Source organism: Macaca mulatta, chromosome 7 (assembly GCF_049350105.2).
Source record: "Macaca mulatta isolate MMU2019108-1 chromosome 7, T2T-MMU8v2.0, whole genome shotgun sequence".
Classification (NCBI taxonomy): Eukaryota; Metazoa; Chordata; class Mammalia; order Primates; family Cercopithecidae; genus Macaca; species Macaca mulatta.
In genome coordinates, this window is record NC_133412.1 from 6,268,053 (window position 1) to 6,340,141 (window position 72,089).

The 72,089-nt window shown below is 41.6% G+C and overlaps 1 protein-coding gene across 1 annotated transcript; it reads left to right on the forward strand.

Annotated features, from left to right (window-relative positions):
• Nucleotides 1–36,053: 36,053 nt before the first annotated feature.
• MAGEL2 (MAGE family member L2) lies at nucleotides 36,054–40,419 on the forward strand. Its single transcript, XM_015141687.3, has one exon. It carries the CDS (start codon nucleotides 36,179–36,181, stop codon nucleotides 39,974–39,976), a length of 3,798 nt encoding a protein of 1,265 aa, XP_014997173.1. The 5' UTR covers nucleotides 36,054–36,178; the 3' UTR covers nucleotides 39,977–40,419.
• Nucleotides 40,420–72,089: the final 31,670 nt, after the last annotated feature.

The following is a 72,089-nucleotide window of genomic DNA, read 5'->3' on the forward strand; positions in this document are numbered from 1 at the left end:
ATTGAAATTTCATGTGGGAGCCCACACTCACATGGGTTCATGGGCCACACATACAAAAAGGCTAGGAATTTTATTTTTCTAATTCTTAGGATATTTTGGAGAAAGCAATATCATTCTGATTCTGCAAATTAAGAAACTTACTTTTGGAGAGATTAATTAACCTAATAAAGTGATATTCCTGTTGAGCAGTGAAGCTGGGATTGGAAACAATCTTTCCTGAGGGTTGGAGGTGAAGGTGCTTTCTCTGACAAACACACAAGACACCTAAGAGAGGGAGGTGGGTTGCCCATCAGGATGTCTCGGGCCTCGCAGCCCTTGAGTTGCGGTGAGCCACTAGGTAATCCTCAGAGGATGGGATGGGCTGCAAGTGGGCTTTAGGGGCAATGCCTGAAGGAAAATCTCATTGTGAATTTTTAGTCCTGCAAGGGGTAAGGGGGACAAAAGGGGCTTTAATAAGAACAGAAGTCCTTTAAACTACAAAAGAGTGGGAAAGACCATTTGGCCAAAGCCAGAAACTTTTCTGTGGAAGACTAATAATGAAGAGGACACGTGTCACATAACACCTCAAAGAAGTAAACTGGGAGTCCTATTAGGGTGAGGGAATTATAATTTGGATTGGGAGCTGGAATTCCCAACACTTACTGGCATTACTTAACAGGTGGGGGCGGGTGCTGGAAATGCTGAAGCCCCTGTTCGTGCTGAGATGAAATCCATCCCAGTTTAAAAGCTTCTGGTGAAGTCTTTCAAGGGGGTTCTGTGGGGAAAGGGGGACATTTCTGCAATCACCCAGGCAGGAGTGACCTGGCTTTGATGGCACCTCTTACACAAAACCAATGTGAACGTCTCACCTCTTCAAAAGTGTTAGGATTGTTTAGAAATCTTACCTCCCCACAACCCATCAAAAAGTTTCTCCAGAATCAAAATAAATCTGCCCCTTATCATTTAAAATTGTGGGGATATCCAGGATGTTTCGTTTCTGGAGTAGGACTATGGGCTGTTGTTCCTGCCACACACAGTGCTGGTCATTTTCTCTAATGCCTTAATACTCCCCTCACTGCTGGATTGATGCCTTGCAGGAGCTGTAACCCCTGTGGACTTCTTGCAGTCAAGCCCAGAAATCACTAGGCAAACAGTCCCTTTACATCCCCATTTAACTCCTTGTTTTGTGTCCACTTTCCCTCTCTGCTGTGAGAGGCACGGAGAACCACCCTTTCCAAAGCTGTCCCAAGTTCATTCACACAAGCACCCTAGCCAGGCCATAGAAGACCTAGCCTTTACAGGAGAAACAGAATGTCAGAATGTGAGAAAGGAGTAAGGCATGGGGCAGAGCGACTCTTCCCCGATGCTGCCTAGGAGGCAGCCAGACCTAGAGAAAGAGGCTTCCAGATGTAAAATGAGTTTACTTCATGACACCTGATCCTGCAGAGATAGCAGCTTTGGGCACGGGGAGGGAGCACCCAGCAGCTCCCTTGGATTTTCATGCTGGGCTCTACATGGAAAGACTGGAGAGTTGGTCAAACATTTACCAAAAGATTCACCTACAAGGTCCGGGGATGGGTCAGTGGGGAAGGGGTCAGCAGGTCCTCAGTGTTGCAGTCCAACATGACAGTGTGCTGAAGCCCAGACTGCTGTGGGTGGGAGAGGCTCTCCTAACTCCCCATAACATGTGAACTTCTACCTGCCAGCTAGAACCTCATTTCTTCACAAACACCTGCAAACATATTTCAATTTGTTAATTTCATTTTATGAAAGACATGAAGGGAAAAGGGATCTTTGCAAATTTAATATAAAATATAAAGACACCTAGTATAAGCTGTCCTGAGAGGAAATAAATAACTGTAAGCAGTATCATTATTAAATAGAAATGTTTTAAGTGAAATTCTTATGCAGTTAAATATTTCCTGTGCTTGAAAACCCTTTTAGGTCCTTCTCCAACTTGAGTCTTACCTGACCAACTCATGAACACTACTTACTGGGAGAACGCTCTCCCTAACCTCTAAGCACAGCCATGTTCTCAATGCACTCAAAATACACATACTGGTTATAATTATGTGCCTTTTATTTCTCTCCTCCTGGATTGTTACATACTTAAGGGTTAGAGTTGTCTGTATCCTGTTCATTGTTTCCTTGATACTTGATGTAAGGATGGGCCATAATGGATGCATTTGATAAATATTTGTTATATAAGTGAAGTAACTCAAAATATTCGAAAAGACCTACCCATCCACATGAGAAAACAAAACCATATGTGGCCGACAACAATTAGCCAATATAAAGGGCGCGGTGGTTCACGCCTGTAAACCCAGCACTTTGAGAGGCCGAGGCAGGTGGATCATGAGGTCAGGAGATGAGACCATCCTGGCTAACACGGTGAAACCCCGTCTCTACTAAAAATACAAAAAAATTAGCCAGGCGTGGTGGCTGGAACCTGTAGTCCCAGCTACTCGGGAGGCTGAGGCAGGAGAATGGTGTGAGCCCAGGAGGTGGAGCTTGCAGTGAGCCGAGATCGCACCACTGCACTCCAGCCTGGACGACAGAGCGAGACAACCCCATCTCAAAAAATAAATGAGATGGAGGACGACTCCATCTCAAAAAATAAAAATAAAAATAATAATAATAATAATAATAATAATAATAATAATAAAGTAGAGGTAATGTAGGATAGGCGCGCAGTGGCTCATGTCTGTAATCTCACCACTTTGGGAGGCCGAGATGAGTGGATCACTTTTTTTTTTAGAAAAACTACTAGGTACTGGATTATTTTGTTAGAGTGTTTGTAGCAATGATTTTTGAAACAAGTTTTTGCCTCCATTGTTTTTCTGCCTTCTTTTTTTTTTCTTTAGCTAATTTATACCTATCTACATTACCTCTGCTTTACTTTTTTTTTTTTTTGGCAGAGTCTCATTCTCTCGCCCAGGCTGGAGTGCAGTGGCACAGTCTCGGCTCATTGCAAGCTCCGCCTCCCAGGTTCACGCCATTCTCCTGCCTCAGCCTCCTGAGTAGCTGGGACAACAGGTGCCAGCCACCATGCCTGGCTAGTTTTTTGTATTTTTAGTAGAGACGGGGTTTCACCGTGTTAGCCAGGATGGTCTCGATCTCCTGACCTCGTGATCTGCCCGCCTCAGCCTCCCAAATTGCTGGGTTTACAGGCGTGAGCCACCGCACCTGGCCAGAAGCCATCATTCTAAGCAAACTATCACAAGGACAGAAAACCAAACACCGCATGTTCTCACTCACAGGTGGGAGTTGAAGAACAAGAACACATGGACACAGGGTGGGGAACATCACACACTGAGGCCTGTGGCGGGTGGGGGTAGGGGCGGGATAGCATTAGGAGAAATACCTAATGTAAATGATGAGTTGATAGGTGCAGCAAACCAACATTGCACATGTATGCCTATGTAACAAACCTGCACGTTGTGCACATTTGTCCTATAAAGTATATATTTTTTAAAAAAGCAAAAAAGAAACAACTTATTACTAGATAAATGGGCCAAGGACACAGAGAGGTCAGTGCCTTAATAGTAAACACAAAATGAAAAACAAATACAATCTCACTAATTAAGTAAAGATACTTTGTCTATATGAATTGATCAAATATATAATAAAAATGAATATCCTGTACTAGCAAGAGTGAATTGAAATTGGCATCCTTGGACCCTGCTATAGTTGTATAAATTACTACACGCTATTTTATGCATTCATTCAGAGTGCGTACTGAGTGCCTAATATGCTGCAGATGCAGGGCTAGGAGGTAGGGATGCAAGAGTGAACAGAATAGACATTGTCCTGTGCTTGCTGAGCATTCACTGAATTGAAAGAAGCAGGTGAATAAAAATAATTACACTTCAGTGCAGTGAGTGCCATCCTAGGAGAAGTGTGGGGCCTAAAGAGGCACAAACAGGTGCACACGACTCAGACTGCCCTAGAGAGGTGAGGCATAAATTGATTCAATAGGATGAGAAGCAATTAACAACGTGAAAGCGGTGTGCGGAGGGGTGAAGTCGGGAGGAGGCTCTCTTTGTGTCTTGGGCTCTGCTGTGTGACCACACACACAAGCATATGGGGCTGCACAACGAGTTTCTCAAAATAAATAGAGTAAAAAGGAGAAGGGAAATAAATTTCAGAATTGACTAGAGGCTAGGTAAAAAAAAAAAAAAAAAAAAAAAAAAAAAAAAAAAAAAACGCATGCTGGCTGAAGACACAGTCAATTTCCTCAAAGATGTGACAAAGAAGAGGGCTGATATGAATCGCATGAAAGGCTAACAGATTTAGAAGAAGCCATGCTGAAGCATAGCCTTCTTTTGAACAGACACCTTTGTTTTTTTATTGCTGCTGTTGTTGTCTGCTTTGAGGGGTCTAAAACATCCCTCCTTATCTCTTTATTTGTCCAATTATTCTTTGGTTCAGCTACTCAGGGTTTGGAGCTCTTAACTATATTACATATTTTCCCATATCTAAACAGTTTCATGTCTGTTCTATTAGCCCACCAACTTTATACTAAAAAATCTTACAGATTCCTGTTTGCTGTATAAATTATTTTGTTTATGTATTTATTCAATAGAGATTTCTTGAACTTCAACGATATGGCTGACTTGTGCTAGGGACTGGTACAATTTGGTGAATTAAACAAGATGGCTCTTGGCCTCAAGTAGTTTATTTATAAACCTTTTTTTTTTTTTTTTGAGAGGGAGTCTCACTCTGTTACCCAGGCTGGAATGCAGTGGTGCCATTTTGGCTCACTGCAAGCTCTGCCTCCTGGGTTCATGCCATTCTCCTGCCTCAGTCTCCTGAGTAGCTGGGACCACAGGTGCCCACCACCATGCCCAGCTAAATTTTTTGTATTTTTAGTAGAGATAGGGTTTCACCGTGTTAGCCAGGATGGTCTCGATCTCCTGACCTCGTGATCCGCCCGCCTGGGCCTACCAAAGTGCTGGGATTACAGGCGTGAGCCACCACGCTTGGCCTATTTATAAACTTTGCATTGATAGAGCACAACAAAAAGGTACAAACGAAACTTCAAATACAAATTATATGATTGGATAAGATACATGAAAAAAATGGGCCAGGCACAGTGGCTCACACCTGTAATCCTAACACTTTAGGAGGCCAACATGTAAGAATTGTTTGAGGCTAGGAGTTCAAGCCCAACCTGGGCAACATAGCAAGACCTCTCATCTCTACAAAAAAAGTTTCATTTAAATAAATGACTTGGTTAAATTGATAGAGAATGGTTGAGAAGACAAACTAGGGCAGGAAGCCCAAGAAATAATTTTCTGAAAAGGGGAAATTTAAGCTGATAATTAATTGAAGGATAACAAGAGAGTTAGCAAAGATCAAAGGGGAGATCAAGATAAATCCAGGCAGAAAGAACATATATATATATAGTATGTATATCTAGTATGTATATCTAGTATGTATATATAGTATGTATATATAGTGTGTATATATTTTCTCATATATACACACATGTATGTATGTGTATGTAAATTACAGGTGTATATACACATATATGTGTATAATATATATGCACATATGTGTGTATAATATATATACACAAATATGCACATATGTGTGTATAATATATATACATACATATATATGAAGGCCCAGAGTGAATTAACTAGATTTTCTGGTAGCCTTTACCACAAGAAATAGCATTATAAATGGGCTGAGCAAAATGCAACACCCTGTTGTCTTTTCTTGTCTGTCTCCACAGTTGAGGCCGCACAAGTGAAATATTTAACTTCTTGGTCTTTCAGCTGTGTTCCAGTCAAGAGATGTACAGAGAAGTTTATCCGTACTTTGCCTTCCTACATCCTGTTTCTCTTTCCAGGAATGTATAAGGAAAGTCAGGAGCTATTGCTGCTCCTATGATGACAGTATAAAAACAGTCAAATGGGCCGGGCGCGGTGGCTCACGCCTGTAATCCCAGCACTTTGGGAGGCCGAGGCGGGCGGATCACGAGGTCAGGAGATCGAGACCATCCTGGCTAACACGGTGAAACTCCGTCTCTACTAAAAATACCCGGGCGCAGTGGCGGGCGCCTGTGGTCCCAGCTACTCAGGAGGCTGAGGCAGGAGAATGGCGTGAACCCGGGAGGCAGAGCTTGCAGTGAGCCGAGATCGCACCATTGCACTCCAGCCTAGGCGACAGAGGTAGACTCCGTCTCAAAAAAAAAAAAAAAAAAAAAAAAAACAGTCCAACGAATCACAGAGAGGCTGAGCCTGACATCTACAAACTGCTGGACAAATACCAATAGCCACCTACTTGTATCTATAGTTTTTGGCATGTAGAATAAAATCCCATTCTTTAAGCTATTGTCTTGTGCATTTTTTGCTTGCTTTGTGCAGCTCAAAGCATCCCTAACCTGTAAAACTTCCAAAACATTCTTTTCTCATCTCCTATTCTGTGTCTGGTACTCATTTGAGGGTATTACTGACCATGGGTGGGCCCTGATCAGGTTATGACAAGCAGAGTAATTCTATCTCCTGGCTGCAGTGCTTAGATCAGATATGAGAACTTAATCAGTTCTGAGCAATCAGGTCTTGTAGATTAGAACTTCCATTCATTTCATGGCAGTGGTCATGAGAATAGAATTAGGGCTTTTGGCTCTGAATTTTGTACCACTTTGGCATTTCGAGTTATCTCAGAAAAACGTATAATTTTTTAAAAAGTCAGCTTGTTATTTAGAAGCCAGTTTTGTTATTTGCTCAAGAAATCATACTAATAATAGTGGTGCTTTCTGGGGTTGTGAGGGGAAGGAAAAGCTCAGAACCAGGAGAGAGAGGAAGGTATCGGGGCAGCCCTGGAGGCGATGGTAAGCAGGCAGATTGTATTTAAAGAGTAAATGGAAACCACTAAGGACTTGCAGACGCATCTAACTGACATTATGTTTTTAAAATATTGCCCTCCTTAGTATATTCAGAATGAATTGAGAAGGGAAAGCATCAAAGTTGAGAGTCTGCTAAAAGATGAAGATGATGTAGATATGATGAAGGAGGGTATATTTGGGGCTCAACTGAGGAATGGAGGATGGATAGGTAAGGGACATAGAAGATTAGATCCTGACTTTCAGGTTTCAGGCTTGAGCACTCGGTGAACAGTGTGATCTCTTTTTTTTTTTCTTTTTTCTTTTTTCTTTTTTTTTTTTTTTTTTGAGATAGAGTCTTGGTCTGTTGCCCAGGCTGGAGTGTACTGGCACAATCACGGCTCATTGCAGCCTTGACCTCTTAGGCTCAAGTGATCATCCCATCTCAGCCTCCCAAGTAGTTGAGACTATAGAAGCACACCACTATACCCGGCTAATTTTTGTATTTTTTGTAAAGGCGGAATCTCACCATGTTGGCCAGGCTGGTCTCGAACTCTTAGGCTCAAGTGATCCTCGGCCTCCCGCAGTGCTGGGATTATAGACGTGAGCCACCGCACCTGGCCGTAAGTGTGATCTGATGAAATGGAGGAGGGAGGTAAAGAACAGGTTTTGGGTGAAAACAGTAAAGAGTTTATACAAACACTCAGTGACATATCCTGAAAGAAATATGAAGTTCACAATTAATAAAGATGCCTAGCTCAAGCCAGAGAATCATAGCCCTGCACTGGAGCAACCCATTTATCCAGAGAGAGAAAGTGCAGAGTAACTAGAAGCAGATATTCTGGGAAACTAAGACATTCCCACATGTAGTATTGAAGGAAAAGCTGCCACGGAGAGTAAAAACAGTACCTGGTTAAGAGATAGAAAGTAAGCCAGGAGAGTGATGGAGATGGGAATCAAAATAGCAGCATTTCAAGCCAGAGGAAGTGGCCAATAGTGTCAAACGCTGTTGAATTATCAGAAGTATTTGAGAGGTTTATTTGCATTTAGTAGGATCTTTGCTGAAAAGAGAAGGGAATAAAGGAGATGTTCAGAGGCATGCCGTGTGTTCAGGCTTCACTCAGGTGACAGATAATGGTAGCTTTAACTAGGGAATGAATAATGAAGATGGAGATTAATTGAAAAATTGAGAAATAATTGGGGGTTACATTGACAAAAATGGATGATTGATGAAATGCTAGAAATAAGAATGGAGGAATCAGGTTTATGGTCAGGTTTCTGACATGCACAATTTTGTGTGTCATATCAGTTACTGAGTTTGTGAGAAAAGAGAGAGCAGATTTATGTGGGAGGATGATGAGTTCAGTTTTATATATTTTGAGTTTAACGTAAATGCCAGGCATCTAAACAGAGATGTCCATTTGATTAGGGATAAATGCATAAGAAAAGATGCAGTTTAACATTTCATGAACCTATGGATGGGAAGGGATGGATTTGCAAAGGTATTCTGTGCTTTTCCTGAGCAGTTTAGGCAGAACAGGCACTCTTCTGCTTCATCTCAGACACTTACACCAGCTATCCTCGGGTACTTGTGTTACTTTTTGTTCCTAAAGGCATATGAATTTGGGAACCTCGGAGAGCGAGAGGGAAGAGGTGCAGGATGGAGCATTGAGGAGAACAAATATTACACGGAAAAGCAGAAAGATAACTCTCAAATAATATCAAGAAACAGTGGGAAGAGATTAGGAATAAGTGAGATTTAGAGAACGTAGTTTTAGAAATGCCAAAGGAGCGATTGGATAGTTGTTAAATTTAGTTGAGACATGAAGCAATAAAATAACTAAGAAGTGTTTGCTGGAATTCCTCATAAAGAGATCATTTTCATTTCATGAAGAACAATTTTGATGGGATAGATGTCAACAGAAACCAAACTTCAGTGAATTAAGTATGGAGCAGGATGTGAATATAAATGATGTATATATTCAATGGTTGATGGAGAGATATCAGTATTACAGATATGGTAAGATCTATATTATAAAATAGAGTTACTATACAGGGATGGGAATGCATCTTCCATAGGAATGAGACAGAAGTATGAAATGACTGATTGATGTATACCTGTTGTATCTGTGGCAGGAAGTTGATGGTGCTTCTATTTTCCCAGAGGAGTGTCAGGGAAAGTCAAAATTTAAGACAGAGAAGGAAAGTGACGAGAGAGAAAGACAGTCCCAGATGTGTCCCATTGAATGGAGAAGGTAGGGCAAGTCTTCCCAGGAGAATCTATCATGGCAGACTCCAGCAGATATTAGAAAATTTAATTTACTGATATGAACAAGGTACCACCACCACATTTCTTATTTGTTGCACAAATGCAAGACTGTCTCAATATATTCACCATATCTGTAATCTTTAGAAAAACCACATGATCATATCAATGCATGCAGAAAAGGCATTTGACAAAATTCAACTCCCATTCGTTTATTATGAGCTTTTATTAAGCTCTCAGCAAACTAGGCACAGAAAAGAGCATCACCAACCTGGTAAAGCACATTATAAAAGAACAACAACTACTACTATAGTTAACATTGCTTAGTGTGTTTAATGTCCAAAGACTGGATGCTTCCCTCTAAGACTGGAGGGAAGGGTGGAGTATGCCGTCCACTCTTATCACTCCTTTTCCACTTGGTGACGAAAGTCCTAGCCAGTACAACAAGATAGGCAAAGGAAGTAAAATGCTTACAGGTTGAAAATGAAGAAATAAAGCTACTTCTATTTGCAGATGGCATAATTGTCTATGTAGAGAATCTCAAATAACGTCCAAAAACCATACCTGAATTAATAAGAGACTTTAGCAAGGTCACAAGATACAGGGTCAACATTCAAAATCAATCCTTCCTTCCTTCCTTCCTTCCTTCCTTCCTTCCTTCCTTCCTTCCTTTCTTCCTCTCTCTCTCTCGCTCTAATTTTGTTTTTGTTTTGTTTTGTTTTGTTTTTTTAGTAGAGACAGAGTTTCACTGTGTTAGCCAGGATGGTCTGGATTTCCTGACCCCGTGATACGCCCACCTCAGCCTCCCAAAGTGCTGGGATTACAGGCGTGAGCCACCGCGCCTGGCCAAAATCAATTATATTTCTATATACCAGCAATAACTCTTGGAAATAGAAATTTAAACATTTAAAACTCAGTACCATTTATAATAGCTCAAAAGTACTTATGAATACATACATCAAAACGTATAGAATCTCTATTTTGTAAAGCTTATAAAGCACCGATTTAAAAATCAATGAACACCTAAATAAATGGAGAGAAATATCATGTTTATAGATCAGAAGACTTAACATGGTAAACAGATGAAACACGTCTGTAGGATTCATGCAATTTTTATCAAAATCCCAACAGTTTATCTCAAATTGTCTTGATTTTGGCACCGGAAGTCCCACTTTCTAGGAATCCCCTCTGTGGGATGTGAAAAACCCCAACTTTTTGGCTATGAGAAAAGAAGATTGGAGAACAAACTAGAAAACCCATATGGCATCACCCAAACAAGGGCTGTATGCATTTTACTGCCAAATGGAGACGACACATATTATCTGTTTCTTTGTAATTGCTGTCGCTGTTTTCTTCCTGACCACTGATGTGGATAACCACGATTTGCAGTTCACAGTGATCGGTGAATTACTGTGAGCTGCAAATCATGAATCACTTTAACTCTTGTGACTTAAATCTGTAAATGAAGCATGTTATGATCATGAGTGTTTGTCTGCATTTGACTTGATAACTGTTCTACTTTGAATCAATTTGGTGCTAGTTCAGTTTTTAACTTTATCAACCTTGTGACCATATTTTTTCATAATTCAGATAGTGAAAACACAAACATGACAATACCAATGCAGCATGGTCCAGACGGCTAAATGATTGTGTTATTTTAATGGTACATGAAGGACGCGGACAACTGGATTACAAAGGTGAGTAAACAAAACAGAGCACATTGCACAATACGCAGAAAAATAATGTGGGATTGGGTATGGTAGAGGAGGCAAAGTCTGTGTGACTTTGCTAGGGCTGCGGTAACAAAGTACCATAGATTGGGTGGTTTAAGCAACAAAAATCTATCTCCTCACAGTTATGGAGGTTGGAAGTCCCAGATCAAGGTGTCAGTGGGTTGGTTCCTTCTGGGGGCAGTGAGAAAATGATCTGTTCCTGGTCTCTTTCCTTGGCTTGTAGATGGTGCAGATGGCTGTCTTCTTTTTGTGTCTTTTCACTATCATCCCTCTGTGTGAAGACTAAATTTTATCGTTTAAGGATGATATAAGCACATAATTCTAAAGGGAACAAAAGTTTCTTTTATCTTTTCCTTTTCTTTATTTCTCTTATTTTTTGGATTTTTGGTCTCCTAAATAGACACTGATGCTCAGTGGAAAATAGCAGCCACTGAATTAGCTTTGGTATACCAAACAAACCAGCACACATCATTATATCATTTTATTGATTTCTCTTTGAAAATGAGTAAAGTTACATTACCTTTAAAAGTATTCAAACATTCAGTGACACATCGTAAAAGAGATATGAGGTTTACAATTAATAAAGATGCCTAGCTCAAGACAGAGAATCATAGCCCTGCACTGGAGCAACCCATTTACCCAGAGAGAAAGTACAGAGTAACTAGAAGCAGATATTCTGGAAAACTAAAACATTGAATTTGTTTTGGTGTACCACACAAACCAGCACACTCATTATATCATTTTATTGATTTACGTTAACTTATAAGTTGCATTGAAAATGTCCTTTCAACAAACAAAATGAGAAATTTTGATAATAGATACATTGGTTCTTTACAGTGTAGAGCTGACTCTGACAGGTCTTACTGTCGTCAATCATGCTCCCTACAGTATAGCAAGTGATGCATCAAATAATAATAACCAAAACAAATGCACCCCACCTTTTAGACATTTTTATTTGAAAAATGGAGCTTTAAATTATCTTCTTGGTTTCTATGAAACTTTTCATTAAACCACAAAAATCATGAAACAAAAGATTATTAATATCTTTTCCAAATCCGAACTAGAATTTGCTCATCTATATGCATATCTGGCAGACAGCACAAATGTAAATTTGCCAAATTCCATTTAGTCTATGAACTTCTTATCTAAGAAAAGATATTACCTACTAAATGCCTCACACACAGTTAATATAGAACTGCTAAAAAGGGGACTGGCATGCTTACTTGTGTTTTTAAGGCTTTCATAATTAAAGTTTTTCACTACTTTTCAGTTGTCTAAAAACATGCAGAAACAAGAATCATAACTCTGGCTTTATGGAAATGGAAGGAGATAGCATCCTTATCCCTGTGCCCACAAGACAGCTTGCATTGTGTCCAGCCGTAGAAAAGATACCAAAATGTTAGCCTGCCATAAAATCATGGTTTCAGAGTATGAAAAAAGAAGAACGCTCTCTAATCTGAAAGCACATTAAGGATGAGAACAATGAGAAGGGAAGAACAATGAGAAGGGGAGAACAATGCAACAGAAGTGTATGTGCTTTTTTCCCAAAACTGCTGGTGATCTTTGAAGAGGTCATATGGAGCCTAGAAAATGATAAACTGGCTGCATTTGAGTTACTTGTTGTTGTGTTCTGGTTGCAACAAAAACTAATATAGCAAAAACAAGATGAACAAAAAACCCTCATGTTTTAGGGAAATGATACTATTTCAGAACACGAAAAAAGGTCATCAGAAAAGATCAGCTAAGTTAAATAGAACTTTCTTTGAGATAGAATAGTGCTCTGTCACCCAGGCTGGAGTGCAGTGGTGCAATCTCGGCTCACTGCAACCTCTGCCTCCCGGTTTCAAGTCATCCTCCTGCCTCAGCCTCCTGAGTATCTAGGACTACAGGCATGCACCACACCTGGCTAATTTTTGCATTTTTAGTAGAGATGGGGTTTCAGCATGTTGGTCAGGCTGGTCTTGAACTCCTGACCTCAAGCAATCCACCTACCGTGGCCTCCCAAAGTGCTGGGATTACAGGCGTGAACCACCACGCCAGGCCAGTTTTAAACAGAACTTTCTCAATTTCTTTTTAGAAATTGTAAATTATTTAGAATACAAATTTGATTTCACAACTGCAAATTACCTCTGTGCTTTGAAAACATTTTCACGAGAAAGAGGATTAACTTATGATGGCATCCAATACACTTATGAATGTTCATATATCATGGACTTTGTTCGTGTAAGCAGCCTATATGATGGATCTCTAGATGCAAATGATCTCATTAACAAACAGTCTACGAAAACAACCCTCTAAATACAAAGTGGGTGGAATTTTTTTGAAAGCTGGACATGAATTCAGTCAAATATAAAACTCTGCTGCTGCTGGTAGGTAAAATCCTAAATATCTTATGTCCAAACACTCTTTTCCTGAACATAGTTAGCTATATTTTTACATCACACTTACCACTGGAATCAATGTAACGTGGACTTGATGAGTACAGAGCAGCAAGTCAAAGTGAATGATATGTTTGACTGTACTCAATTTTATCACCACATAAAATACAAGAAAGATACCATGAAGGCTGTAGGCAGTATAGAGAAATACTACCAAAAAGGAAACAGAAGAAGAAAAAGCATATATATTCCACTGTATCACTGGACAGAAATAACCACGTCATTCTTACTTTAAAATTAAATATTAGAAGATCCTATAGTCAGTTTTAATTTACATTCTCCTCCTAAAAGTCATATGGTTATATATATATTTTGTTGTTGTTGTTGTTGTTGTTGTTTTTGAGTCAGAGTCTTGCTCTGTTGCCCATGCTGGAGCCAGTGGCCCTATCTCGGCTCACTGCAAGCTCCGCCTCCCGGGTTCATGCCGTTCTCCTGCCACAGCCTCCAGAGCAGCTGGGACTACAGGCGCCTGCCACCACGCCCGGCTAATTTTTTGTATTTTTAGTACAGACAGGATTTCACTGTGTTAGCCAGGATGGTCTCGATCTCCTGACCTCGTGATCCACCCGCCTCGGCCTCCCAAAGTGCTGGGATTACAGGCATAAGCCACCGCGCCTGGCCATGATTACATATTTTAAGAATGACTGAATATAGCCTACAATATGTAAGTATGCAATAAGGAATTAAAATAAATTGCTATAACAAGAAATATAAAACATTGTTATATTTTTCACATATATTGCTTGTTTATTAAGCCTATCATTAATTACTACTACTTAGCACTGTTAATTGGTCTTATTTTTGTTTTGTATAAAAAATGTCAGGAGGCTGAGGCAGGAGGATCACTTGAGGCTGGGGGTTCAAGCCCAGCCTAGGCAACATAGTGAGACCCCATCTCTACAAAAAATTTTAAAATTAGCTAAGTGTGGTGGCACATCTTTGTAGTCCCAGCTACTCCAGAGGCTGAGGTGGGCAGATCATGTAAGCTTGGGAGATTGAGGCTGCAGTGGCCTATGATGGAGCTGCTGTACTCCAGCCTAGTGACAGAGTGAGACCCTGTCTCTAAAATAAATAAATAAATAAATGCGGTTCGTGTGACATAAAAATAAATCATATAGAATAATACTTTCAAAGAAACCTCTATTTTATATGATATACTAAAGTAATAATGTGTATAATTATCATATGTTACATTATTATGATTTATTCTGTCTGGGTTGACTCTAAAAAGTTGGCCACCTTAGATATAGACAAGCTGATTCTAAAATTTATATTGAAAAGCAAAGGAACTAGAACAGCTACAGAAAAAATAACTTGAAAAAAGCGAATTAAGGCCGGGCGCGGTGGCTCACGCCTGTAATCGCAGCACGTTGGGAGGCCAAGGCGGGCAGATCACAAGTGCAGGAGATTGAGATCATCCTGGCAAACACGATTACCCCGTCTCTACTTAAAAAAAAAAAAAAAAAAAAAAAAAAAAAACTAGCCGGGCGTGGTGGCGGCGCCTGTAGTCCCAGCTTCTCCGGAGGCTGAGGCAGGAGAATGGCGTGAACCCGGGAGGCGGAGCTTGCAGTGAGCAGAGATGACGCCACCGCACTCCAGCCTGGGTGACAGAGTGAGACTCCGTTTAAAAAAAAAAAAAAAGAAAAGAAAAGAAAAAAAAAAGTGAATTAAAAGTGTGCTGTACCAATTTTAAGGCTTAATGCACAATTTAGCAATCGAGACAGTGGTATTTGGCAGAGGAATAGACACACAGATCACTGGAGCAGAATAGATAACTCAGAATTAGAACCACACAAGTACAGTCAACTGATTTTTGACAAAGGCGCAAAAGTAATTCAATGGAAGGATAGTCTTTCAGCAAATGATGTTGGAGCAATTAGGTATCGGCATGCACCAGCAAACCCCCAAATCTTCAACATAAGCCCCACACCTTATACAAAAATAAATTCAAAGTTCTAAATGGAAAATGTGAAACTATAAAACTTTTCAAAGAAAACACAGGTGGGAAATTGTCATAAAATGGTGTTAGATGAAGAGATCTTACACACCAAAACCATAATCCAGCAAAGAAAGAACCTGATCAATTTGACCTCAACAAAATTAAAAGCTATTATTCTCTTGAAGATACTGTTAAGAGAATAAAAAGACACAAACTTGGGGAATGTATTTGCAAACCTCAAGTCCACAGAAGGATGTATATCCAGAATATATAAACAACTCTCTAAACTCAACATTAAGAAAACAAATAATCCAATTAGAAAATAGTCAAAGATTGAACCAGTAGATGGATGGCAAAGAAACACATAAACAAAAAATACGATGGTCAACACCATTAGCCATTAGGAAAATGCAAACTAATGTCACAAAAATGTATCACTATACACAGAAATGTAAAATATAATAAAATATATTGTAAATTATAACAAAAGAAAATATACTATGGACCAGGTGCGGTGGCTCACGCCTGTGATCTCAGCACTTTGGGAGGCTGAGGCGGGCGGATCACAAAGTCAGGAGTTCAAGACCATCCTGGCTAACACAGTGAAACCCAGTCTCTACTAAAAATACAAAAAATTAGCCGGACGTGGTGGCGGGCGCCTGTAGTCCCAGCTACTCAGGAGGCTGAGGCAGGAGAATGGCATGAACCTGGGAGGTGGAGCTTGCAGCGAGCCAAGATCGTGCCACTGCACTCCAGCCTGGGCGACAAAGCAAGACTCTGTCTCAAAAAATAAAAATAAAAATAAGAAAAAGAAAGAAAATATACAGTCAATATCCAAGAGAGGATATGAAGTAACTGGAAGTCTCACATAGTGCAGCGGAGTGTACAATCATACATATACCACTCTGCAAAATGGGTTGGCAGTTTCTTACAAAGTGATACATATCCTTAAATGTAACCCGATTATTCTATTCTTGGGTATTTACTCTACAGAAATAAAGGCATATGTTCATACCAAAACTATGTTGCAATGACCTACAATTAGAAACAAGCCATATATTTTTCAAAATGCAAATGGATGCAAATAGATAAACTGTGGTACATATAATCAACAGAATATTACTCAGCAACAGAAAGGAACTAAATGTTGTTACACATAGCAACTTGACTGTATCTGAAAGGCCTTATATGTATTCAGAGCAAAAGAAATATCAAAGGGTTGCATACTCTACAATACCAATTTAATAACATTCTAGAAATGACAAATTTATAGCATTGAATATAGCAGATAAGTGGTTTCCAAGATTAGTGGGCAGCTGTGACTGAAAAGGCGTAAGAGAGAATTTCTTTGTGAAGAGGGAACAGTTCTGTATCCTGACTATGTTGATGGTTATACAAGTCTATCCATGTAATATTTCATAGAAATACACTCCTTCAGAAATGAGTGCATTTCAAAACTGGCAAAATCTGAATAAGGTCTGTAGTTTATTTATTAGTAGTATACCAATGTTAATTTCATAGTTTTGATTATTTTTACTATGCTTATGTAAATTAGCATCACTGGGGGAAGCTGGATAAAACAGACATAGGAACTCCCCATACTATTTTTGCAACTTCCATGTACGTCTAAAATTATTCCAAAATGAAAATTTTAAATAAACGAATGCTAATAGTAGTGCCAGAGATAGAACTATATATTTCTTTTTTTTTTTTTTTTTTTTTTTTGAGATGGAGCCTTGCTCTGTCACCCATACTGGAGTGCAGTGGCTTGATCCCAGCTCATTGCAACCTCCGCCTCCAGGGTTCAAGGGATTCTCCTGCCTCAGCCTCCCAAGTAGCTGGGACTACAGGTGCACGCCACCATACCCAGTTTATTTTCTGTGTTTTTGGTAGAGACGGAGTTTCACCGTGTTAACCAGGATGGTCTCCACCTCCTGACCTCCTGACGTGCCCGTCTCGGCCTCCCAAAGGGCTGGGATTACAGGCATGAGCCATGACGCCTGGCCAGAACTATATTTTTTTAATAATTATTTTTAAAGAAAAAGTATGGCACTCATCCTCTTGAATACACAATTTGCCTGATAATGTGAGAAAACTAAAATCCAACATTTTACTATAAGCAGATTATAAATGGTATATCATAAAAAGAGAAAGGATGCACTTCTGTAAGTCTGTAAAATCATAACTGTCCTCATGATATGATAGCATAGTAATAATGATAAGAGCCACAATGGCTCATGCTTACAAAACACTTAATACATGATCCTTTCAATAAGCAACAAGTACTTGTTATTATTACCAGCATTTTATAGAGGAGGGAACTGAAAAACACAGATATTAACTCATATCCTCTTGATCACTAGCTTGTTAATGACCTCACTGGGATTTTTCATCTGAGGTGGTCTGGACCTAGAAACTGTATAGAATTTAGAAAATTCTGTAAAATAAAATTCTGAAAGGTGTAAAGAGAACCTACTTGCAGGAGAAGAAAATAGCCACTCTCAGCATGTTGGTTTTGTGTGTGTGCTTTCATGCATTCATTGATTAATTAATAAATAAAATAGTGACTGAACATGTATGTGTGCCAATATTTGTCCTAGAAACATGGGCTATAGCACTGAATGAAGGATCCAAAGTCCCTGCCAGCATGGACCATAGAGCCTAGTGGAAGAAGATAGGTAACGCAAATTTTCCAAGTACAAGAAAACTTCAAGTCACAACTCTTCGAGTAGAATAAGGGACTAAGATTAACAGGGTTGTCAGGGAAGGCCTCTCTGAGGAGATGACCCTTGGGCGGAGCCCTGAAAGACACGAGGGAGTGACCTACGGGAATTTCTTGGTGAAGGAGTAAAGCATTTAGAACAGAGGGCATTGCCTCTGCAATTGTCCAGGTGCTGGGACTGGATCCAAGGTCTGCAAGGAGACCCATGTGGATGGAATTGATTGAGGGAGACGGAATGTAGCAGAGAGCTGCCCAGGGTCACGTCCTTCTCCCCAGCCGATATGGCTCATTCAGAAACTCTCTTTACACACCCACCCGCTTCCATTCCATGTTTGTTTTATTACTTGTTTGTTTACTAAGGAATTCAATAGTCTCTTATCCAGGCAGAACCAAATGTGCAGGTGATACTGCTCTGTCCAATCCCCTTCACCTTCCACCAGGCAAATTTCCTTGGGTGTATTTGGAAGATGCATTCTCATGGGCACCCCTGCTGGAACGTCAGCCCTGCCCAGCCTTGAGGGAGCTCAGTAGATCTGGTGTCAATCCTGATTCTCCATTTTCAGTATACCCAGCAGAGCAAGAGGAACTTCAACCCCAAAACCCTCCACACTGGTTCAAGAAGAAATTGAGGTCTCGCCAGGCTGTTGGTGAAGGGTGTGGCTGAACTCTGCCACCTTGTGACTGATTCCATTTCTCCCTTCCCATCAGATGCGTGGTTCTTCAGAAACTCTTGGAATGGGAATTTAGTTTTCAGGAGATGCTCATGACAGAACCAAAGAATGTGGGGATAAGAAGCCACAAAGAACTTTTCAACATATCATGTAACTCCCCTTGATTGCCTGTGACTTGTTTTTGACACATCCCAAGCTCCCATGAGTCCAACATCTCTTTCCTTCATCTGTCCACTGAGGATCAAAACTTCTGCACATTTGTGTACTCCTAACTCATTGGGAAATGCATCTGCCAGACCCTGGTCAAATCTGCTTCCTCTTCCCAACAGCACAATCCAATCTACCCTCATTGTCCTCAAGCTCACCCTGTCCTCATTCATGAGGAAATCTAGACAATGACAGAAGCTGCTTCAATGCTTTGTTCTTCTACTGTTCATAGGTGGTTCCTAGATACAGTCTCTCTGCATTTGTGCATTTTATTAAGTAAAAATACAGCTCTTCCACCACCACACCACATCTCCTTGAAGACAGCAACTTTCTTTCAGCTCATCCAAATATCTTTCCAATTGCTCCCTCTCTCCTTTGTAGGCTCAAGCCCGCAATAGACTTAGTGATTTTCTGTGTTGGCTGTAACAACAGTGCTCTTTGTCACGCATTTCCCATTCTGTGCTGCCCTAAGCGTTTCACAACTTGGGGGACAGATATGTAGTTCTCAGACTGATAGTAGAGTGTGGTAGAGTTAATAAAAGTGTTTTTTACACTAAAATGAAGATGGAGCCCTAATGACTCTTAGGTTAGGGCACTGCAACCTTTTTTCTTTGACCCTGTCATATTTTGAAGTAGAGTGTCCATTTTGGGTAAACTTTTAATACAAATCATCAGCTGTCAAGGAAATTTCAGGGGTAAGCGGGGTCATTACAGTGGTATCTCCAGTTCGATTTCACCATGATGAATCCTCTACGCCTTTTGGGGATTCTTTGGCTAAAAGGTTTGGAAAGGACTTCTGGGCTGGAAGCTAAAAGTTCCACACTAATCATAAGAGAAATATGGATAAAGTATAAAATTATCAAACAGCTGAAGACACAGAGAAACATAAATGAATTAAACTCCAGAAACAACAAGCGCTTTCTTGAAGCAAAGAGCCTCATTGCTACTTTAATCCCCTCTGGGCATAATGCAGAAATAGGAATCTGCTCCCCATGGATGGCTGCATTGAGAAAACGGCCAAACTATTAACTAATTCGTATTGACTGCGTGTTATTTAGCGTGACAGTTTAGAATTACAAGGAGTCTGAAGGAAGTCAAAATCCACCTGCCAAATCACTCCTTCAGGGCTTTCATTAACTGCATAAGAGGAGCACACCAATGGCTGAGAGCAGGGCTGGGGAGGTGAAGAGTCATGGACTGTTTCCTCAACGCAAGGTAGTGGCTAGGAGAAGGCTGCCATGATACAGGACGCTGAGAAAGACCCTCTAGGGTGCACAGATGCTACCTGAGTGCAAGGTGGCAGCCCACAGGGATTATGTGCAGAAAAAGAGAACTGAAGCAATCCTCCCAAGGTGCACAAAATCTTCCTTGAGTTCAATGGCCTGACAAAGACTAGAAGCAGAGAATTAAGAAGAAGAGTAATATCCTACGGCTACAGGAAAAGCCAGAAATAGCGTTGGAGAGTAAAGAAAACTCCCCATTGAACAACAACAACAACAACAACAACAACAAAACTGGCAAGTGGGTTTAAAGAAAAAAAAATACAAGCAGGAGAGAGGAGAGGACAGCAAAAGACAGAGACAGAGAGATTCCCTGTATTCATAGAACATAAAACAAGCAGCTGTGGCTAATGCATACAGAAATATCTGAAGTCTCACTGGTCTTAAATTTGAAGCTCTGCTTAAAGGAATGTCTTCCTCTCACCCTCAAAATATGTGAAATTATCGGTGTGGAGCTGAATCTTAGTTGCAAAAAAATGTCATATCTAACTCAACCGTGTATTAGATTGTTTCAGTCCCACGTATTATTGGTCTGATAGAAGAAAGAGTGCACTTTTTCTGGGAGTAAATATCACTTTCTTCAGTTTCTATTTGTTCATACACATTATCTCCTGATAAAAAAAATATTAAGAAACATAGGAAGAGGTAGAAAAATGTGATGCATGAACAAGCAAGGAAACAACCAGTAAAAGAAGTCTTAGAGGTAATCTAAATGTGTGAATCGGCAAGGAAAAACTTTAAAAGAACTATGATAATATGTTTAAGCATCTAGTGCAAAAGGTAGACAACATACATGAGCAAACGAGGATTACAGCAAAAAGATAACTACAAAAAGGACAAACAGGAATGTTATTAAAGAAAAATACAACATCAAAATGACGAATTCATTCAATACGCTTCATAGCAGACTGAATACAGCAGCAAGAGAGGTAATCAGGGAGCGTGAAGGCAGAGTGAAAAGCATCCAAATTGAAGCACAAAGGAAGAGAGAGAGAAAGAGTGAAGGCATTGAAGAGCCATGAGGCAATTTAAAAATATATTCATAACACATTTGTAATCGGAGGTACAGGACAATAGGAGAGAAAATAAGCAAGAAGAGTTCTTTGCAGTGATAATGGCCATGCATTTTGTAAAAATGATGAAATGTATTATCCTACCTACCTAATATGCTCAGTGAATCCCAGTCAGGATAAATACATAGAAATTTACACCTTTGTTTATTATTGTCCAACTGCTGAAAACCAAAGATAAAATCTTAAAAGTAGCTGGGTGGGAGAGAACATTACAATACAGTGAAACAAAGAATAATGATGTCTTATTGCGATGAGACAATGACAAAATATCTCGTTCATTTTAACATTTATTCTACTTTTTAAATTGACAGATAAAATTGTATATATTTATCCTACACAGCATACTGCTTTGTTCTGCAGTGTATGTCTACATACATAGATAACACTGTGGAATAGTTAAATCTAGCTAATAAAGAAGTGCATTATCTCATGTAGTTATCATTTTTGTGAGAACAGTTAATATCACTCCCTTAAACATTTTTCAAGAAAACAATATATCAATAGTGTATATGACAATATACACTATATCATGTCATATACAATATATCAATAGTGTATATGACAATATATCATCATCATATACACTATTTTGTACAATAGATCTCTTGAAATTATTCCTCATATCTAACTGTAAATACGTACCCTTTGACCAACATATCCCTAACCCTCCCTTTCTTCTAGCCACTCTAGCCTCTGATAATCACCATTCTACTCTCTACTTCTATGTGATCAACTTTTTAAAATTCCACGAGTGAAAACATACAGTATTTGTCTTTCTGTGTCTGCCTTATCCCATTTAACGCAGTCTCCTCCAGATTCATCCGTCTTGTTGCAAATCACAGGGCTTCCTTCTTTTTATGGATGAATAGTATTCAGTTGTGTATATAAACACAGTTTATTTTTCCATTTATCCATTGATGCACACTTAGGTTGATTCTATATCTTGGCTATTGTGAATACACTGCAGTAAACATGGGAGTGCAGCTGTTACCTTGACATCTTGATTATATTTTTAAACATAGGCTCAGTAGTGGGATTACTAGATGATATGACAGTTCAATTTTTTAATTTTTTAAGAAACCTTCATACTATTTTCATTATAGCTACAATAATTTACATTCCCACTATCAACGTATAATGATTTACTTTGCTCCACATCCTTGCCAACATTTGTTGGTTTTTTGTTTGTTTGTTTTTGCAGGGGTGGATGGTCTTTTTGATAATAGCCATTCAAACTGCAGTGAGATATTTCATTGTAATTTTGATTTGCATTTCCCTGATGGTTAGTGATGCCAAGTACTTTTTCATATGCTTCTTGGCCATTCGTATATCTTCTTTTGAGAAATGTCTATGTTTGTATTTTGCCCGTTTTTAAACCTGATTATTGGGATTTTTGCTATTCAATTATTTGAGGTTTGTTTGTTTGTTTTTTTTTTAAGAAGGAGTCTTGCTCTGTTGCCCAGGCTGGAGTGCAGTGCTACAATCTCAATTCACTGCAACCTCCGCCTCCCGGGTTCAAGTGATTCTGCTGCCTCAGCCTCACAAGTAGCTGGGATTATAGCTATGTGCCACCATGCCCGGATAATTTTTGTATTTTTTGGTAGAGAAGGGGTTTCACCATGTTGGCCAGGCTGGTCTTGAACTCCTGGCCTCAAGTGATCTGCCCACCTTGGCCTCCCAAAATGCTGGGATTACAAGCATGAGCCACTACACCAGCCTCTTTGAGGTTCTTATAAGTTCTGGATATTAACCTCCTGTCAGATATATAATTTGCAGATATTTTATCCTATTCTGTAGGTTGTCTCTTCACTTTGTGGATTCTCTCCTTTGCTGTGCAGAAGCTTGTTAGTTTGATATAATCCCATTTATCTATTTTTGCTTTTGTTGCTTGTGCTTTTGAGGCTTATCCAAAAAATCAGTGCCCAAATCAATGTCATAGAGCTTTTCTGCTATGATTTCTTCTAGTAGTTTTATATTTTCAGGTCTTACATTTAAATATTTCATCCATATTGAGTCAATTTTTGTATTTGGTGAATGATAAGGGTCTAATTTCATTTTTTTGCACAAGGATATCCAGTTCTTCCAACAACCTTTATTGAAGAGACTGCCCATTCCTCATTGTATATTTTGGTACCTTTATTGAATATCAGTTGGCTCTAAATGAGTGGGTTAATTTGTGTGTTATTAATGCTGTTCCATTGGTCTATGTGTCTGGTTTAAGGAAAAATAAAATTGTCTGTTTATAATTCTATATCCAACAAAATTTATTTACAAAATGAAAGTGAAATAAAGTCATCATCAGACAAAGACTGAGGGGATTTGTTTCATGCTGGTCTACACTATGAGAAATGCTAAGGAATGTTTTTCAGGCTAAAAGAAACTGATAGGCCAGGCGTGGTGGCTCACACCTGTAATCCCAGCACTTTGGGAGGCCGAGGTGGGCGGATGACGAGGTCAGGAGATCGAGACCATCCTATCTAACATGGTGAAACCCTGTCTCTACTAAAAATACAAAAAATTAGCCGGGCGTGGTGGTGGGAGCCTGTGGTCCCAGCTGCTCGGGAGGCTGAGTCAGGAGAATGGTGTGAACCTGGGAGGCAGAGCTTGCAGTGAGCCGAGATCGCGCCACTGCACTCCAGCCTGGGTGAAAGAGCCAGACTTCCTCTCAAAAAAGAAAAAAAGAAACTGATAGCAGATGGAAGCCTGGATATGCAGAAGGTATGAAGGGAACCAGAAAGTACATAATGCATGTATGTGTGTTTCTGTGTGTGTATGTGTGTGTCTGTAATAAAACGTGCCACTCATAGGCATTTACAATTATTTAATATGCATTATACGTGTATGAAGACAAGTTATGTGCTTAGTCTAATTCTCTTCTTAAAAGCACAATATGAAAAAGAGCTGAATCTTCTCTTCATTACACCCATCTGAAATTAAAGAATGAACGAGAAACTGCCAAAAAACCACTGAGTACCCAGGTATGAGTACAGAAACTTCACAAGCCTTTCTTTCTAATTGTCTATTATTCAAAACTTCTCCATAGGATACTGGGACACTTCCTCCAAACTAGCGAGTAGGATATAGAGATAATCCTCAACTGCCCTGCATCCACCGTGCAAGACCATCCAGGTGAACAGAGTGCTGGGACCCAATATGTCATTTCTTAATCCATTGCCTTAATGAAGATGGCTACTTTGCTTACTTCATTTCTGCTTTGGATGTTGCCACTTGAGTTCCCTTTTCATCAAGCAGCCAGGTGCTAGTCATTGCCCAGCGAATCTCCAGTTCTCTAGGCTTCTCCTGGAGATAGCTGTAATGGATTCCTAGTCACCAATGCCTTTAATCAGATTTTCCCATATGGCAACCCACTTTTTGCCATATGCTAAACTATATCCCTTCATGAATCTTAATGTTGCATCTAGCCTGCCTCTCCTTCAAGACTTTGCAAAATGTCATATTCTCTGCGATGACTTCCTGTTTCTTTGTCTCCATAGCTTTTATTACCTTATAGCTTGTACTACAATGTGCTTACTATATTTATTGTCTCTCTCCCCATACTAGAATATGAGCTCTAGAAGGGCTGAGATTTTTGCCTGTATGCTTCAGTGATGTATTTCCAGAACCTAGAGGACTACTTGTTATATAGTAAGTGCTCAATAAATTTCATTGAATGAAAAAGTATATGCAATGTACACACAATTATGTTTATATTAGTTTAATATATTTGATATAATATGCTTTACATATAATATATCACATACAAATATTTATGTAATTAAAATTAAACACACACACATACACACACACATACATATAATGCAGGTAGTCCTCATTTTGCACAATAGTGTGTTGACTGCAACTCATGCATATTAAAACAGTATTTTGCTTTTCAGAATATCTCAGCTACCATAGAATTGTGCAAAGTAAGTTGCACTTTCTCTGTGCGTGTAAATATCAGTTAAATATTGTTTAAAGCAAGAACTTCATATAGATAGACAGATGATAGATACATAGATGGACACATAGATACATAGATATCTTCATATGTATATATATATAATTTTTTAAAAAGATAACTGGCTATTTAAAGTAAAAGGAATAGCTACATATTGTGGGGTTTTAAAGTAAATATAGATGTAAAATAAATGACAATGAGAACACAACAGTTGTGAGAAGTTTAACTGGAATTATACATTGTAAAGCTCTTATTAATGAAGTAGATAGTATTTTTGAGGTAGACAGTACTAAATTAAAGATGCATATTATATAACGTGTAGAGTAACCATTGAAAAAATAAAAAAGATATAAACCAAAAGCCAATGCAGAAGATAAAATGGAATACTAAAATATTTAATTAGCCATAAATGTGAAACAAATGATAGCATACAGATAAAAGAAGTACCAACACAGTCAACTTATACTCTACCCTGTCAGTAATTACATTAAATGTTCCATGAAAAATGGAAGACATTACTAAAATAGATTTTAAAATGATAACCTCAGTGTGATGATTAAATTTATGTGTGAATTTGACTGGGCCATGTAGTGTCCAGATATTTGGTCAAATATGATTTTGTGTGTTTCTGTGATATTTCAGATGCAATTAACATTCGAATTGGTAGACTGAGTAACACAGATTACCCTCATTGATGTAGGCGGGCCTCATCTAACCTGTTGAAGGCTTGAATACAACAAGAAGGCTGATTCTTCCTCAAGTAAGAGAGAATTCTTTCTGCCTAATGTCCTTTTAACTGAGACATCAGGTTTCTTCCTGTCTTTGGATTTGAACTGACACATTGATTTTTTTCTGGTTGTGAGCCTGCCAACCTTTGGACTTAAACTACACCCTCAGCTTTCCAAGTTCTTAGCTCTTGGGCACATACTGGAACTAAACCAGTGGCTGTCCTCAGTCTCCAGCTTGCTGACTCTCGTGCTGTAGATTTTGGGACTTGCCAGCCTCCATAATCACATGAGCCGATTCCTTACAATTTCTTTCTCTCCCTTTCTTTCATATATATATATATAGACTTGGGCAGGTTGATAGTTAAAAGGATGCAAATAAACAGAGGACATAACTACAAAGCTTAAGAAAGCTGGGGTGGCTCTGCTAGTATTAGACACAGTAGACTTCAAAACAAGGAGTATGAACAGAACTAAGGGAGATATTTTGTGAGAATGAAGAACTAATTCACTAAAAAGACATAATCACATATGTAATGTGTATGACCTAATAAAAGATATAACACTATATTAAGTTAAATTGCCAAACTAAGGGGGGAAAATAGACAAGTCTACAACCATATTTGGAAATGTTAACATACTTCTTTGAGTGATCAGATTTAAAAAATCAGTGAACATACTGAAGATATGAACAGTATGTTCAACTAGCTAGACCTGAACGACATTCATCGTTCTAGCTCACAACAGCAGAATGCATTTGTTTTCAAGCGCTCACAGAATATTTTAAATAGACTCAATGCTGGTCATTAAACCAAGTTGTAATGTAAAAATGACTCAAGCCAAATCGGGCATACTCTTTTATCACAATAGTATTATATTCATAATTAATATTAGTAAAATTTGTGTAAAATATCCTAATGTTTGGAAATTAAACCACAAAATTAAAAACAGCCCATGAGTCAAAGAAGAAATCACAATACAAATTATATTTTGAAATAACTGGCCAGGCATGGTGGCTCATGCCTGTAATCCCAGCACTTTGGGAGGCGGAGGTGGGTGGATCATGAGGTCAAGAGATCGAGACCATCTGGCCAACACAGTGAAACCCCGTCTCTACTAAAAATACAAAAATTAGCTGAGGGTGGCAGTGGGTGCCTATAGTCCCAGCTACTCAGGAGGCTGAGGCAGGAGAATCACTTGAACCTGGGAGGCAGAGGTTGCAGTGAGCTGAGATTGCGCCACTGCACTCCAACCTGGCAACAGAGACTCCGTTTCAAAAAAAGAAAGAAAGAAAGAAAGAAAGAAAGAAAGAAAGAAAGAAAGAAAGAAAGAAAGAAAGAAAGAAAGAAAGAAAGAAAGAAAGAAAGAAAGAAGAAAGAAAGAAAGATCAAAAAGAAATAAATTATAAAAAAGAAACCCAAAATGTGTGAGATGCTGCTATGATAGGGCTGAAAGATAACTTTATAGCTTTAAATATCTGTACCACAGAAGAGAATATACTTAAAATCAATGACATAAGCTTATACATTAAGAATGCGAAAAACAGGAATAAAATAAAAAGAAAGTAGAAAAATGTACAGAATAGGCCAGGCGCAAGGTGGCTCACATCTGTATTCCCAACACTTTGGGAGGCCGAGGCAGGCAGATCACGAGGTCAGGAGATCGAGACCATCCTGGCTGACACAGTGAAATCCCGTCTTACTAAAAATACAAAAAATTAGCCGGGTGTGGTGGCAGGTGCCTGTAGTCCCAGCTACTCCAGCTACTCAGGAGGCTGAGGCAGGAGAATGGCGTGAACTCGGGAGGCGGAGCTTGCGGTGAGCCGAGATCGGGCCACTGCACTCCAGCCTAGGCGACAGAGTGAGACTGTCTCAACAACAACAACAACAACAAAAAATGTACAGAATAGAAAAAAAGAACTGAAATAACTGAAATAGAAAACAAACAGAGAAAATTAAGCAAGTCAACAGCTGATTCTCTGGAAAGAGTAAAAAACATGGTAACTCCTAGTAATACTAGTAAAAAAAAAAGTTAAGAAAACACGAAGATGGAAGAAATAATCACTCATATCAGGAATGAACAAGGGGCAATATCACATATTTTACAGCTATTAAAGGGAGATTGTGCTATCCTCCCTTCAATAAAGGGAAATTGTTCACTTTGTGATTTAATGATTTTTAATCATTAATAAAGGGAGATTGACACATTTTAGTTAATAAACTTGAAAACTTTGATGAAATTGGGAAAAAAGCCTTAAAAGCAGAATTTATCCAAACTATCCATTAAGGAAATAAAGAATCTGAATACTGTGATTTCTGTTAAAATCAATAACAAAAAGACAACCAATTAAAAAGTTGGCAACAGAATAACATATTCAAAAAAGTTATACAAATGGTCTTTAAGTACATTAAAAAGTTCTCATAACCAACCATTATGAAGATAAATATGAAAACCACAAATGAAAATATGTATCTGATAAAATACTAGTACCCAAAATATATAAAAATTCTTTTCAAAATCAGCAATAAAATAACAACTCAATTATAAAGTGAGGTAAAGATCTGAACAGACACTGCACCAAAGAAGATATATATAGATACATAGGTATATAAGATATATGATATATATGATATAGGATATATAGAGAGATATATATGACACACACTCAATGTCATGTGTCATAATGGAATTGCAAATTAAAGCAACAAGACACCACTCACTATGCACCAATGAGAATGGCTAAAATTCAAACTGCTGACAACACCAAATGCTGACAAGAATATGCAGCAACAGGAAGTCTCGTTCATTGCCGGTGAGAATGCAAGACGGCACAGTCATTTCCAAAGACAGTTTTGTCAGCTTCTTGTAAAACTAAATATATTTTTAAAATACAAGCAAGCAATTGTGCTGCTTAGTATTTTCAACCAAGTAGGTTGAAAACTTCTGTCTACACAGGAATCTGTACATTTTTTATACTTTTTTGTCCATAATTGCTAAAACTTTTAAGCAACCAAAATGTTCTCCAAGAGGTAAACAGATAAATAGACTATGGCACATATATACAATAAAAGATTATTCAGTGACAAAAAGAAATTAGTAACCTGCGGCTGGGCATGGTGGTTCACGCCTGTAATCCCAGGACTTTGGGAGGCTGAGGCAGGCAGATCACGAGTGCAGGAGATCGAGACCATCCTGGCTAACAGGGTGAAACCATGTCTCTAAAAAAAAGACAAAAAAAAAAAAAATAGCCAGGCGTGGTGGCGGGCGCCTGTAGTCCCAGCTACTTGGGAGGCTGAGGCAGGAGAATGGCCTGAACCTGGGAGGCGGAGCTTGCAGTGAGCAGAGATCGTGCCACTGCACTCCTGCCTGGGCGATGGAGCGAGACTTGGTCTCAAAAAAAAAAAAAAAAAAAAAAAAAAAGGTAACCTGCACATGGATGTTTATAACAGGTTTGTTCATAATGGACAAATCTTGGCAGCAACCAGGATGTCCTTCATTAGGTGAATGGGTAAATAAATTTTGGTACATCCAGACAGTGGAACATTATTCATCATTGAAAAAAATGAGCTATTAAGCTATAAAAATATCTGGAAGTAACTAAAATGCATATTATTAAGTGAAAGAAGTCAGTCTGAAAAGGATACATACTGTATGTGTTCAACTAGGTTACATTCCAGAAAAGGTAGAACTATGGAGACAGCACAAAAATCAGTAGTTGCCAGGTATTTGTAGGGGAGGGGAGGGGATGAATAAGTAGAGCATGGAGGATTTGGGAGCTAGGAAACTATCCCGTGTTATCCTATCATGGTGGATGTATTACATTAGAAATTTGTCAAAACACGGAATGTACAATACCAAGAGGAAACATAATGTGAACTACAGACTTCGGGTGATAATGACATGTCACTTGATGTTCATCAGCTGGGAGAAGCATACAATTTTGCTGGAGGATCTTGATATTGAGGCAGATCGTGTGTGTGCTGGGGGAATCAAGGGGTGTATGGAAATTTGCTGTAGTTTTGGCTTAATTCTGCTGTGAACTGAAAACTGCTCTACAAAATAAGGTATATTAGATAAGAAGAAAAACATGAGTTATCAGGCCACAAAATTAGGAATATTAAATGTGTATTGTTAAGTGAAAGAAGCCAATCTGGAAGGCTACACATTTTATAATTTTCACTACATATGATAATCTGGAAAAGGCACAACTATGGAGAAGGTAAAAAGATCAAAATGTGCCAGGGGTTCGGTGGGAGAAAGCACAGGTTTTTTAGGGCAGTCAAACTATTTTGTAAAATAATGCAATGGTGGACACAGACGTCTGCTATTACACAATTGTCAAAACCCATAAAATGTATACATAAAGAGTGAATACTAATGTAAACTAGGGAGTTCGGTTAATGATATTGGCTCATTGACTGTAACAAATATACCACTCTAATGCAAGACATTAAAAATAGGGGGGTTGCTGGGGGAGGGGGACAGAACTGGTGGGAGAGGAGAAGGAGTACATGAGAAGTCTCTGTACTTTCATCTCATATTTTATGCAAACCTACAGCTGCTTTAAAAAATAATCCATTAATTAAAAAGAAAAGACACCGACAAAACTCACAATGAATGACATACCATTTCTCATTTACTGAAATGCCTAAAATAAAAATGGCTGACTGACTGTATCAATTTTGGCAATGATGTGGCTCCATTGGAACCCTCATATTTGCTAACTGGAGTGTAAAATTGCAATCACCATTTCACATCCAGTAGAATAACAGAAATCAAAAAAGACTGACACTACAAAATTTTGCAAGGTTGTCAAGTACCTGGAATTTTTATGCATTCTTAATTCCTAACATAATTCTTACGTTAGAGTGTAAAATGGTTTAATCCAACTATAGAGAACTGTTACAGTTTCTTATAAACAGCCATCTATCCTACGACGCAGACATTCAACTCCCAGGCATTTACCCAAGATAAATGGAAGCATATGTTTATAAAAAGGCTTGTAAAATAATTCGTAAGGCAGCCTTTTTTTATAATAGCATCAGATTTTAAATGTCTCACATGCCAACAGGTAACAGATAAATTATGGAGTTCTAAATACAATGGAATACTTCTCGGCATAAAAAATAGCAAACTTCCAATATTTACATTAAAAAATGTTGAACAAAGGAATATTGACCTCTCTCTGTCTGTCTGTCTGTCTCTCTCTCTCTCTCTCCCTCCTATGCTGATTGCATTTTATGAAATTTAAAAACAGGCAAAATAATCTAGGGTGAGAGAAATAAGGAAGTGTATGCTTTTGGAGATAGAATAATTGACTAGAAAAGGGTGCTCAGAAATTGTCTCTGATAATAAAAATATTATTCATATCGTTTTGAGTGTTGATTACTCAGTGGCAAAGCTTGTTAAATTCAATACTTTAGATCTGTGCATTTTATTGCATGTTAATTATATCTAACATATTTTAAAAGGTTTTGGCAGCACTGGTGTAATGGTAAGAGTGATGGGCTGGGCACGGTGGCTGATGCCTACAGTCCCAGCACTTTGGGAGGCCAAGGTGGGAGGATCACTTAACCCCAGGAGTTTGAGGCCAGCCTGAGCAAAATAGTGAGATCCCATTGCTATGAAAAACAAACAAGCAAAAATCACTTGCGTGTGGTGTCTGCAGTCTCAGCTACTCAGGAGGCTGATGCAGGAGAATCGCTTTAGCCAAGGAGTTTCAAACTGCAGTCAGCTATGACCATACCACTGCACTCCAGTCTGGGTGAGGCAGCAAGACCCTGCCTGGTAGAGGGGTGGTGAAAAGGAAAAAAAAAGAATGCCAGTTTTCACCACAAATAGACTAGGATTTAAATCTGAATTCTGCGATGTATTGCTAGATCTTCTGAGCCTCAAATTCTTGACATGTAAAATCAAGCCAAACACTTATGGATTTTGTGAGAAATCAATGAATAGAGTCTATTATACTCTGAGGATGGTATTTTATCAAATAACAAATCATCGATAACTAGTAGTTACACTATTTTCATCCTTCTAATTCTTTTTATTCAAACCTTGTACTTATGATATCTCCTATGCATTTTAAATAATTTTTCTGCTTAGACTGTCCATCCAGATCACATGAATCTTTCACAGCTTCAGGTTTGTTTTCTTTCTTTTCACTGCTACAATCAGCATCACAGCTTCCCTCACCCCATGTTCCAAGCAGAAGTACGTATTTGATTATTTTCATCCTCTGTGACCAATATGAGGTTTAAACAATGCAACAACAACACCTTATTGTACTAAAAAACCATGTTAATATCCCTACGTGACCAACAATAGATTTGTGTAATGTCCCTATGTGACTAACGATAGATTAGATTAATGTCCCTATGTGACTAACAATAGATATAGATAGGACTTGCGTCAGATTTTTCTCTGTAGCCTTATATATATAGCACAGTGATGGGCATATAGTGAATACTTAATAAAATATATTTCATAAATAAGTAATTTTAGAGTTTATGAAAATCATAACTGATTTTGTTACTTATGAATATTTACACAAAGTCTAACAGCTACAGAAGACTGAAAGGCAGCTCTGGTGCTAATCTTACCATTTCATTTTGTAGCTCGTTAGTGACCACTCAGTGTGAGCTGGGGATACCGAGGTGAGCAAAACAGGCTCCCATCTGCTCCTACTTCTGCAATTTTCCTACTCCCATCACAATATCCTGTTCTCCCTTCCCTATTTTTAAAAATCATTTGGTAAACTGCTGTTATATACTGATGTAAGCCATTAAAAGTCCTTTCTAATTGGGGAACAAAGACCAACATTTCTTGGATGTTTTGTATCTTTTTCCCTTTTGTTTTCTATTCACCTTTAATTTTCAAGCTGTCACATATAAAAATGAGGAAAGGGAATTTTGACAACACTTGGTTCAAAGGTGTTGAGGAGGAAAAACATATGCACAGAAAGGGAAAGAGGGCTTCAGGAAGCTGGAAGATTTCACAGGAGTGATTTGGGAAGACCTGTCTAAGACTTGCGGTTTAATGCCTCACTAGACTCAGGGCAATATTATGTTTTGCTGTTATTAAAGCAGTCAGTTTTCACAAAGGACCCGTGTGTCCCTTGTTTCCTCAGGTGCATTTTGCACACAAGTAATTTGTAAATAGCTAAGGAGAGCCCCAGGAACAGCCTGGGTCTGAGAGCACTGACTTTCTGAAATAAGCAGATGTTTCTTCCAGGGAGAATAAATTTGGTTTACCCTCTTTACTTGCTCCTATAGAATTAATGGATACATAATCTCTAATTTTTCCCTGCCAGTTAAAGAATATTTCCAAGGAGTGGCAATGGTGCTGGTGTAGAAGTTATTAATCTTCCATTTCTAACTAGTCCTACACATCTTTTTTTTCCTTTGCATAATACCTAATCTTTTCTTTCTGGCTTCGGTGTTGCCTGTTGACATAAATCGGAGCTCTTTTCATAGAATGGACTTGGTGGGAGTTGACACTGTGTGTCAGTGCTATTCACTGACCTCCAACATCAGTGAGAACAGCCAGATTCTAATGGAAGCCATTCATTGTGTGGGATGACTAACAGCATGGTGGACTGCAGGTCACACCTGTCATAATTCGGGAAAAGAAACGGTTAGTGGGAGAACTTAATCTCTGCGTAGTTTATACATTTGAATTAGAGTGGAAAAAATGTGTGCTTTAGTGAGGATAGAAATGCCCTAGGCTAAAAAATAAACTGACTTTTCCAAAGCCATTCCCAGCCAGTAACGGCCATGTAGAAGAGTTGCGAATAGCAGATTGTGAGCGTTAGGTATTTAGAGTTGGTCCCTCTACAGTGTTTCCAAACCCCCATGAAACTGAGAAATCCTATGTGGATCTGGGCCATTAACTCAAGGGAGAAAGGAAAACCATGAAACATGGTAGTATCCATTCTGCAGAAGATTTTTGTGTGCTATGGTAGACGGCCTTCTCTCGGGGTACACAGGAGCGATGTCCAATAGTCCACCCTTATCCTTGGGGGATATATTCTGAGCCCCCCTGTGGAGGCCTGAAACTGGAAATAGTACTGAATCCTATATGTACTATGATGTTTTCATCTGACAGCCGAGACAGCTACTAAGTGAATAACAGGCAGACAGTGTATACAGCATGGATACACTAGACAAAGAGATAATTCATGCCCCAGGCAGGACAAAAGAGAACAATTTCATAATACTACTCAGAATGGCATGCAATCTAAAGCTTATAAATTGTTTATTTCTGGAAATTTCCATTTAATTTTTCAGACTGCAGTTGATTACAGGTAACTGAATCCACACAATGTGAAACTGCAGGCACAGGAGTGCTACCGTATTCACCACCCACTCATTAACCACTTCGTAGCTGCTTCAGATATCAAATCCACCATCGGTTTTCCAGTGTTTGTGTTCAAGGAACCCTTGTTTCACTTAATAATGGCCCCAAAATGCAAGAGTAGTGATCCTGGCAATTTAGGTATGCCAAACAGAAGCTATGAAGTGCTTCCTTGAAGGAAAAAGGTGAAAGTTCTTGACTTAATAAGGAAAGAAAAAACTCGCATGCTGAGATTGCTAAGCTATACGGCAGAAACAAAACTATCCGTGAAATTGTGAAGAAGGAGAATGAAAGGGATAGATGGTATATATAAGGTTTGGTGCTGTCTCCAGGTTCGGGCTTCAAGAGTTTTGCAATGTATCCACTACAGATAAGTTGGGGGGCTACTGTATCATCGAACACCCTTAAAAATCTGACTGTTTTGCAAAGAGTTTCCTGGGAATAACAGCATCCCTTAAATGTCCAGAAAATCACTGAAACTTCACCCCCAAATTCTTCTATTATTATTTAAGGCAATAATAACATTAGGAGTGTGTACATACCTTCCCTTGGATCCATAAATTACCAAATTTGAGGACCCCTGGCTAAGGGTACCTGGGGAGGAGTGGGGTGTACCCTTCATCATCCTCATCTGCCCCCTGGTGGCACATTTTGTCACTCTGGACTCCTGCCCTAGGCTGCCAACAGCCTATTTAAACGAAATATCCCTGATATTTAGTAGTTTGTATATTTCCAGAAAACTTTTCAACTACTGAGATTATCACTTCCTCTCACCATAAAGTTGTATAGCATTGTCCAATAATACTATTGTCGCCTGCTTTATCTGTTAATACTTGATTTGTCTCATACTTAAACTGATTTTTGTCACAAGTAGTTTCCCCAGAAATTTTGTTATTGTTTGCCTGTTTTTCCTATATGTCCAAATGTATCCATTTTTGATCTATTTATATACCCATTTTGTTATCTTCAGGTGCATTATTTGGTTTTCATTTTAAAAATTTCTTTCCTGTTCTGCAACTGAAAAACACTGAGAAACCTACTCTGTTCCCGCATCCGAGCCATTCCACAGGCAGTTTTCCCCATACGAAAAACTCTGTCTTCCGCTGATTTGTGGCATGTCTCAGTTCCGTGACTTCTTTTCCTCTCTCTCCCTACTTGCTGCTATCCCTTTTCTCCATGTGTCTCTAACATGCCTGTGTTCTTCAAGATCTAGTGCAACCACATTCCCTCCCACAACTCTATTTTTATGAGGAATAGCCAAGCAGGACTCCCAAGACATTATACAGGAGTGCCTACAGGGCTCTCTCCTTGGCAGTCCCACAGCACCGCAAATGCCCTGTGTCTGCCAATACTCATCAGCCTCTCTTCCCGTGTGCCTCTCCTGGGACCCTAAGAGAGGAACCGTCCTGCAACTTTCCACTTTCTCCAGACAGGGACTTGTGTGCCTTTTCCGTGTCTCTGACTCCTTTATTCGGTTATAATACAGGTATCTGTCTGCTATAACTCCTGAAACTCTCTTATGTAAATGCACTTTTCTCATTCTCCGCCTCACATCTTAGCCCAGACCACACCATCTCCCCCCGGTCTTGGATACCTTCCATGTTTCCAGTGGTCTGCTCCCACTCCACACTGCAGTACCGTGATTTTTCTAAAACATGGATCGGTTCCTGTCACTCCCCTGTGAAAACTCATCCATGTGGAGTCTGACTGGTCTGCATTTGGGGACTGGACAGAGTGAGAAGGGATCTTGTGTCAGCCAGGACTCCGGTAGACGCCCCTATGCAATATCCACTTGTGGTGGTCGGGGGCGGGGAAGGGGCGGGCTTGAGCCCCCTTCCCCCCTCCTCCTTACTGCGGAAAGCTGCGGAGCGAGCAGCACTCACTTCCTATTCAGCATTCAGCAGGGAGGGAGCCTCCGAACAGCCACGTAGGCATTCTCTTCTCTCTGGAGGAAAAGGCCCAGCAGCTGTCCGAGGAAAAGACCCACCAGCTGTCAGCAAAGGGACATGTCGCAGCTAAGTAAGAATCTGGGTGACTCGAGTCCTCCAGCGGAGGCCCCGAAGCCGCCTGTCTATAGCCGCCCTACGGTTCTGATGCGGGCCCCGCCCGCTTCCTCCCGGGCTCCGCCAGTCCCTTGGGATCCACCTCCAATTGACTTGCAGGCTTCATTGGCCGCTTGGCAGGCACCTCAGCCTGCCTGGGAGGCCCCACAGGGCCAGCTGCCCGCCCCGGTGGTTCCGATGACCCAGCCTCCTGCCCTGGGGGGCCCGATAGTCCCGGCTCCCCCGCTGGGGGGACCGATGGGTAAGCCTCCAACTCCCGGGGTCCTGATGGTGCATCCTCCGCCTCCGGGAGCCCCGATGGCCCAGCCTCCGACCCCGGGAGTCCTGATGGTGCATCCTTCAGCTCCCGGAGCTCCCATGGCCCATCCTCCTCCTCCGGGGACCCCAATGTCCCACCCTCCCCCTCCGGGGACCCCGATGGCCCATCCTCCCCCTCCGGGGACCCCGATGGCCCATCCTGCTCCTCCTGGGACCCCGATGGCCCATCCTCCTCCTCCTGGGACCCCGATGGTTCATCCTCCTCCTCCTGGGACCCCGATGGTTCATCCTCCCCCTCCGGGGACACCGATGGCTCATCCTCCCCCTCCGGGGACACCGATGGCCCAGCCTCCCCCTCCGGGGACACCGATGGCCCAGCCTCCAGCTCCGGGAGTCCTGATGGCCCAGCCTCTGACTCCGGGAGTCCTGATGGTCCAGCCTGCTGCTCCGGGAGCCCCGATGGTCCAGCCGCCTCCTGCAGCCGTGATGACCCAGCCTCCGCCTTCAGGAGCACCGATGGCCAAGCCTCCAGGTCCAGGAGTCCTGATGATTCATCCTCCAGGTGCGAGAGCTCCAATGACCCAGCCTCCAGCTTCAGGAGCACCGATGGCACAGCCAGCGGCCCCACCTGCACAGCCGATGGCCCCACCTGCACAGCCGATGGCTTCTTGGGCCCCGCAGGCTCAGCCTGTGATCCTGCAAATCCAGTCTCAAGTTATAAGGGCTCCTCCGCAGGTTCCCCAGGGCCCGCAGGCACCCCCAGCGCAGCTGGCCACACCCCCGGGCTGGCAGGCGACCTCGCCAGGATGGCAGGCCACGCCGCAAGGCTGGCAGGCCACTCCCTTGACCTGGCAGACCACGCAGGTCACCTGGCAGGCACCAGCCATTGCCTGGCAGGTGCCGCCGCCTGTGCGCCAGGGGCCCCCGCCCATCCGCCCTGGCCCACCACCCATCCGCCCTGGCCCACCACCAGTGCGCCAGGCCCCACCGGTGATCCGCCAGGCCCCACCGGTGATCCGCCAGGCTCCACCGGTGATCCGCCAGGCGCCACCGGTGATCCGTCAGGCCCCACCGGTCATCCGCCAGGCCCCACCTGTGCTCCGCCAGGCCCCACCTGTGCTCCGCCAGGCCCCACCTGTGATCCGCCAGGCTCCACCTGTGCTCCGCCAGGCCCCACCTGTGATCCGCCAGGCCCCGCCGCTGATCCGCCAGGCGCCGCCGCCCATCCGACCTGCCCCACAGGTCCTGGCCACCCAGCCACCTCTCTGGCAGGCCCTGCCACCCCCACCTCCACTGCGGCAGGCCCCGCAGGCTAGGCTGCCGGCCCCGCAGGTGCAGGCGGCGCCGCAGGTGCCTACGGCCCCACCTGCTACGCAGGTACCCGCGGCGCCGCTCGCTGGCCCGCAGGTGCCCCAGCCTGTGCTGCCGGCCCCGCTGTCTGCCCCACTGTCTGCCCCGCAGGCTGTGCACTGCCCATCCATCATCTGGCAGGCCCCCAAAGGTCAGCCCCCAGTGCCACATGAGATACCAACGTCAATGGAGTTCCAGGAGGTGCAGCAGACACAGGCTCTGGCCTGGCAGGCCCAGAAGGCCCCCACCCACTTCTGGCAGCCCTTGCCTGCCCAGGAGGCCCAGAGGCAGGCTCCCCCCATGGTTCAGCTGGAGCAGCCCTTTCAGGGAGCCCCGCCCTGCCAAAAAGCTGTGCAAATCCAGCTACCCCCCCAGCCGCCCCAGACCTCGGGTCCGCAAGCCGAGCTGCCCACACTGCAGCTCCAGCCCTCCTGGCAGACACCGCCTGCGGTCTTGCAGGCCCAGCCCGGACCCCCCTTAGCAGCGGCAAATTTTCCCCTGGGCTCCGCTAAATCATTGATGACTCCATCAGGAGAATCCAGGGCCTCTTCTATAGACCGCAGGGGCTCCTCTAAAGAGCGCAGGACCTCCTCAAAGGAGCGCAGGGCCCCTTCGAAAGACCGCATGATCTTTGCTGCCACCTTCTGTGCTCCCAAGGCAGTGTCAGCTGCCCGAGCACACTTGCCAGGCACCTGGAAAAACTTGCCTGCCACACCGGAGACCTTTGCTCCCTCCTCAAGTGTCTTCCCAGCTACCTCCCAGTTTCAGCCTGCCTCTCTGAATGCCTTTAAAGGCCCCTCTGCTGCCTCAGAGGCCCCAAAGTCACTGCCATATGCTCTGCAGGATCCCTTTGCCTGTGCAGAGGCCCTGCCTGCAGTTCCGTGGGCCCCACAGCCCAACATGAATGCCTCAAAGGCATCCCAGGCAGTGCCCACCCTCCTGATGGCTACAGCAGCTGCCCCCCAGGCAACTGCCACCACTCAAGAGGCCTCCAAGACCTCCGTGGAGATGCCACGCCGCTCCGGCAAGGCCACCCGGAAGAAGAAGCATCTGGAAGCCCGAGAGGACAGCCGTGGCCACACGCTGGCCTTTCATGACTGGCAGGGCCCAAGGCCCTGGGAGAATCTGAATCTGAGTGACTGGGAGGTCCAAAGCCCTGTCCAGGTCTTGGGTGACTGGGAGCACCCCAACACCCCCCGTGGCCTGAGTGGCTGGGAGGGCCCTAGCACCTCCAGGATCCTGAGTGGCTGGGAAGGGCCCAGCACATCCTGGGCCCTGAGTGCCTGGGAGGGCCCGAGCACCTCCAGGGCTCTGGGTCTCTCTGAAAGCCCAAGGAGCCCTCTGCCCTTGGTTGTGTCTGAGGTTGCAGGTGTCTCTCCGGGATCCAGTGCCACCCAGCATAATTCCAAGGTGGAGGCGCAGTCCTTGTCTCCCTTGGATGAGAGAGCAAATGCATTGGTGCAGTTCCTCTTAGTCAAGGACCAAGCCAAGGTGCCTGTCCAGCGCTCGGAAATGGTGAAAGTCATCATCAGAGAGTATAAAGATGAGTGCTTAGATATCATCAACCGTGCCAACAATAAGCTGGAGTGTGCCTTTGGTTATCAATTGAAAGAAATTGATACCCAAAACCACGCTTACATTATCATCAACAAGCTGGGCTACCCTACAGGGGATTTGGTGGCATCCTATTTAGACAGGCCCAAGTTCGGCCTCCTGATGGTGGTCTTGAGCCTCATCTTTATGAAAGGCAATTGTGTCAGGGAGGATTTGATCTTTAATTTTCTGTTCAGGTTGGGGTTGGATGTCCGGGAGACGAATGGTCTCTTTGGAAATACTAGGAAGCTCATCACCGAAGTGTTTGTCAGGCAGAAGTACCTAGAGCACAGACGAATCCCCTACACTGAGCCCGCAGAGTATGAGTTCCTCTGGGGCCCTCGAGCGTTCCTGGAAACGAGCAAGATGCTTGTGCTGAGGTTTTTGGCCAAGCTCCATAAGAAAGATCCACGGTGCTGGCCATTCCATTACCTTGAAGCGCTGGCAGAGTGTGAGTGGGAAGACACAGATGAGGATGAACCTGACAGCAGTGACAGTGACAGTGCCCGCGGCCCCACCAGCAGGCCCCCTCCCCGCTAATAGGTGTAGCAGAGATCTCGCTCCTGTGTTTCCCTGGCCAGAGGCCACTGACAGGGTGGGGGGACATTTTTGTTTCTGGTGTTTGTGTTCCAGTTCCACACGTGCAAGTTTGGATTTTCAACTTGGTTTTGTATCTGCCAAAGCTTTGTACATTTTTCATGTGGTGTTGGTTTCAATCGGCTACTGTTCTGTTCTGTATTTTGGCATCTGTATTTTTAAGTGAGATCTGTGGTTCTCTGTTTTGTGTTATAATTGTTATGTTTTGGTATCAGCTTTGTGCTGGCTTTGTGAAATGAATTGAGAAGCTATCCATCTCATTCTGGTATAGTTCATGTAGCATTGTAATCGGTTGTTCTTTGAATGTTCAAATGACTCATCAGTAAAAACTGTCTACAGAGAAGTAAATATCTATATCTATATATATAAATATACTTTCAGCATAACAGAAGCGTTTGTCTTTATTCTAATTTTTACACTAGATGGTGGAAGCCAAGTTTTGCCGTATTCTCTGAATAGACATGAATACCAAGACTACTCTCAGTCATAGAAAAAACCACGGTGATGGAATTGTTTTCCACGGGGAGCACTCCATTCATCTTTATAAGGATGCAGTGATTTCAGTGGGTGGTAAAACGTAAGATTTCCATTAAACCAAAACAAAACTTCACAAGTCAGTGAGGCTGAATCAGGAATGGGTTGTATACCTGGTCTCATTCAATTCTCACAATACTCTTTCAAAGGAGACGTTATTATCTCCATTTTGTAGGTGAAGAGATAAGCCTCCAGGAGATTAATTAAAGCACAGACGTCAGTGCCCAGCCAGTAACGTTGTTATTAGAAGCAGAAATGTCCTTAAGGGTATATGGGGAAGAAGGGCCATCTGCCTGCAGGACCACAAATAACCAGGTGGTCCGGCTGCATGGAAAAATTGGCCAAAGGGGCATTTGTCAATCATGTGTCCCGTGTGGGGGTGTCCAGCAGTTCAAATTTGGGTTTCATCAACCCACTGCTACCGGGATGGAAACGTGCTCCCTGCAGGATATCCAGGCTTATAACAGGGAACAGTAAAAAAAACAGGCTTCATTGAACTAGAAACCCTGCAGATTGCCGGCAGTAGTGTTGGGGTTAGGGGAGGGCGTGGCAGGGGGATTCCTAGCAACACAGAGTTCTAGGGGAAGGTCCTGGGGGAAAGGGTCAATTCTTACATGTAGGGGAAGTCAGCCGGCAACGCCTGAAGTTGCTGAACAACCGCGGTCAGCCCTTGGCTATGAACCTGGTCTAGGCAGGAAAGGGACGAGGGAATGAACTGGCCTGAGTGTTTTGAGGAAGGATATTCAAGCACACACCAGGTTGGCGGACCCAAAAGGACGTTCCTGTGGTCATAGCCTCTTCCTGTGGACGGGGGACTATCAACCCTGCTTGCCACTGTCTTATCAGAAGGAAGAAATCCAATCCCATATCCCGCTTCTAGGGTGAAGCCGAAGTCCCAGATGAGGTTAGTGGCCATGGTGGAATTCTCTTGCCACCTAGTGGCAGATCAGAGGTGCCACCACAGCTGCTGCAATAGCAGCCCCTCCCATGGTGCTTAGCTTCTTCACACCATGTATATACTTGGATTGCAGCTACTCCTTGCTTCACCACTTTCGCTCGTGATTTTATCTGTATATGTGCCCAGAGATTCCTTCTTTTCTCTTAGAGGCCACGGTAGCATCTGTTTTCACGTCCAATCTGCTCTTCACTTGACGATTTCTGTCCTTGGTCCTACAGCGCTGCCCCTTAGGAAGCTGACTAGGAGAGGAACCCACAAGATGCAGACTCTAGTCCTAGCACCCGCAGAGCTGAGCCTTCCAGGACGGTGATCCCCGCCCCAGGACCTGCCAGGCCGCAGGAGGTCTTCCTCAAGTTGTCTAAGTGGTCAGGTACTCCAAAAACTGGGAGGCAGTTTCCTACAAACTCCTTGGGTCAGAGAGTCCTGCGCATGTGTCCATAAGCAATGTTTAGTTATTTTTACAACAGCAAATGTCTGTTGAAGGAGACAGCAATGCCCCAGCTGAGAACTGTCCCCAAAGTAGGTTTAGCTGGCCCAGTAAAGTGGCATATTGGTCTAGTATTTCTTGTTTGTGTTTAGTTCATTTATGATTGCTTATAAAGTTTTCTCCAGACCATAAACTCATGGAATGCCTGAGCAAGATGCTCTTTGTGGAACCAAATTTGGGAAGTAGCTTCATGGGACTTCGGTGCCATACTTAAGGGGGGCTGGTTCTGCTCCACGGTAGAGAGGCTTACTTCTCAGCTACAAACCTCACTCTCACACGTGACACACATCTAATGGCCTTCTTTAAGTAATGCCAAGGACTGAAAACCTGAATATGTTTATATTGTAATGAGATACAAATTGTAACAGTGAAAAATTTGTTCATTACCAACGAGTAAACTAGTTATTCAACTGAAAAGTTTAAGAAAGAGCAGCTAAAAGGACAGTGAAAAGCAGAAAACAAAGACCAGGAATATAGAAAAATACGGGATAAAAAACAGTGGGAACGAATTCAAATCCCACTTATTTGAAAGTGCTAAGATGAGAAAATGTAGTACAAATCTTTTTTGCTATAAAATTGAGCAAAAAGCCCAAACCTAGTAATAGGCAAAACATATCACATGAAAAAAAAAATGGCAAGTAAATGTTGAAAGTGTTACACCTCACTAATATTTAAAGATAGAGATATTAAATCTATATTCTAGTTTTCATTTATTAAATTGGCATAGATTAAACTAAAACCTCATGCAACGTCCAACATCAATGATATTGTTATGAAACTGGAACCGTTATACACAACCAATGAAAGTATAAGTTATTACAATTTGCCTGGAAATCAATGCAGCCAATTCTGTCTTCAAAATGCTTTAACAAATTACTACTATTTTACCTACAAATTCTTCATTTGGGAATATGTTGAATGAGAACAATCTGCAGAGAAGGCAAAGACTTCTTCATAGAGAAAGCTGTTTATGAACATGTGGGAGATTTATCAGGGTGTGTACATGCCCCCCTCCGCAATATAAACCTAGTATCAGGAAGTACAGCGAGTTTCTGCTGAAAAAAACACAGCCTTCCTCAGAAAACAACTTGCAGTTGTTTCAACACACAGAAAATGAAAGGCTCAGCACCCACTATTATGGGCTGTAGAGATGTGTGCAATCTGTGCCTGAAAATTTTAAAACTAGGTGTTAGCACACTCTTGCCAAAGCCATAAATGATCCCAGCAAAACATATTATTTCTAGTGAAGAAAAAGTGCAAAATAGTTCTCAAAGTGATGAAATTCAGTGTACTCCTATGTAGAGTGTTCAACTATAAGCAAGTTAATATTTTAGGATATTTGTCTTAAGAAGATTATCTGAATTTTGGAATAATTTTACTCAAAGACATTACTCCTGAGAGCAACAGAGGAAAGGACCGGTGGTTTTTGAAAACCACCAGTGAATCAAACTTGTCAGCAAACAAGAGTTAAGGATTGTGGCTGTGACTGACGGAGCACTTTCTAGATTCAGGTGCCGGGGCCCTGTGGCCGCAGTAATACCCATTTTACTGGGCATGTAGCCCACATTATTGGTTTGCCCTCAGAGTTACAGGCATCCCCAGAACTCGGCAATTCACACCGACGGTCTTCATACTCGAAAGGATACATCATTCCTGCGCCCCTGCCCCTAGCTGCCCGGGCTGGAAACCTGGGCATCTTTTTCTCCCTGATTTGATCGGTTGTCAGGTCTTACCAGTTTCGCACTTTGTCCAGTCAGTGTTTTTCTCCTCTCCATCCCTGTGGACACGGTATCCTGCCTGAACTTGGCAGTTTCCTTTTCCATGGTCTCTGCCTCCAGCACTGCCCCTGAATCAAATCTCCACATTGGCTGCTCAGTGGCCTCTGTGCCGCCGCCACACAGCTGTGCGCACCTCATAATGCCTCTCCCCGCCTAAAGCATGTCAAGGCCTTCAGTGTTCCTCAGAGTAAGGTGCAGCACCCCTCAGCTCACCTTCCACACGTGGGGGGGGGTCCAGGAACAGCTGGTTAGAGTAGTTACCTACAGAGAAATCTACAAACGACGCCAGGGGTCCCTCTGCTGGACAGTTCAAAGAATTCCTCGGATTCTGAACTGAAAGCCTAAGCAGGCCACCAGGAGGGTCCTAAAGGGAAAAAGTCCCTGATACAAAGGGCCCAAGCTACATTTTCCTGTGTGCAAGCAAATTTGTTCTTTCAAATCTCCCAGAGGGTTCCATTGTGAATTCCACCTAGGGACATATACAACACTACTAGCGCAGTAGTACAATCCTCTAATCTGTCGACATTCTGAAAGTTATATCCGCCTCCTTTTGTTTAACAGATGACACTTATGACGAGCCTTCTTCATTATCAGCCTCCTCCTGCTCTTATTAGAGACACTAAATAGATCATCCTGGCTGTGTCAGTGGCATGTCCTTCTTTGTGCAAATGGTCTGGCTCTGCAAGCTGCCCATTCACCTCCAAATGAGATTTGCTTTCTGTGCTACCTCTTGTTCTGAGGGAATTCAGCTTGTGAACCGCTGTTAACAGAGGACTGATGATATCCAGTCCACCAGCAATCACTACAGAACATTTTCTAGACCCAGGAGACTTCCTGGAGCTGCTCCTCAATGGCTCAGAATCTTCCCCTGAAACAGCCCGCTGGATGGGGCCCCAAAGATGTGGAATCGAAATATTGGCCCTGTTGGCTCCTGCGAGACAGCCTCAAAAACGTTCTATTTTGAAATAATCATAGATTCACAGGAAGTTGCAAAAACTATGCAGGGTAATCTCATGTACCCTTAATCTAGTTTCCCCCATTGTTTAGACCCTGTAAAACTGTAGTACATCAAGGACATGGACATTGTACCATCTGCACGTTCAGCTCAGCTCAATGCCGTCTTATCACGTGTGTAGATAGTGTAACCAGCACTGCAATCAAGATATAGCACTCTTTCACCCCCACCAAGATTTCTCCCATGCTACTCCTTTATAGCTGTGTCCATCTATTTTCCCTCCATCCTTAACCTCTGGCGATCACTACTCTGATCTGCATCTCTATCACTTTGTAATTTCAAGAATGTGCTCTAAAAGCAATAATACCTTTGAGACTGGCGTCTTTCACTGAGCATCATGCCCTTGACAACCATCCACATTTTGTCTGTGGCAAATGTCTATGGCCGTAATTGCTGTATCATTTGATAGATCTATGGTTACTTATTCAAAGAGCTTTTCAAACTATTTTCCAGAGGGGCTGTAACATTTTATATTTCCACCAGCAGTGTATGAGAAATCCAATTTTTTTTTTTTTTTTTTTTTTCAGACGGAGTCTCGCTCTGTCGCCCAGGCTGGAGTGCAGTGGCACAATCTCGGCTCACTGCAAGCTCTGCCTCCCGGGTTCACGCCATTCTTCTGCCTCAGCCTCCCAAGTAGCTGGGACTACAGGTGCCCACCACCACGCCCAGCTAATTTTTTGTATTTTTAGTAGAGACGAGGTTTCACCATGTTAACTCAGCTAATTTTTATATTTTCAGTAGAGATGGGGTTTCACCACATTGGACAGGCTGGTTTTGAACCTCTGACTTCAGGCGATCCACCTGCCTTGGCCTCCCAAAGTGCTGGGATTACAGGTGTGAGCCACCATGCCCCGCCCTATATTATATTTTAAATTTTAGTTTCCACCTATTCAACTCAAAACTCAAAATGGTTGAGTTTTGTATGTTGATCTTGTAGCTTTCACTGTGTGAACTCACATATTAGTTCTAGGATTTTTCATATATCCTTTGGAATTTTCTTTGCAGACCATTGTGTCATCTGCAAATAGAGACAGTTTTATTTCTTCCTTTCCTATTTGTATACATTTTAAAGTAAAAAGTCCCTTACAGTGCTGGATTCCCTGTGATATGTTGAATAGGAGTGGTGAGAGCAGATATGAATTCCTGATGTTAGGAAGAAAACATTCAGTTGTTTGCTATGAAGTATAATGTTAGCTGTAGGTTTTGTGTAGGTACCTTATATCAAGTTGAGAAAGTTCCCTTCTATTTCTATTTTTCTTAGAGGCATTTTTTTTCTTTTTATCGTGAGTGGGGATGAAGTTTTGTCAAATGTATTATCTGCATTGATTGCTATGATGATGTGATATTTTTCTCTTTAGCCTGTCAATATGGTGGATTACTTTCATTTATCTTTTAGCATTGAATCATCCTTTTATTTCTAGAATAAACACAATTTGATAATTTTATATGTATGTAATTGCTGAATCCTCTTTACTAATATTTCGTTAGGATTTTTATATCCACATTCAAAAAGAATGTTTGTTCATAGTTTGCCTTTTTTTGGCATTGTTTTTGTCTGATTTTGGTATCTGGGCACTACTAATTTTATAAAATAAATTGTTCCCTTCTTTTCTGTTTTCTGAAAGAGACTGTGTAAAGTTGGTGCTAATTCCTTTGTAAACATTTGGTAGAATTCTCCAGTGAAACCGTCTGGGCATGGAGATTTCTGTTCTTCAGAAAGCATGTGTATAATTTCTCAGTGAAGCACATTTGCATCATTTCAGCATTTGTTTCTGATGATTTCTTTTCTCATTCAAGTTGAGATTTTTCTGGTTCTTGGTGTGAAAAGTGACTTTTTATTGTATCCTAAATATTTTGGGTATTGTGCTATGAGACTCTGGATCTAATTACAATCTTCTCTTTCAACAGACTTTCCTTTCTAGGAGACTGTATGGGTGGGAAATAAGGACCCCGCCTCAGTAGTGCCTGGTAGGGGCACCAGTCCAGGACCCGTAGGTGGACTCCGTGGACACCCAGTGTGCGGAGGGTGTGCTCTCTAGCTCAGAGCTGGGGTAAAATTCAGCTTCTGCACTCTGCCTTTGCTGACACCACCCTGCTCAGAGGGGAAGAGGCCCCTTTTCATTGCTCCCCTGTGAACTCCAAGGACAGAAAATGGGGAGGCAGGCCTCATTAGCACAGGAAGTCTTCTCACTTGGCATCCCTTAACAGCACCCCAGCAGGGAAGGTGCAGGAAGGTCAAAGTTCAAGCTCCCCAGGTTGTCTCCATGGACACCACACCGTGGAGGCTTGTTATTGCCCGGTGAAGGTGAAAGTCCCAGATTCTCACCCTGACAGCACCCCAGCAGGGGAGGGCTACCTCGGCCTCACCAGGACAGGGTGGAAGTCTAGGCTCTCCCCTCTGGCCTGCTGAGTGGGTCGAGGTGGGGCCACAGGTTTTCCTGTGGGGGTTTGTCTTCAAGTAGGGAAACTAGCCTCCAAAAGTTTTCTGTCTTGCTCGGTTTCTCCTTTTGTGGTCTTTTGGCTGGTGATTGTAGGTTATTCGGCGGCTTTTTGTGTGTGGTCTCATAGGAGGGGATATTCATGGATTGGGAAGACGACAATTTTAAGTGTGCCCGGAACAGAGTAAGTGTGCCTGGACCAGAGTGAATATCAGAGTTGAATAGGCTAGGATAAGGCAGCAGGTATAAAAATCTAGAAAGCCACAGCCTGCCTACAAAATTCCCTTAATCAGTCCAATCTACCTGATGCCTTTTCTACTGAGCTTAGTCTGCCTCCCCACGCATTTCCGTAAAGTAGGCAATGACCACTATTGTCATTACTTAGGCTTTTCTCTTTTGGGTAACTGCTTTATCCAATCTCCTATTCTCCAATTCACAATTGAATTGGAAACTGAGTGTGATCATCTGTAGAGGGTGTATTGGGGAAAAATATTCCATGCAGATATTGCATAAATAATCTTAAAATTTATTTTGCTGGTACTCAGACACTCATGCTTGTCAATTTCATGTTAGGAGAAAACTTTTTTTATCTTTTAGACAGAATCCCACTCCATCCTCCCCGATACCCCATTAATGAGAAATGGGGCTTGGTGGCTCACGCCTGTAATCCCAGCACTTTGGGAGGCCAAGGCAGGTGGATCACTTGAGGTCAGGAATTCGAGACCAGCCTGGTCAACATGGCCAAACCTTGTTTCTACAAAAAATACAAAAAAATTAGCCAGGTGTGGCGGCAAGTGCCTATACACCCAGCTACTCGAGAGGCTGAGGCAGGAGAATCACTCGAACCTGGTAAGCAGAGGTTGTAGTGAGCTGAGATGGCACCACATGCCACTGTACTCCCGTCTGGGCAATAGAGCAAGACTCTGTCTCAAAAACAAAAAAAGAAAAAAAAAGCATTAAGTAAGTGTGTGTAGCATTCTCTGTTGCTTCCCATTTCCACTCTTTCCACTCGATCCGATCTCCTTCTTTGCTGACAGAGACTTGATTTTGTAAGGATGTTTACTGTCCAATTTATTCATTAAAGTTAATCCCTTCCTTCATCCAGGGTCAGTTTAATCACAATAAATTCAAGTATCATCCTCCATTCACGCACATGTGGCAAAATCTAGTCGGAAGGGTTTGGAGATATTTTCCTCCATAATAAAAGCTTTGTTTTAAAAAGACATGGCCGGGCATGGTGGCTCACGCCTGTAATCCCAGCAATTTGTGTGGCCAAGACAGGCGGATTACCTGAAGTCAGGAGTTCGAGACCAGTCTGGCCAACACGGTGAAACCTCGTCTCTACAAAAAAACACAAAAAATTTGCCAAACATGGTGGCGGACACCTGTAAACCCAGCTACTGGGGAGGCTGAGGCAGGAAAATCGCTTGAACCTGAAAGGCGGAGGTTGCAGTGAGCCGAGATTGTGCCAGTCACTACACTCCAGCCTTAGTGACAGACCGAGACTCTGCCAAAAAAAAAAAAAAGAAAAAAGAAAATAGTTTGTCTTCAGCACTGAATGCTCTAATACCTGCATGGGATTCCTGGAACTGCTCTAGTAACACACAGTCATGAAAGAAACATCACCAAAGATCTCAGGAACAAAGGCAGAGAGCGCCCATGGCTTCAGTGATCTGGTTGAGCCACTGTATCAAGAAATCCTGGAATGCCCTACCTGTAGGGCATTTAAAAAGTAATTTTAGTTGAGTTTTATTTTACTTATAGCTACAAGCATGTTAATTGATCCTAATTATTCCACAGTCTGATTTGGGCAAAAAGTTATGTGCTTCTCCTCCAAGTAGCCGTAGATTCCTGGTTTCATGCACCAGCACCACTTCTTTGACTTTTGTAGAGTCCCTAGGTCAGGTGGGTGCTGGGGAGGCTCTAAGTAACCTCAAGACAAACATGAGCTGGAATATCTCATCTCCCCAGTCAATTTTACTCGAATAGAAATTTTTTGAAGGTAAAATACCATGCAGAAACATTATTACCATAACCAACGACCATGAATTACAACGAAGCTTGATTCACTTCTGAATCATGTTTACTTTCAGCCCTTGTTTTTTTACATAGTATGTGAGACTCAGAGGCTTAATGGTTGCAGCAGGTGTAAGTGTGCACATAGGATTCCTTCCACCTCCCCTGAGAGTGAGGGTGTGGTACCTTACCCGAGGGTGCGCCAGCCATGCTCCTTTGTGAGCCTGCATGTCCTCATTTTGTGTGACAGTGTTTTGTACTGGGGGATAGTGGCATGCATTGCATTTCTCCACGGCTGAGGAACATCCTCTTTACTCCCACCGTGCAGTTGTGCTGAGATCTTTCTCCCCCCGCCCCCCTCCCACCCCCATCCCCCGCCCCAGAGATGGAGTCTCGCTCTGTCACCCAGGCTGCACTGCAGTGGGCTCCCTGCAACCGCCGCCTCCCTGGTTCAAGTAATTCTCCTGCCTTAGCCTCCCAAGTAGCTGGGATGACAGGCATGCACCACCATGCCTGGCTAATTTTTGTATATTTAGTAGAGATGGGGTTTCACTATGTTGGCCAGGCTTGTCTCGAACTCCTGACCTCATGATCCGCCTGCCTTGGCCTCCCAAAGTGCTGGGATTACAGGTGTGAGCCACTGCACCCGGCCCATGCTCAGGCTCTTTCTGTCATGCTCTGCAATTGCATGCTCGGAGTTCTGGCACTGAGTTACTGAGTTCAATCCCCACCTTAGGGTGCACATTTCCAATCTGCCTAGTGCAGGGTGTGAGAGTGGAGTCAGTCACAGCTGTGGGCTTCCCATGTCAGGCCAAGAACTTGGGAGAGTCCCACGGCCTGAAAGCAGTATCTCTGAAAATCCAAAAGTGGTAGAGAATGAAGGAAAATAATTGCAGCCACTATAAACGTGAAACAGTTTACAAATCTTCCAAACATACGAACCCCAGACTCATTTTCTCACGTGTGTTTATCATACTTGTATTGCATGGCAACACATGGTAGACATATTTCATGGAGTATCACATTCAATCTTCTCAAAAACCCTGGAAGGTGTTTGTTCCCATTTTATAAATGATGCTGAAGCTTGTGAGTTGAGTGCATTTCTGCAGGTCACTTAACCGGCGATGCTGGAATCTAAAGCCAGCTGGAACCACTTTGGAGCCAGTGTTAAGAACACTGGTGCTGCTGTTCTCTGCTTCTCGTGATCTGTCTCCCGGTCCTCTGCTCCAGTGTGACTGTGACTTCTCTGAGAGTGGTTTCAAAAGCCTGGCATTGCCTCTTGTCACTGCTTTTCTGTGGTTCTCTCCCCTCGGATATGCCACTCCCTGTTTAGGCTTCTGGGGCGACTGGACTTTGATTTGGAAAACCAGTCTTGTCAAAGTTTGGGATAAATGACTGGCTTGTTTGGGGAGATTAATTTGAGTTAAATGAATAGAGTAAAGAGCAAGGAATTGGAGACTTAATTTGCTTTGTTGTCCTTTTAACTGATTATGGGTTAGTATATAATATGTTTGCCTATGGCTTCCAGGAAGGATCCCTCAGGAAGCTCAGCAAGTGGTTATGAGCAGGCTGAACAACGAGTGAACCCAGGTTGATGCAACTGGTCAGTGCTGCTGGGGCCAGCTGCCCTTAGCACCATATTGACCACTTTTCCCATACCTTAGCAGAGAAGGAAGTGACCATCACCCCATTTCTAGGATGATGTGATATTCTTAGAAGTTTTTGGACCTCATAAGAAAAGATACACCCAAGGGATGTATTTTCCTTAAAATCATTAAGAAAAACCATTATTCAAAATTAGTAGTAGTTTTATTTCATCTTATTTTATTTTGTTTCACTTTTTATTTTATGTTCAGGGGGTACATGTGCATGTTTGTTACATGGGTAAGGTGCATGATACCGAGGTTTGGGGTATGGATGATCCTGTCATGAATGTAGTGAGCACAGCACCCAAAAGGTAGTGTATTAACCCTTGCTCCTTCTCTCCCCCTCTAGTCATCACCAGTGTCCATTGTTCCCATCATATGTCCATGCACACTCAGTGTTTAGCTCCCACTTAGAAGGTGTTTGGTTGGTTATTCCTGCATTAGTTCGCTTAGGATAATGGTCTCCAGCTCCATCCATGTTGTTGTAAAGGACAAGATTTTGTTCTTTTTATGATTGCATGGTATCCCATGGTTATATGTACTTTATTTTCTTTATCCAGTCCACCATTAATGGGCATCTAGGTTGTCTCCATGTCTTTGCTGTTGTGAATAGTGCTGTGACGAACATACAAGTACGTGTGTCTTTCTGGTAGATGATATATTTTCCTTTGGGTATACACGCAGTAATGAGATTTCTGGATGGAATGGTAACTCTGTTTTAAGTTCTTTGAGAAATCTCCAAACTGCTTTCCACGGTGACAGAACTAATTTCCATTCCCACTAGTAGTGTATATGTGTTCCCTATTCTCCACAACTTCTCCAGCATCGTTTATTTTTTGACTTTTTAATATGGTTTTTACCATTGAAAGTAATAACAAAACCCACAATTACTTTTGGACCAACCTAATAGTAGCCATTCTGACGGCTTTGAGATGGAATCTCATTGTGGTTTTGAGTTGCATTTTTCTGATGATTAGTGATGTTGAGCATTTTTTCATACGTCTTCCTTTGAGAATTGTCTGTTCATGACCTTTGCCCACTTTGTAATGGCATTGTTTGTTGCTTTTTGAGTTATTTAAGCTCAATTCAACAACAACTGTCTGAAATAAACTGTCTGAAATAAACTGTCTAAAATCAAGATTTGTATAGATTCTGAATATTAGACCTCTGTCAGATGTATAGTTTGTGAATATTCTCCCCCATTCTGGAGGCTGTAATTTGTCTGTTTATTCTGTTCACAGTTTCTTTTCCTATGCAGAAGCTCTTTTGTTTAATTATATCCCAGTTGTCGATTTTTGTTTTTGTTAAAATTGTTTTAGCCTACGGCCGTACCACCTTAAAAGCACCCGATTTTGTCTGATACTGGAGACAGCTATTTCAAGGTATGGGGGGGAAATCTTTGGATGCATTTAAATAATTCTGAAAAAGCAGGTGAGCCACTTGTCTTTACAGAGTTTGTATGGACTGATTCTACGAAACAGGTGCCAAAACGAATCAGATCTGGATTGTAGAATTTCCTGAAAGGTTTATGTGATGTTTTATGAAAGGGTAGCTAGTGCTAGTTGCATTCCTAAGCCTGGAAGGTGTGTACAGAGTATAGTGCTGACTGAAACAAACTCCTGGGCTCTAGGCAAGTAGGAGCCACCAGATCCCAGGGTGCCCTTCCTAGGGGTGTGTGCTGAGGCCTAGAAAGATAAAGTTTGTCAGAGACATGGTCCATCGTCACTGCTCATGTTGAATCCTGAGAGAACACTTCTGCAACTCCACTGCTGTACTAAAGTCTGCAAGCTTTGATTGTGAGGCTTCTGATAACCGGGAAGTACAAAGAAATGCTATAAGGAAACTCGTAGTCACATAGTGACGCTGCTAACTCCCTGATCTTTTCAGAAGATGGTATGGTGAAATATCCTGTCTGAAACCAAGGTCTCGTGAAAGGCTTCTTAGCAATATCTCACATTTTCAATTCGGGTTTTATGCATCCCTATCGTATTAATTAAAAAATCAACTTATTTAATCTGACATATAAAGGGCATGAAAGTATCATTTCTGTCTTCAAATGAAGAAAAATATGGTTGAATAGAAATTTAATGAGTTTTTTTTTGAACCCATCAGGGAACTAAGGTTACGGGGCAACCTGCCACCCTGAAATCCAGGGAGAAGGTTACTCCAGGGAGATACAGGATGTAAGATACAGAACAGAAGCCACTGGGCACCTTAGGCTAGAGGAAGCCCTGAGAGCAAGCTTTAGACAGGAATACCGAAATCTCATCCCATCTTGGGGGAGGGAAGTGCACCCAGTCCAGCGCCACTCCAGCCTTCTTGTGTCATAAACTTGATGACCTGGATGAAATGAGGCCATTCTTTGAAAGAGACCAACTACCAAAACTCACTCAAGGAGAAATGTCTTCCTAAAACACCAGGCCCAGATGAATTCTACCAATATTTTTGTTGCTGTTGTTGTTGAGACGGAGTCTCGCTCTGTCGCCCAGGCTGGAGTGCAGTGGTGTGATCTCGGCTCACTGCAAGCTCCGCCTCCCAGGTTCACGCCATTCTCCTGCCTCAGCCTCCCGAGTAGCTGGGACTGCAGGCACCCGCCACCACGCCCGGCTAATTTTTTCTGTATTTTTAGTAGAGACGAGGTTTCACCATGTTAGCCAGGATGGTCTCGATCTCCTGACCTCGTGATCCTCCTGCCTTGGCCTCCCAAAGTGCTGGGATTACAGGCATGAGCCACTGCGCCCAGCCTCTACCAAGTTTTTAAAAAGAACTAGTACAAATTAACACTTTTTTTTTTTCTGGAAAGTATGAGGTTGGAATACTACTTAACTCATTTTATGAAGCTAGCATATTCATATGAACACTACCTGATTCATTTATAAAGCTAGCATTAACCAAAACCATATAAAGACATTACCGAAAAAGGAGACTGTGGAGCAATACCTCTGATTAATTGAGACACAAATCTCCTTAACATATTTTAACAAATCAAATCCAGCGATACATATGAGGAAAAATATAATGTGACCAAATGGGGTTCATTCCCGGAAGGCAAGGCTGATTCAACATTTATAAATACTGATGTATATAATTCATCCTATTAACAGTATAAATAAGAAAACATATGATCATGTCAATAGATGTAGAAGATACACTCCACTCAACAAAATTCAACACCCATTCACGATATACAGACTTGAAAACCAGAAATAGCAGGGATCTTCCTTAACCTAATAAAGTGTTTATATGAAAAATGCGCAGTTAACTTTATTCTAAATGATTAGAGAAAGAATGCTTTCCCTCTAAAATCAAGACAGCGTGACGCTGGTGAAAGAGTAGCCACATAGATCAATGGAGTACAATAGAAAACCCATAAATGAATGAACACAAATACTGTCAATGGATTTGTGGCAAAGGTGCAAAGGCAATTCAGTGGTGAAATAATACTTTTTTGCCAGGCGCGGTGGCTCATGCCTGTAATCCCAGCACTTTGGGAGGCAGAGGCGGGTGGATCACGAGGTCAGGAGATCGAGACCATCCTGGCTAACATGGTGAAACCCCCTCTCTACTAAAAATACAAAAAATTAGCCGGGCGTGGTGGCGGTGCCTGTAGTCCCAGCTATTCGGGAGGCTGAGGCAGAAGAATGGCGTGAACCCGGGAGGCGGATTTTGCAGTGAGCCAAGATCGCGCCACTGCACTCCAGCCTGGGCGATGGAGCAAGACTCCATATAAAAAAGAAAAAAAAGAGAATACTTTTTTAACAAATGATGGTGGAAAAATCGGATGTCCATATTCAAAAAGTGAACTTTCACACAGATCTCACATCTTACACAAAAAGTGACTCAAAGTGGATTATAGAACTAAATATAAAATGCAAACGGATAAAACTCTTAGAGGAAAACGGGAGAAATTTGCATGGCTTTGAGTTTGTTGATGAATTTTTAGATACTATAAAAAACACAACCCATAAAAAATTGATAAATTGGACTTTATTAAAATTGTTTTTTCCATCTGTGAAATTAACTCTTGAGGGAATGAAGAGACAAGCTTCAGCCTTGGAGTATATATTTGCACATCACGTATCTGATAAAGGACTTGCACCCAAATACACAAAGAACTCTTACAATTCAACAAATAAACACAAATAACCAAGTTCATCAGTAAGCAAAAGAATACCTTATAAAACATGTTCCAGAACCTGTGAACAGTGCACAGCGAGTCCTTGTTTTAGACTCTTTTCTTCATTGTATTATTCAGTATTTACACAGTTTGAAATATGAGTGTCTAGGAGCTGTCTTTTCTCACAAAAAAGAGGGAAGTGATCTAAAATCACGAAACTGAAGCCCGAGAGTAAGATTACACATTTTGCACACATGCATATCACTATTTTTCATTCTAAAATGAGTGTTTTTCTAGATCAGAGAAATTTTATTTAATTCCATTTTGTAGGACTCTATAGCAGAGCCTCTTCGATATGAACCTGTTTAATTTGTATAATGTCGATAATTATTTTCCATTCACAATAACAACAACAAAGACTTTTTATACTATATAGTCTTCAGCAACAAACTGCAGTCACTTGTCTCTAGCTCCAAGGTCTGTGAAGTACAGTTTATCGGGCCATCTAGTGGCCACTACATCAAACAACAGCTTTTTGTATTTACTACTGTGAACAACTTTTACAGGCTTCACTACATTGATACTAAGTCTACAAAAGCTAAAACTAGGCCTCCCTGCAGACTGTCTATAACTGTCCTGAACATAACAGAATTCATGACCCATATGTTTTGTTAACGTAACCATTGTACTGTATCTTTGTGGTTCTGCGCCTTACACGGGGGCCCGGTGGAGCTGTGGCGTCTTAGCAGAGGGCATTAGCTGCGGAATTTTGCCCGCACACCCTGACTCAAACGACGGATGAATAAAATGTACATTTCCATACAGATATTTTGTTTTGCCAGTCCAGCTGAGTGTCCAACTGCCTGCACACCAAGAGAGGTTTGTCACTGCTGCTGGTCCGGAGCAGCTTGCACTTCAGGCATTTATTTAGTATACAATTAACAACAGAAGCTTTGAGTAAACACACTGGAGGATAATTAACATGGTTAAGAGAGTAGTTTTACGAGCTTAGGTACCATGGTTTAAAGTAAATACCATTAGGGGGCAATTTCTCTGGTTGACCTCCCCCCCATTCCCCCCACCCCCACCCCGCCAGGTACCCCAACCCCCCACCCTCCCCCCACCCCCACCCCCCGACAGAGGGCCATTTGGCTTAAAGATTAGTTAATGGAGGTACCGTAAACACACTTAACTGGGGAATCCCCTATTGTTCCTAGTATTTACCCTGTGACTTAATGCTCTAAAGTAAGAACCGGCTGCCTTTAGCCTGTTCAATTGCGACAAGTTATGTAATCTTTTGGCCTTTCAAAAGGTTTGTTATTATTTCCTATAACTTTTCCTAATATTCCCCTTTAATATTTTTGCCATCATCTTAAGTGAATCACAACATATCTTAATATAATTATTACATGAATGTATAGTCCGTATTATTTTTAGACCTGATTAATTGAATGTTTCAGTGGGATGTATCAATTTTTCCTCTTTCCATTATAATAATCTTGTTTAAGTCACTAACATGTCTTGCCTGGAAGATTATTATCTCCTAACTGGTCCCTTGTCATCCTCTCCGTATCCTTAAAATTCTTTCTCCAAAGAGTAACTCAATTAATCTTTTAAAAAAAACATGTGTATCATAGTAAGATCATGGATTTTCTCTACTTAAAATGTTCCAATGAGGTTCCATCACAATTTTAATGAAATGTGAACTCTTCTTCACTGTCTATACAGTCCTATGGGATCTGGTCTCCACATTCCTCTTATAAACTTCATTTCCTACCACTCTCCCCTCCATTCACTAGAAACCAGGTATATTATTTTTTTGTCATTGTTGTGTGTTTGTTTCTTAAACACATTCTCCCAGACTTTGGGCTTTGGGTACGTTGTTTGTCTAACTGGAATAATTGGTTCCCACATACTCCCACATGAGTTGCTTCTTCTCTAAAACCATGGGTGGTTGCAGATCAAATACCATGCCCTCAAAAATGTATTCCTTCTTAGTTATTCAGAAATTAAACACCAGCTGCAATCAAAGAAACTCCCGAATCTCAGTGGCTTAGTTATACATTAATTAACCATGTACACTTCAGTATGGATAATGGGGAGTGAAGACTGAGAAGTTCTGTTCCATGAGCTATTCAAGGACTCACTTGGGCACCAATCCTTTTACGACTTGGCTCTCCTCCTGGTTCTCAGAATCCATGCCGTTCACCTGTCAGAGAAAGTAAAAGAGGGTGGAGGATTATGTCAGAGATTTTTATAAACTGTATTTGGGAGTGGAGTACTTTATTTCTACCTATATTAGCTGGAATTCAGTCGCGTGACCACAACTAACTGCAGCTATGGATGGTAAATGTAGGGCAGCTGTGTGCCCAAGGGAAAACAGGGTTTGATGCAATCACAGCATTTCCCTCTGCCACGTTAGCCCTTGTGTTTATCAAATATCCACTTTACCCTTCCTTTTAAATGTTGAACACACTCTCCCTAGAGGAGACAATCCAAAATTCACCTATGTATTGAATCCAGCTCAAAGTTCAGGATTTCAGAATTACACTCGGTCTTCTCCACCAAGTCCTGCTGTGGTTTGTCGAGGTCAGGGACCCAGGAACTAAAAAGATAAATTATGTTTCAAACAGCCAATAGGGGGGAGGCGAGAAATAACCATAGTGAAAATTCTCATTTGGAAAGGAAAAGGAGGCACTTTACCGTTATGGACTCATAGGAATTATGGAATCTTGCTGGTACTTGGTGATGTGTCTGTGAAGCAAGTGGGAATTAGTATTCCAGGGGAGCAAATATATGGCACAGAATTGTAGTTGCTACCTTTTCAGGTGAGATGGGATAGAAATGGAGTCCCTGAAATAAGAAGTATGTTTCTGTACATTTCAATGCTGAACCAAGAAAGGACACATGGCTTGATGATACATTGAAATATTTATCTGGGTTTTTCACATTTTTCCTCTCCCTCTCTCCCATGTGTACTCTGAGGATCAGCACACTTGTAGACAGGAGTCACCTACTTTGAAGGAGCAACCAGAACTCTGACTCCAAAGAGTAAAACTTGGTATCTGAAAAGACAATGAAAAGAAATATTCGGTTTCACACTTACAGAGTTAGTTTTAAAATGGCCCTAAGAGGTGAAGAGAACATGCTGATGGAAGAAAGAAAGGAATGGATAAAATTTGATCTTGAGACATGAGGATAAAGCTGAGGTTGATGATAGGATACAAATGGATGTTCTTTTACAACACAAACCTTTTTTTTTCTTTCTTTCTTTCTTTTTCTTTTTTTTTTTTTTTTTTTTGAGATAGAGTCTCGCTCAGTCGCCCAGGCTGGAGTGCAGTGGCGCAGTCTGGGCTCACTGCAAGCTCCGCCTCTCGGGTTCATGCCATTCTCCTGCCTCAGCCTCCCCCCGAGTATCTGGGAAGAGGTGCCTGCCACCACACCTGGTTAATTTTTTTGTATTTTTAGTAGAGACGGGGTTTCACCATGTTAGCCAGGGTCATCTCAATCTCCTGACCTCGTGATCCACCTGCCTTGGCCTCCCAAAGTGCTGGGATTACAGGCGTGAGCCTCTGCGCCCGGCCACACAAATCATTTTTATAGCAGGATCCTGACTCAGTGCTCAGGTCTGTTTCTCCTGGGACTTTCTCTTGGGAGAAGTCAGCCCATCAGTCATTGAGCATCTTGTGCTTATCTGTCCTTCCTTGTTTTGTATCCAGTGATTCTGGACACTTGTAGATAATTCTAGGACCAAGGGTGAGTTATTTGAATACAGTGGGAAATGGTAGCAGAATAAGCACCTAGTCACAGTCAGTTTAGAGTGACTCTTACAGAAAGTAGCCTCTGATTCAGCATGAAGAAAAATCTATAAAGCAAATGAAAACAAAAAAAGGGGCAGAGGTTGCTATTCTTTCAGATAAAACAGTCTTTAAACCAACAATGATCATGAAACACAAAGAAGAGCATTACATAATAATAAAGAGTTCAATTCAACGAGAAGATTTAACTGTCTTAAATATATATGCAACCAACACTGGAGCACCCAATTAAAAAAAAACATTTTGTTAGAGACCTAAAAGACAATTCGATATCCACACAATAACAGTGGGAGACGTCAACGCCCCACTGACAGTATTAGATAGATTATAGAAGCAGAAAATTCACAAAGTTATTCAGGACCTAAAACTCGACACTTGGCCAAACAGACCTAACAGAACAACAATAGAATATACATTTTTCTCGGTTGCCCATGGCATATACTGTATAATCAATCACACACTAAGCCACAAAGCAATTCTCAACAAATTCAAAATAAATGAAATCATCCCAACTACATGGTCAGACACAGTGCGGTAAAAATAGAAATCAATACCAAGAAGATCTCTCAAAACCACACAATTACATGGAAATTAAACAATCTACTCCTGAATTTGGGTAAACAATAAAATTAAGGCAAAAATCAAGACATTTTTTGAGACTGACGAAAACACAGATACAACATACCAGAATCTCTGGGACACAGCTAAACAGTATTAAGAGGAAAGTTTACAGTGCTAAATGACTACATGTAAAAGTTAGAAATATCTCAAATTAACAAACTAAATCACACCTAAGGGAACAGAAAAGCAAGGGCAAACTGACAACAAAGGTAACAGAGGAAAATAAATAACCCAAATCAGAACTGACCTGAATGAAACGTAGATGAGAAAAACCATATAAAATATCAAAGATACCAAAAGCTTGTTCGTTAAAACAATAAATAAGATTGGTATACTGCTAGCTAGACAAAGAAAGTAAAAAGATTCAAATAAACACAATCAGAAATGACAAAGGGGACATTACTACTAATCCCAAAGAAATACAAAAAAATCCTCAAAGACTATTATGAACACCTCTATGTACACAAACTAGAAAACCTAGAGGAAATGATTAAATTCCTGGAATTGAGTCTGAAAGAAATTGAAAACTTGAACATACCAATAATAAGTTTCAAAATTGAATCAGTAATTTAAAAAAACACCAACCCAAAAAGTCCTGGACCAGAGAGATTCACAGCTGAATTCTATCAGACATATAAAGAAATTCAGTAGTACCAATACTACTGAAACTATTCCAAAAGATAGAGGAGGAGGGACTCCTCCCTAATTCATTCTGTGATGCCAGCATTATTTTGATACCAAAATCTAGTAGAGACACAATGAAAAAAGAAAACTTCAGGCCAATATCCCTGATAAACATGAATGTAAAAATCCTCAACAAAATATAAGCAAAATATGAATCCAGCAGCACATCAAAAAGCTAATCCACCACATTCAAGTAGGCTTTATTCCTGGGACGCAAAGTTGGTTCAACAGATGCAAATTTTTAAAAATGTGATTAATCACATAACCAACTAGAAACAAAAAAAACATGATTATTTCAACAGATGCAGAAAAGACTCTCAGTAAAATTCAACATCCCTTTATGTTAAAAGCCCTCAATAAATAAGTATCGAAGGAACATACCTCAAAATAATAAGAGCCATCTGTAACAAACCCACAGTCAACATCATACTGAATGGGCGAAAGCTGGAAGCATTCCCCTTGAGAACTGTAACAAAACAAGGATGCCCACTCTCACCATTTCTATTCAACATAGTACTGGAAGTCCCAGCCAGAGCTATTAGGAAAGAGAAAGCAATAAAAGGCTCCAATAGGAAGAGAAGTCAAACTATCTTCTCTTCACAGACTGTATGATTCTATACCTAAGGAAACTCCATGTTTTCTGTCCAAAACTTCCTAGGTCTCATAAACAACTTAAAGTTTTAGGATACAAAATCAATGTACAAAAATCAGTAGTATTTTTATACATCAATAACATCCAAGCTGAGAGTCAAATCAACATACAAAAAAACATAATATATGTAGAAATCCAGCTAACCAGGGAGGTGAAGGACCTTTACAACTTGAATTACAAAACACTGCTGAAAGAAATCAGAGACAACACAAATGGAAAAACATTTCACGCTCATGGTAGGAAGAATCATTATTGTTAAAATGGCCATACTACCCAAAGCAATTTATAGATTCAATGCTTTTCCTATCAAACTACCAAGGACATTTTTCACAGAATTAGAAAAAAAAAACTATTCCAAAATTCATATGGAACAGAAAAGAGCCCAAATAGCCAAGGCAATCCCAAGCAAAAAGAACAAAGCCAGAGGCATCACTCTACCCAACTTCAAACTATACTACAAGGCTACAGTAACCAAAACAGCATGGTACTGACACAAAAACAGATACAAAGACCAACAGAACAGGTTAGGGAATCCAGAAATAAAGCCACATATTTATTTTTACAAATGTGAGAAAATATTTACAAAATATGCATCCAATAAAGGCCCAATATCCAGAGTCTATAAGGAACTTAAACAAATCAACAAGTTAAAAAACAAGCAATCTCATTAAAAAATGGTCAGAGAACGTGAACAGACATTTCTCAAAATAAGACATTCATGTGGCCAGCAAGGATATGAAAAAAATGCTCAACATCACTAATCATCAAAGAAATACAAATTAAAACATCAATGACATACTATCTTATACCAGCCAGAATGGCTATTATTAAAAAGTAAAAATTAATAATAATAATAACACATGGTGATGTTGCAGAGAAAAGGCAATGCTGTTGAGAATATAAATTAGTTCAGCCATTGTGGAAAGCAGTTTGAAGATTTCTCAAAAAACTTCGAACAGAGCTACCATTGGATCCAGCAATCCCATTACTGAGTATATACCCAAAAGAATGTAGTTTATTTTACCATAAAGGCATATGCATGTGTATGTTCATCATAACACTATTCACAATACAAAAACATGGAATCAACCTAGATGCCCATCAACTGTTGACTGGATAAAGAAAATATGGTACATATACACTGTGGAATACTATGCAGCCATAAAAAAGAGCAACATAATGCCCTTTGCATGGAGGGTGCTGGAGGTCATTATCCTAAGCAAACTAACACATGAACAGAAAATGAAATCGCTGATGCTCTCACTTACAAATGGTAGCTAAATATTTAGTACATAAGGACACTAAAAAGGGAACAATAGACATCAGGACCCACTTAAAAGTGGAGGGTGAGAGGAGAGTGAGAACTGAAAAACTACTTATCAGTTACTATGCTCATTAATTGGGTGTCAAAGTAATCTGTACACCAAACCCCTGTTACACATAATTCACCCATTCAACAAATCTGCACAAACCCTTGAACCTAAAATAAAAGTTGGAAAGAGAAAAAAAAGGACCCTCTGATTCAGGAAAGGGGTGCATACATGGTCCATGCTATATAGGACATGCCATAACTGTTGGAGTTCTCTGATAAGTAGTTGTCTTTCCTACTAGGCTATAAAGCTCTATGATGGCAAAAGTAGTGTCTCCTTTCCACATTATTTATGCCTCAGCTCTTAGTGCAGTGCGTGACTTATAGTAAGTTCTCAGTAAAATGTGTTGAATAAATGAATAACTTTTCAGTAGCCATTTATTGTTCAACTCAATGAGAGTCAGGCATCAAAGCCTGTACCTTTTCTATGTTTGTACCAGGTCAGAGACAAATGTTTATAAAACATAGATGAAGTCCCTAGAAACTTCTTCAGAAACAATGAGTTGTGTTAAAGTTTTTGTGCGCCAGATCTTCCAATTGACCACAAAGATGCCACTGTGTCTAACAATGAACCCAATGTCACCATCCAGAATAGACCATTTGGTGGTTAGAGGGTGGTGGGTATCGATTCTGGGGAACCAAAGCCTAAAGTTTATGCCTCAACTGAGCTTTGAGGGAGCAAATTACATGGTATAGACTTACGTATTATGCCTTAATCCTTTGTGTCGGCAGCAATCCTTAGATAAGCGAGATGGCTGTTAAGTGAAAAGTCACCTAAGACATGGATAGCATAAGGTATATGGTGAGCAAAACGACTTGATCTATGTATTTTGGAGTTCCCAGACTAGTAGGGGTGGGAGGGAAGATAGAGTAAGTAATAGGTAGGTAGACAATATAATGCAATCATAATATGACATAAGTTTAATGATAGTGAAAGTACAATGGATTATAGAATCACAAATCAGCGATAGTTAATCAATTTAAGAAGGTTAGGAAATGTTATCTGTCAGAAATGTCACTGAAATCGAAACTTGGCCAAATGAATGTTACAATAATGGAGATGAGATGTTCCAAACAGAAGCAAAGCATGGATGTAGGCCCAGAGAAGAGAGAGATCATAGTGCATGGGGTGGGAGGAAATGGGGTAGAGTAGAAGGCAGGGAAGGATCAAGAATGATAGGAATGATGTATTCTGGTGAAAGTATGGTGCATTTAAAGAACTGAGAGAAGATCATTGTTGCTAAAGCTTCACGTGTGCTTGCATTCGTGTGTGTGCATACATGTACGTGTTCATGAGAAGGGGTTGGAAATAGAGAATAGTACATCTGGAAACACGAAGAAATAATACAATGGAAGAGAACATGCATTATAGTAATAGGTTTGGCCTTTATTCATTCTAATAGCAACAGGAGGTCTCTGAATGTTTTAATCAAATTTACTTTTTGGAAGAGATAAAATAACAACCTTCTCTTCATTCTCCTAAATCCTTCCATCTTTTAGTGCTCTGGTTAAAAACTGTAGGGCGTAAGTGTAACTGATTTGGAAAAATCACCAACCAGTGTCAGTGTCATCTGGGGGGTTTGAAAGTAACCAAGGGCTTGCATGCATAGCATCGTAAGACCATTTGCACTAGGCTGGGTTGCCTTTGATGCCTTTGTATGGGTTCAGATTCTTAGAGAGAAAACCATCTATCGTTCATAAAGGAGACCCCTTCCTTCACTATCCTTAGGGTGAAAATGCATTCCTCCCCTTCCCTTCCAGAGCTAGCAGACAATTAGGAAAACAAATTAACCATTCTTTCCATCAACTGCTAAATCAGCTTAAACTGAGCTGAAGCAAAAGTGACTAAGAAGCCGTGGTCATAAGAGGTGGTATAAAAGCCGCTTGGTGCCCAGGATCCCATTATACAACAAGGGGAAGTGGGGGCAGACAAGGAGAGGGCAGGCACCCTGGATACAGCATTTCAAGGGAGATGACTGTGGCAAGGGACAGAGAAAATGCAAGTTACGAGATGATGAAATCTTCCCATGAGACTGCCTCTCAGATATGGGACATGGGCGTGTGCTAATGAGATCGAAACGCACAACCCATAGTTTCTGTCCCAAATTCCAAATTTTACATCTCTCTGTGGTAACTGGCAGAACTCTACAGAAAATCAAAGCGGAAATATTCTTTGTGGTTTATTAGCTATTTGGTTTGTAGAGGGAAGGTGAGACATTATCAGTACCTGTAATGGGAAAGGTGAGCTCCATTCCATGGCTGTTGCATGGCGGGAGGCTACATCCAAACCATGTCCTTCTGGGCAGTGAGAAGGCAGGCACCCTGGATACAGCATTTCAGAGGAGATGACTGTGGCAAGGGACACTGGTTAATTTTCCACCTGGATAACTGTACGGTTACTCCAAAACTTTCTAATCCTACATACTCAGGACAGAGAGTCCTTCTCTTTAGGTTACAAAAATCATCCTGACTTAGGTAAAGTGAATGAATTGGCATGGGGATAATTAAGATGGCAAGGGAGCCAGACACAAGCTGTTGCAACAATCCAGCAGAGAGCAGAAACCAACTAAATGAAGACAGTGGCAGTGGGTTGGAGAAAAAAGACAGAATTGGAGAATTCAAGAAGTCAGAACTTGCTAATTACCTTGCACTCCAGGTCAAGGGGGACATAGGAAGATGATGATAGAGCCAAGTTTTCTGGCTTGAGGAACCGGATGAGAGATGGATGTTTTTAGGCGGAAAAGTGAAGACAGAAGGGGAGATCTTGAGATGGCACAGAAGTGATAAATTCCATTTGTGATAGTGACATTTGCATTGCATGTCCAGGAAATAATGTCACACAGGTAGATGTGGTTGTCCTTTGCTGTTGTTATTTGTTTGTTTATTGCTTCATTCTGGACAGTATTTTTGGATGTTCCAGAAAGCATTCATACATATGGTTGTGTTTAGCTCCAAATATGAGTGGACAGAAAAATGTGGGAGTCAGCACAGACGGTGGATGAAACCCTGAATGGGACTGAGACGCTGAAGGCTGAGTAGACAGACGAGAAAGGAGCCAGGCATGAGGACTCTGGAAAGCATCCCAGTTCAGGCAGGCAGTGGAAGAAAGACCTACAACAGAGAAAATTCAAAAACAAGATTCAAAAGAACCACAGAGGCACTGGGAAAACATGAGGGTAAGGAATCTAGGCAAAGAGACGATCAAGCACTGCACACAGATTTAGATGGTGACAGAAAATCATGAATCGCGTTTAGCAGAAATAAGGTACTAAGAAGAGGAATTTGATAAGAGTGGTGTAAGAAAAAGAAAAAATGAAGAAATGGAAGCGAGGGTCTAGAAATTAATTCTGAATAGAGGACTGGTAGAGGATAATCGTGGGAAATAGATGGAAGACAAGCAGAAGTGGGTGCGTGTGTATGAGAAAGAATTGTATGTGTTTGTGTTTGTGTGTGTGTAAAACTGTCTGGTTAAAAACTCTAGGGTCTAAGTGTAATTGATTTGGAAAAGTCACCAGTCAGTGTCAGTGTCATTTGGGGGCCTTGAAAGTAACCAAAGGCTTGCATGCATAGCATCGTAAGACCATTTGCACTAGCGAAATTGTGTTCGCTTGCGTGCAAGTGCGTTCACACATGTTTATGTGTGTAAGTTTAAATGTGTGTGTTTGTGTGCATGTGTCAATGTGTGTGTTTGTGTTTTTATGTGAGTGTGTATTTAAGTGTGTGTGACTAGTGACTGTGTATCTGTGTGTACACGTGTGTGTATAGCTGTGTGTGTGTATGTACACGTTAATGCGTTTGTATGCAAAACTGTGTGCACTTGTGTTAGTTCGTGTGTGTTTGAGTGTTTTGTGTTTGTGAGTTGTGGCTTATGTGTTTGTGTGACAGGGTGACTTTTGGTGTGTCTCTGTGTTTGAAAGGGTGTTTTTCTTTTCTTTCTTTTTTTTTTTTTTTTTGAGACAGTCTCACTCTGTTGCCCAGGCTGGAGTGCAGTGGCGCGATCTCAGCTCACTGCAAGCTCCGCCTCCCAGGTTCATGCCATTCTCCTGCCTCAGCCTCCCGAGTAGCTGGGACTACAGGTGCCCCCCACCACGCCCGGCTAATTTTTTGTATTTTTAGTAGAGACGGGGTTTCACTGTGTTAGCTAGGATGGTCTCGATCTCCTGACCTCGTGATCTGCCTGCCTCGGCCTCCCAAAGTGCTGGGATTACAGGCGTGAGCCACCACACCCGGCTGAAAGGGTGTTTTTTGTATGCACAGTGAATGTATTTTGTGTGTGTGCATATGTATACGTGTGTGAGTATGTGAAAGTATGTAACTGTGTGTGACTATGCATTTGTGTATGTATTCATGTTAATGTGTGTTGTGTGTGAAAATGTGAGCACTTTGTGGTTCTGTTTGTGTGTGTCTATGTTTCTGTGTGTGTGTTCGTGTTTTGTATAATGTGGGTGGCTGTGTGTGAATTTTTGTGTGTGTGTGAAAGAGCGTTTTGTGTGAGAGTGTACACGTGTGCCAATGTGTATTTGTATGTTTATGTGATTAAATGTGAGTGTGTAACTGTGTGTGACTATATGTGTGTGAGTGCACATGTGTTAATGTGTGTATTTCTGGGTAAAAGTGTGCACTTGTTTGTGTGTTAGTTTGTGCTTGTGTGTGAATGTGTGTTAGCATGTTGGTGTATGTGACTGGGTGACTGTGTGAAAGGGTGTTTTGTGCATGTACACTGCATGGAATGGTGTGTTTGTGTGTGAATGTTTTTGGGTGTGGTGCGCTTTTGTGTTTGTGTGGGCGTATGTATGTGTTTGACTGTATGAGTGTTGGTGTGTGTGACTGTGTATCTGTGCATGTGAAAGAGTTTTCCTGCATCTGTGTGTTTGTTTGTGAATGCGTATGTGGTGCCTTTTTGTATTTGTGTTTATGTGTGTTTTGTGTGTGTGTTTGTGTGTGAAAGTGTTTCTGTGTCAGTGTGTACACACATGTGAGTGCGTGTTTGTGTGGGTGTGTGTTTTTGTGTGTGTGTCTGTGTGTGCTCACACAGGCACTTGGAGTAAATGTAGAGGTCACGTGCTTGAATCTTGCTCTACCACTCATCAGTGACATTGCAGCAATGGGGACTTAAACTTTTTTTCACTTTATTTTTTTTTTAATTTTAGGTCCAAGGTTATTAATATATGTGCAGGTTTGTTATATAGATAAGCTTGTGTCACAAGGGTTTGTTGTACAGATTATTTCATAGTCCAGCTACTAAGCCTAGTAAAAGTTACTTTTTCTGATCCCCTCCATCCTCTCACCTTCCCTACTCAAGTAGGCCCCAGTGTCTGCTGTTCCCCTCTTTCTGTCCATGTGTCATCAACATTTAGCTCTCACTTGTGAGAACATATGGTACCTGGATTTCTGTTTCTGCGTTAATTCACAAAGGATGATGGTCTCCAACTCCATCCATATTCCTGCAATGGTCATGATCTTGTTCTTTTTTATAGCTGTGTAGTATTCCATGGTATATATGTACCACGTTTTCTCTATTGGGGACTTAAATTTATTTACAATTATGTCATAAATTAAATTAATCTGATGACAGTTACCTCACTATGATGATTTTAAGAGTTACAGCCTAGAGTTTCTAAAATTCTACTGCATTTTGTGTTCTTTCAGATCTGCTAAAATTAAGAACTTTCTACCATTTCAAGGTAAGATCCTTGTTAAGATTCTTTGAAATAGCTGAGAACTATTTCAGGAAAGCAAGGGTTAGGGGCCATACAAGAGGGCTTTATTCTCCTTGATTCTCTTCAAAATGCAGTCCTACACGACTCATTCATTCAAGTACTCATTTATTAAGTAAATTTTTGTATATTTTTGCTGTGTTCTGGGAACTACTCCAGGAACTTTTGATATATAAAATGATCAAAATATAAAACGTAGTGCCCGCATGGAGCTTACATTCTACTAGAAAAGCCAAAAAATCAGCAATATAGATAAACATACAAATTATATACTATTTTAGAAAGTAATAATGCACTATAGAAAAAGAAAAAGCTAGATCAAGGCAAAGTAGATGAAGCTTTCAGGAAGAGCTGCAATTTTATGTGGAACGGCCAGGGAAGGCTCGAATGAGATCAAATCATTTCAACAACGACCCCAAGACGGTGAGGTCATTAACAATATGCGCTGTGCAGAGGGAAAGCCAGTGTACATGCCCGAAGGCTGAAGAATGTCCGGTGTTCAAAGAACAACAGAAGGCCAGCGCGACTGAAGTGCTTTCCTTTCTTTTTTTTTTTTTTTTTTTTTTTTTTGTGAGACGGAGTCTGGCTCTGTCGCCCAGGCTGGAGTGCAGTGGCGCGATCTCGGCTCACTGCAAGCTCTGCCTCCCGGGTTCGCGCCGTTCTCCTGCCTCAGCCTCGCGAGTAGCTGGGACTACAGGCGCCGCCACCGCGCACAGCTAATTGTTTGTATTTTTAGTACAGACGGGATTTCACCCAGTTAGCCAGGATGGTCTCGATCCCCTGACATCGTGATCCGCCTGCCTCGGCCTCCCAAAGTGCTGGGATTACAGGCGTGAGCCACCACGACCGGCTAATTTTTTGTATTTTTAGTAGAGACGGGGTTTTACCGTGTTAGCCAGGATGGTCTCGATTCCTTGACCTCGCGATCCACCTGCCTCGGCCTCCCAAAGTGCTGGGATTACAGGCGTGAACCACCGCACCCGGCCATGACTTGGGTTTTGAAATAATCGCTATGCTTGCCCCACTGGTGATAGACTGTAAGAGCACAATGGTGGAAGTAGGGAAATTTCTTTAAAAACTACTGCAATGATCTAGGCTAGAAATGATGGTGGCTTTTTACCAGAGTGACGGGAATGAAGGTTTTGAGAAAGTGGCTATATATATTATATGTGTGTGTTTAGATATATATGTATACATAATGTAGAGCCTACAAAATTTCCCGCCAGGCTCCATAGATTATGCACACAAAAATAAATCACCTCACGACAAATGCAAGGGTCTGAGCAATTGGGAAGGCTGGATTTGCCACCAATTAGATGGGAAAGTTATTGCTGATGGAACCGTTTTTGAGGGACTCATGGGGCACCAGATGTTCTTCTTGGGACTTTTAAAAGCATCAGACATCCGTTAGACATGTGAATAGAGATGCTGAATGGACAGTTGGGCATATAAGTGAAACAGAGGAGGAAGGTTTGTACTACAGATATAAATGTTGGTGTCATCGACATATAGATGCTATTTAAAACTATATAACTCGATGAGGTCATCAGGGGAGTGAGTGTCGGCAGAGCAGAGCAACAGGGATGAAACCCTGGATGCACTTTTCATTAGGAAGTTAACTTATAGAGGAGATATCTAGAAAAAAGGAGGAAGGAGGAACCAGGTAAGAGAAGCACTAAGGGGATGAGGGGTTTCTGGAAGCCAAAGGAAGAGGTATGTCATTGAAGAGGACACCATCAGATGTGTCACATACTGTGGGTAGTAGAGCAAGATGAAGACTGAGAATGGACCATTGGATTCAGCAACATGGAGGTCATCCATGAATTTTGTAAGGGAAGCTCCAACAGAGGTGAGTGGTGAAAGCCAGAGTGGAGTGACTTTAAGAGAGAACAGAGGCTGGGCACGGTGGCTCACGCCTGTAATCCCAGTACTTTGCGAGGTCGAGGTGGGTGGATCACGTGGTCAGGAGATCGAGACTATCCTGGCTAACACGGTGAAACCCCGTCTCTACTAAAAATACAAAAAAAAAAATAAAAAAATAAAAAAAATAGCCTGACATATTGGCGGGCACCTTTAGTCCCAGGTACTCGGGAGGCTGAGGCAGGAGAATGGCGTGAACCCGGGAGGCGGAGCTTGCAGTGAGCCGAGATCGCACCATTGCACTCCAGCCTGGGCGGCAGAGCGAGACTCTGTCTCAAAAAAAAAAAAAAAAAAAAAAAAAAAGAGAGCGAGAACAGAAAGCTGAATTGGAGATAGTGAGTATACACAAAGTTTTGGAGAGTTTCACTTTAAAGAGAATCAAAGATATGGGGCAATGACTGATACAGAACTATGGGTAAGGAGGTTTTCCTGTTGAGATAAAAAATACCAGCACAAGCACTACTTACAATACCAAAGCATTGGAACCAACCTAAATGCCTGTCAGTGATAGATTGGATAAAGAAAATGTGGCACATATACACTATGGAATACTATGCAGCCAAAACAAAGAATGAGTTCACCAGGCGCGGTGGCTTATGCCTGTAATCTCAGCACTTTGAGAGGCTGAGGTGGGTGGATCACGAGGTCAGGAGTTCGAGACCAGCCTGGTCAGTATGGTGAAACCCCGTCTTTACTAAAAATACAAAAATTAGCCGAGTGTCGTGGTGGGTGCCTGTAGTCCCAGCTACTCAGGAGGCTGGGGCAAAAGAATCACTTGAAGCCATGAGGAGGACGTTGCAGTGAGCAGAGATCATGCCACTATATGCCAGCCTGGGCGGCAGAGCAAGACTGTCTCAAAAAAAAAGAAAAGAAAAGAAAAGTAAAGTATAAGTTTATGTCCTTTGCAGGGACATGGATGAAGCTGGAAACCATCATTCTCAGCAGATTAACACAGGAACAGAAAACCAAACACTGCATGTTCTCACTCGTAAGCGGGAGTTGAACAATGAGAACACATGGACACAGGGAGCGGAACATCACACACCAGGGCCTGTTGCGGAGTGGAGGACAAGGGGAGGGAGAGCATTAGGACAAATACCTAATGCATGCAGGGCTTAAAACCTAGATGACGGGTTGACAGGTGCAGCAAACCACCACGGCACATGTATACCTACGTAACAAACCTGCACGCTCTGCGCATGTATCCCGGAACCTAAAGTAAAGTTAAGAAAAAAAGAAATTCCAGCAGAGTTTTATGTTCATGAGAATATTTTAATTGTGATACATTAATAATATATAGAAAGAGGGGAGAATTACTGAAGGATACCACTGGATACGCGAGAAGGGTTGGGAATGAATAGACCAGTGCAGGAAATGGCATTAAATAAAAATTTTTACAGTGTATCTGTGTCCTCAACCTGTGGTGTGGGTATCACTGCAGTCTGTGAACCCTTCCCTCTAATCAATCTGCTGATATTTAGGTGTAAGTAATGCTTTATAAAGTTCCTGAAAGTTATTTATTTTGCTCTATGGGATCTCCTTTAGTTCTTGTCTTAGTCCATTCAGGTTGCTATAACAGAATACTATAGACTGGGTGGTTTATAAGCAACAGACATTTAGTTCTCATAGATTCGTATTCTGGGAAATCCAAGGTCAAGGTGCTGACAGACTTGGTGTCTGTCGAGGACCTGCTTCCTGGTTCACCGATGGCTGTTTTTACGCCGTGTCCTCACATGGAGGAAAGGGTGAAAGAGCTCTCCAAGGTTCCTTTTATAAGGGCACTAATCCCATTCATGAGGCTTCACCCTCATGACCTAATCACCAGCAAAAAGCCCCCCACCTTCTAGTACCATCACCTTGGGGTTAGGTTTCAACAAATCAATTTTGGGAAAACACAAATATTCTGACCATAGCAGTTCTCTTGTTTGGCCTATTTGTGTGTGTGCATATATTTACTTCCAGCCTCCGTCTGTTTCCTGTGAAGTTTCCATTCCACTATGAGATGTCGTTATAATAAACATCCTCGCTCGTCACTGTGGTGGCATCATTTCCACCATGATCACCTTTCACCCTCTCTCTGTGCACCAGCTCTCTCTCCTTACGGTGGTTCCCCCAAAACACCATGTGTCCTTCAGTCACAGACACTTTTCACATGCTGCTCTTATCCTGGCTAATACCTTCATAGCCTTGAGATCTGAAGTGATCTGCTCAGGGAAGCTTTCCTCATCTGTCTGGTGAAAATAAGTCACCCTGTGTTGACTATTTATTGTTCTTGTTGTTGTAAAG

Coding starts and splice junctions, on each gene's coding strand:
- MAGEL2 (XM_015141687.3), top strand. CDS start 36,179: ATGTCGCAGCTAAGTAAGAATCTGGGTGACTCGAGTCCTCCAGCGGAG.